Source organism: Gallinula chloropus (assembly GCF_964237585.1).
Source record: "Gallinula chloropus genome assembly, chromosome: 2".
Lineage (NCBI taxonomy): Eukaryota > Metazoa > Chordata > Aves > Gruiformes > Rallidae > Gallinula > Gallinula chloropus.
This window is the reverse complement of record NC_140086.1, coordinates 13,171,309-13,243,397: the sequence shown is the minus strand read 5'-3', so window position 1 is coordinate 13,243,397 and position 72,089 is coordinate 13,171,309. Positions and strand designations below refer to the sequence as shown.

The 72,089-nt window shown below is 43.3% G+C and overlaps 1 protein-coding gene across 1 annotated transcript; it reads right to left on the bottom strand.

Annotated features, from left to right (window-relative positions):
• Positions 1-13,461: 13,461 nt before the first annotated feature.
• Positions 13,462-46,714, bottom strand: TMEM65 (transmembrane protein 65; the record flags this gene model as incomplete). Its single annotated transcript, XM_084280397.1, has 8 exons — positions 13,462-17,328; positions 18,828-18,933; positions 19,463-19,505; positions 20,688-20,742; positions 22,133-22,200; positions 24,195-24,239; positions 38,485-38,565; positions 46,366-46,714. 8 exons carry the CDS (start codon positions 46,712-46,714, stop codon positions 17,233-17,235), a joined length of 843 nt encoding a protein of 280 aa, XP_084136523.1. The 3' UTR covers positions 13,462-17,232.
• Between the last annotated feature and the right edge of the window lie 25,375 nt (positions 46,715-72,089).

The following is a 72,089-nucleotide window of genomic DNA, read 5'->3' as shown; positions in this document are numbered from 1 at the left end:
ATAGCAATGGCTGACTGTCTCACTATGCTGTTCTTCTGTATTTTGGTCCCCGATTCTTCCCTTTGCTGTCTCGAGCCCCAGCACATGGGGCTGCTGAGCCTGGAGAAGATGAGGTTTATCACTGCCTACAACTACCTGAAAGGAGGCTGTAGCCAGCTGGGGGTTGGTCTCTTCTCCCAAGTCACGAGTGATAGGACAAGGGAAAACAGCCTCAAGTTGCACCAGAGGAGCTTTAGATTGGATATTAGGAAAAATTTCTTCACTGAAACAGTCATCAGGCATTGGAACAGGCTGCCCAGAGAAGTGGTGGAGTCACCATCCCTTGGAGGCCTTCAAGAAACGTGCAGACAGGACACTCCAGGACATGGTTTAGTTGACATGATGGTAATCCAGCCCTGCACCCCCACGGGGAGGCATCAGCATAAAGCTTCTGCCACTCACCCAGAAAGCCCTGCAGCACAAACACCATTTTAGTTTCTCTCAAAGAACAAGTTTCCTGCGGGATCTCCGCAGGGACTCGGGAAATTCACACCACTCCCAGGCGAGCCCAAAAGTCTTGTCAGCAAAAGAAACCTGAGATCTTGGAGCTTAATGCAGGCATCTTTAAAAAACAAAACCAACCAACCAGTTGTTTTCCTTGTGTCATCCTCCCTCGTTGCCCAAGGTCACTCTGTGGCTCTGGGCATGACAGCATCACCAGAAGGTGTCATGGCAGTGGGCTGAGGGCCTCCCCCACATCGCACAGGCACCATAAAGCAGCAAAGCAACAAAAGGCAGAATCTGTCAGGAAAATCAGGGTTGATTTGCAATTAAATAACTAGTTTGACTCCAGCAGTTTTTAAATCTCCTTGCACCAGAGATGTGTTTCTCAGTGCCTATCTGCATAAAGCTGATGATGAGCAAGAGTTTTTATTTAAAAAACCCAACAAACCCCACAACCCTCCTCTCTAGTTTTTTTGATTTACAATGATAAATATATTTAGAAGGAAATTCTCTGCTCCAGCTGCAGTCCCACAGCCCACTCACACACTAATTACACACTGGTGGAGTGCCTGGAACCCAGTATTACTACTTAGCAGATGGTGTTTGAGAAACTCCATCTTTTTCACCTACGTTACAACCAGTCTTTTCCTTGTGCCCACTGCCAGGCAAGTACAGATCATATCCCCACCCCAACTACTCTTTAAACTATAAATTAATGACAAAGGCGGTTTAGAATAAAATTCTCCATTTTCTCCTCTCTTCCTTCCCTCCAGACAAGGAGAAATGCCCTCTCCCACTGCTGCCACCTCCACATCAGACCGAGCCCTCAAAATCTGCCAACTTACTCTCTTCCAGTGATCAATACTCACCAGCACTGATTAGACAATAACCACTTGGAGAAGGAGACCGACCATTTCAAGGGGAAATGGCACAAAGCTGTGCCAGGGCAGGGTCAGATTAGATGTCAGAAAAAATTTTTCACTGAAAAGAGTTGTCAGGGCCTGGAAGAGGCTGCCCAGGGAGGGGGTTGAGTCACCACCCCTGGATGTGTTTTAAAAAAGGGTAGATGAGGTACTTAGGGATATGGTTTAGCATAGGACGGGAATGGTTGGACTTGATTATCTTAAAGGTCTTTTCCAACCTTGTGATTCTGTGACCCAGAGGGTAAGGATAATGTTAAGTGGTCGCAATGAGTTAAATTTGGCCAGTAGGAAAAGAGGTGTTTCATGCCAAGCCCTGCAAGCTACAGGAGGATTGGCCTGAGCTTCTCACGTGGGCTCCAAGTGACTCGTGCCAGAGATGAGACCCAGCAGCTGTTGCACCCCCAGCCTGCTCAGAGCCAACTGACCAGGAGAGCCAACACCTTTGGGGACACACACCCTGTGGGGAAGAGAGACAGAAATTCTGCAAGAGGCAAGACATCCACTTGGCCATACTGATGATTGACTACTAATAAGCTACGCAGTGCTTATTTCTTCACCCAATCCTTCTGAATAATTGCAGGTTCACATCCACAGGATAACAAAAATACATCCTACCCACAGGATCACATCACGTCTGAGATGGGAAGGGTCCTCAAGAGGTGACCTAGTCCAAACCCCTGTTTGAGCAGCCTCAGAATAAAATGTTGGGTTTTTTAATGTTTAAGTGGAATTTTCTGGCCCAACACTGGGAACCACTGAGAATCATCTGGCTCAGTGTTCCTTACTCCTCCCTCTCCCCCCGCCCCAGTCAAGTATTTACACATGGGTAAGGTCCTCCTGAGCTTCCCCTTCTCCAGACTGAACAATTCCAGCTCTCTCAGGTCCTTCATCATATCACAGATGTTCCTTACCCATCTCTGTGGCCTTTTGCTGGACTTGTTCCACTGCCTCCATGCCTCTCCTGTGCTGAAGAGCCAAGGTCTAAACACAAGACCCAGATGCATCTCATCAGAGCAGAGAGGAAGGATCACCTGCCTGGCGCTGCTGGCAATGCCCTGCCTCGTACAGCCCAGGAAGCTGGTGGTCATGTGTGTCACATGGGCACATTGCTGGCTCATGGTCAACCTGGTGTCCTACCAGGATCCCACGTGACTCTTCTGGGGTTGGCTCCAGCCTATAGCAGTGCATGGGGCCACCCCTGCCCAGGTACAACACTTCCCCTTGTTTGACTCCATGAAGCTCCAGTCCACACATTTCTCCATCCTGTCCAGGTCCCTCTGGATGGCACCACAACCCTGAGGGGCATCAACCACTCCTCCCAGTTTGTATCATCTGTAAATGTGCTGACAGAGCACTCTGCCCTATCATCCAGGTTAATTAATGATGAAGGTAAACAGCACTGGCACCAATATCGATCCCTGGGTCACCACCAGTGACTGGTCTCCAGCTGGACACGGCTCTGGGTGCAGCCATTCAGGCAGTTTTCAGTCCACCTCACTGTCCACTTGCTTTTCCACTGAGCCCATCACCTCTGTAGAAGGCTATCCAAATCCACACAGAGCTAGTGAGAAGTGACACACGTGTACCCCAGGATCAACCACATCAAAGTTCCAATAAGGCTGATCCCTGAATTGTGGTTCCATTTTCACACTCATCTAAACCAACACATGTTTATGCTTTGCATAACATCAGAGTGATGTTTGTATAACGAACAGGCAGGGTGAGGAACTATTCCTCCCATTCTCCTCTGGAGAAGTAAATCTGCTGGAGCTCCAGCAGCGATGCCATCAAGATAAACATACTTTTTCATGAAAGGAACATACCACAGCCATTCATATGCTGACTTAACCTTGTTGCCTCTTGATTTAAATCCATCACCTATATTAAGATTAATGATGAAGTATGTGTTCTGAAACATGCATGTTAATGAAGATGACTTGCTTTGAAGCCAGTTGAAAGGGAAATTTCTTGACTTCTGTCTGCTATTGAGCTACACAGATTATTTTTTTCCCCCAGCTTATTCAATTTCCATTTTGAAACACAGAAAGCTGGTCCTCTCTGCCAAGTCAGTCATACAGCATTTGCAGAAAAACCCAACCCTGAGATCATAAGGAAAACCACGCAGAATCCAAACCTCTGAAGTAGGTTATTCAAAGCAATAGAATACAGTCTCTCATACTCGCCAACCAAAGCATCTCTGATTTCACAGCAACACCCACCATCGGAGCTCAGAGTACTGGCAAGGAGCATCCCTGCACTTCTGCTGCCTGCCTTCATGTCCATAAAGGACTCCATGCCCCCAACGAGGTTTTAATATAGTTGGTTCGTTAGAGAAGATTTTGAAGCATCTTTTCTTCTTTCTTTCTCTGAATTTCTTGGAAGTTAATTCTCAGTCTTGCTTCATTTCCCTACCTTCTGTCCTGCTGACTCATCGCTTCCCCCCATCAGCCCAATTTTGAACACTCAAATACTGTTTTCTCCCGTACTTCCCTGTTTGACCCAACCACCCTGTGCACTCCAAGCAAAGCTCCATGGCATCAGGCATCCCTCACACGTACACAACAGAATCACAAGGTTAGAAAAGATCTTTAAAATCATCACATCCAACCGTTCCTGTCCTATGCTAAACTGTATCCCTAAGTACCTGATCTACCCTTTTTTTAAACACATAACCTCCCTGTTCAAAGCAGCTTCCATCCCATTTCAACCCTTGTGACTTTCAGTGCTACTCCTCACCCTGCCTCCCCTTCCCCCCAGCTGCACTTCCCTTTCTTCTTTTGCCAGATGTGAGCTTCTGGCAATGTTTTTAGGCATTCCCTCTCTGGGAATCGCACCCCAGAGGTTAAAAACACTGGTGTTTGCTTATCACTTATGCAAATACTGTGGATAGAGATCTGCAATGTTGATGTGAGAATCAGCTGGAGGAGGGAGTCCTACCGTGGCAGGATGGCCCTGTTTCAGCCAGACTGTGTAATAAACAGGTAGATGGTTTCTACACAAGATCTTGAAGGCCACTGTGCCCCAACTGAGACTTGTTGCTTCATTAACTGCAAAATTTAATATTAAAGTTGACTCCCCTAAACATGCTAATGGGCAAAGAGCAGTACATGACTGTAGTACTTGACTCTCCACCCAAATCACATTACATGTCACCCCAGGGAGGGGACAGCTAAGGCTGGGGTATGAAGGGTACTGAGGAAGTTACCCCCTGCAGGAAGAAAAGAAAGTAAAGATGCCAAAGAAGCAGGCGAGGGGCTGTGCTCCTCCTCCTCCACCTCAGACAGGGACACCTTCTTGCTAAGAAACTGTGACTTTACCTTTTGGATGAGAACACCCAGGATAGTACTTCCTGGCATTCTACTGCTAGGCTACCGTGGTGAACGTGTCTATCAACGGCAATCGCCAACTTTTACATCTGTCACTCGATAAACGTTCCGTTGGTTTCAACCTCACAAACCTGTTCCAGTGCCAGACAGTCCTTCAGGGCTCTGACAGGCAAGCACTGGCTCTGGTATGTGGTTTTATATCTAACCTTTTGGACATAAACCGCTGCCCAAGACCAGATCCAGCCGTACCTAGGCTCCTCTCGGAGGAGTTTAGAAAGCAAAGGGGTCCCTTCTGAACCTCATGACTCAGCAGGAGAGCCCCCTCAGCCCCGTGTCAGACTCCCAGAGCACTGAGCAGTTGGTGTGAGTAGTGGGACTTAGCAGTGTGCTGCTGTGACAGCTATTTTTGTGTCCAGTGCCAAATTGATTTTTAAAAGCATCACAGCTCCTTGGTGCTGGTGTCAACCCAAATCTCTCCTGATGCCAGACTTGGCTAGTATCAACCCTTTGCTGTCACTGATGCTGTGTGCCAGCAACTCCCTCAACGAAGTGGTCTGCTGGACCAACTCACGCACCCCCATGACTAGAGGCCAAACATCAGGTCAGCAGAGGGGTCTGCAGCTGGGAGTGTATGGAAGAGGCAGAGGACACACGGAGACAACGGGGGCAGGAACTTTCCATATTCTCAATGTGATGACAGAAGCTGTCACACTTGTGGCAGAGAAGCCAGCTTTTCCACATCACAAGGAGAAACTTTATCATCATTCAGTAAAAATGATCCTGTGCCCAAAAATAGGCCTCATCTTCTAGGTTAAATAAACATCCACACTTTACTTGGTGTTGCTGCTGCACCTCACATACCATGAGCCCTCCATCCAGCACATTTCTGGATGGATATGTTGAACAGCATCTTCCCACACGAGTGATTCCAGCTTGAACAGACTGGATCCTCAGTACTTTAATATGTACTTTGACATTAAAAGCCCAAGTGAACTGACAAAGCCTACAGCATTGCGGAGGGCAGGAATACTCCGTATCTATGGCTAGATGCTCTTCATCTATATATAGATGTTACAGGCCCTCTCAACCTCCAGCTGAAGAACTGGTCTCAAGCAATAAATCCCTGTGGCCTCAGTACAGGTCCCAGCACAGCACTAGTCTACCCCAGGTAGACATGTCCTGTGCTCGCAGTGGGTGCTCATCCTGTGGCAGCTGCACCTTAGTCTCAGCTCTAACCGGGGCTTGCTCCAGGAAAAGGGGCCTCCCCAGGTCCCATCACGCATCCCATATGGATGCTTCCCATCGCTAACAGAACCTATGCATCTCGTATGGTGGAGCCAGACCAGCAGCCACTGGACTGAGGCCCCAGTATCTGTTCAATGAATTTCACAGAAGTCTTCACACATGTTCCTTTTACTTGTGCATTCTGGAGACAGCCCTGCCAAATCTGCTCCAATCTGCTCAGAAAACCTGATAAACCATTACCAGTATCCATTCTGGCCCAGTTCTCCAAGCTGTACAGAGAACAAGAGACTGTAAAAGCAACGTAGCAAAGAACCTGAGCTGCTTTTCCAAACATCACTTGATTTAGGACACTGAGGCAAGTCTCCAGCACAGATGAGGCACTATATTTCTTGCAGGCCAAGAATGTAACAGCCTCCCTCTTTTTCCAGTGAAGGACAGCAGCTTTTTTGTTGCCTGCCAGCAGAAAGGTCAGTCTGCCAATCCCGCACTGCAACCAGAAATAATGCCTTTATTTTCAATTTAGCAGCGTCTAGTCCTGAAGGTGAACGACTTTATTATACCTTTGAGTTTGCTCCAAGTGTTGAGCACAGTCATGTTAAAATAAATTGTCTCATCCCCTACTATTATTCTCCTTTTCACTTACATCAACTGCAAAAATCACTCATCTTCCAGACCCTACAAGCCCTGTATAAAAAAATCAAACAGCCAAGAGTCGCAGGAGTCAGAGAAGAAATGTGGGACAGCACTAGGAGTTAGTTACTCAACAGACCTGCAAGTGCCCATTTCCATGGGCTGGGTCACCATGGTGACTCAGATGCACAACAGTCTTTGCTGGGTCATGTCCTCCCAGGATTCAGATGACTGAGCAGCAAACCTTCAAGCCCAGCCCCACGACCCACCACATGATGTACCATGAGCCCAGGACTCTGTCCTGAGGAGCCAGAAAGCTGTTTGCAGTTCAAATGCCATAAGATGCCAACATTGGACTGACCTCACCTCCATCCACAAGTCTAAAATTTGAGGTGTAATTTACAGCTAGACAGCTAAGCTTCCGCTTTGGAAGCTTATCACCCTCTGGAGATGCCTGTCTGACTCTTGGAGCAGCTCAGAGGTATGTATAATTTCTGGAGAGCCTCAGGTAAGTGAGATAAATCCTACCCTCCAAACAGAATGACAAACTGATGTGCCACAGGCTCCTCCAGCAACGTTATTAAATGATAAAACTGCCAGTTTCTATAAATCCATTCGCTGTTTCTAAGTTCAGCACAACCAGCAAGTTTCTTCTCCTGGGTTGTGCATTTGATAGTTCTCAACTATAGAACCGTAGAATCATAGGGTTGGAAGAGACCCTTTAGAACATCGAGTCCAACCACAGCCTAACCCTGTCTAGTCCACCTCTATATCATGACCTTAAGCACTTCATCTACGTGCCTTTTAAATACCTCCAGGGATGGTGACCCCGCCACCTCCCTGGGCAGCCTGTTCCAGCTGCCTGACGACCCTTTCAGTAAAGAAATTCTTCCCGATATCTAACCACAATCTCCCCTGGTGCAATGTTAAGCCATTCCCTTTCATCCTATTGCTTGTCACATGAGAGAAGAGGCCAACCCTGACATCTCTGCAACCGCCTTGCTGGTGGTTGTAGAGAGTGGCAAGGTCTCCCCTCAGCCTCCTTTTCTCAAGACTAAAAAGCCCCAGCTCCCCCAGCCTCTCCTCATGGGACTTGTGTTCCAGACCCTTCGCCACCTTCATTGTCCTTCTCTGGACATGCTCCAGCATCTCAAAATCCTTCCTGTACTGAGGGGCCAACAATGGACACAGTACTCAAGGTGTGGCCTCACCAGAGCTGAGTACAACAGAACTGTCACTTCCCTACTCCTGCTGGTTACACTGTTCCTGATACAGGCAAAAATTATGAAAAAAACCCCACAAACCAAAAAACCTATAAAAGAAAAAAAACACAAAGATTGTGGAGAAAACCAGTAAAAAATACTGACGTTGTTCCTTGGATGAGTGGCCAAGAACACCAGGGATAAGGGGAGCTTGCCACAACTGGCATTTAGAAGACAGAAAGCAAAATATTAATGTTAATAAATAAATACTCTTTTCCCTCATCTCCGGCTCTGCTTGTAGCAGGATACTGGAAGAAGGATTCAGAGAGCTTGCAAGGAAGTTCAAAGATTTTTAAATACAAATTGAAGTCTGACTCCACATTTAGAAAACAGTAAGAACAACTTATTAACGTTAGGAGTCAACAGGGCTGGAAATTTGGAGGCGAGAGAAAACAAAGAATGGTTGCTTACTGCAGGAATGAGGGCTGGGACAGTTTTGACTACACAGACAGTAGTACGAGGAGGGAGGAAAAAGCAATGGCAGTAAAATTTTCCTGTTTGCTATAGCTATCTCATGGCAATCCCCAAAATACTCCATCCTGTCTTTCTAAGCACAGCAAATTGGAGCTTCTCTACTTGCAGAGAGGACAGCACTACATGGGAGTAGTGGGGTGTACAGAATTCAGCAGTGACTGAGAACGGTTACAAGGGTTATCTTTCAACATATGAGTATTTCTCAGTGTGTGTGTACACCAGCCATGGGGAGGAATTAGTACAACACAATGTGGAGTACCTACTCAAAGCAGCAACCTGGAGAACAGTTAAAAATGAAGGTTAAGGGGGAAAAAAAGCAAACCACCCCCACAAAAACACAAACCACTACTGGGTTAGGGTGGCTAAGAGAGCCAATGGGATCCTGGGGTGCATCAGGAGGAGTGCAGCCAGCAGGTCAAAGGAGGTGATCCTCCCCCTCTACTCTGTCCTGGTCAGGCCCCACCTGGAGTATTGTGTCCAGTTCTGGGCTCCTTGGTATAAAAAGGACAGGGATCTCCTGGAGAGAGTCCAGAGAAGGGCTACAAAGATGATTAAGGGCCTGGAGCATCTCCCCTATGAGGAAAGGCTGAGTAAGTTGGGACTGTTCAGCCTTGAGAAGACTAAGGGGGGACCTAATTAAAGTTTATAATTATCTGAAGCAGGGGATGCAGGGGGAATCAGCCAGCCCCTTTTCAGTGGTCTGTGGGGATAGGACAAGGGGCAATGGCTGCAAGTTGGAGCACAGGAAGTTCCGCACCAACATGCAGAAGAACTTTTACACAGTGAGGGTGACAGAGCCCTGGGACAGGCTGCCCAGGGAGGTGGTGGAGTCTCCTTCTCTGGAGATATTCAAGACCTGCCTGGACGCCTATCTGAGATATGTCCTAGGGAGCTGCTTTGGCAGAGGGGTTGGACCCGATGATCTCTTGAGGTCCCTTCCAACCCCTACAATTCTATGATTCTGTGAAAGCAAAACCCATCACAGCTGCAGACCAAAGTTTGCAAAAGACCCATGGCATCTCCATGCCTGCCATATCCCTGACACAATACTGCCATGTGTAGCCAGAACAGTCATTCACAGACAGCATCAACAGCAAAGGGTGGGTTTTCATGTTTTCTAACATTTACACATCTCCATGGCAACCATGCAAAACAAAAACCACGTTGACCAAATACAGAAACTCTCCCACCTTCCATTCTAACCCTCTGGGCCACCATTGGTCCCTCTGCATTTTCTTACAACCTGGAGGAAGTGAGAGCTACCAATGCACCAAAAGAAAGTTACCAGCAAACTTCACCCCAATTAAGATGTGAGATAAAACATGCAAACCCCACAACATGTACCGAGACAACTGCAAGATCAGAGGACACAACCCTGGTACATCAGCAGACATCAACCTGTCACTCATCCTGCAGCAGGTCCTTCTTAAGCAGGAGCTTCCTGACAGCAGCAGCAGCTTTCCAGGCTTCTCTGCACTTGCCCCCTGGTCTCTTGTTTTCGTGGGTGCAAAATGTGGGCACTGCCCCACAAGGGACTCTGCTCACCACAGAAATTGCTGTCAGCTCCACCTGAGCTCACTGGAGCTGTCCATGTGGCAAAACTCATGGCATGTGGTGGCACCAGAGACATGTGGGCACCACATCTCATGCATCGCCATGCCCAGACTCACAGAGCATCAGTCCCAATCGCTCCACTCACAGAGCTGGGACAGATGATTTCCTAAATCCTTCCTAAAACAGCTACAGGAACCAAGACAGAGATTTGTGACTCAATCAGACTAGGTCACAAGCGTGTGAGAGTCATGGCGCATCTAGGAGACTTATTTAAAGGGCTTTCCTCAGAGAGTTTTTAACCTGATTTACATGAATTGATGAGACAAGCCAGATTATTTCAGTGGTGGGTTATAAAAAAGTCTCTTTCACAACATCCAGGGCCACCCTGCCACAAGCTCAATGCTGTAACAGCAACAGAAGACTCCCTGCTCAGTTCAGGGAGCAAGGAGCGAACAAAACCTATGAAACCAGTATGGGAACCACAGAGCGAGTAGCTAGCACTGCACCTCCTGCTGTGGCTGGAAAGGTCTTTTAAAGGAAACGATCATAAAGTGCACCATTAATTGCCATCACCTAATCCAAGTGGAACACACACTACCATTAAGGGGCAAAGAAAGAGCCCTATCAACTTCTCGCATTTTAGACTGAGAGAAAAAAAGAGACTGTTTGTTCACGTGTGACACTGCCCTAACAGCATTTATCCAGCTAGGAACTGTATGATAACAGTTTTAAAATCTGCCAAGTATTACATTATCATGTGGGAAACCCCCACATTCCGTTCTTCTCAGCAATCATTGTCAGTGACAAGCACAAAACAAACATCATCACTTGCTCTTTCACATGCTGACTGCGTATTTGGGGAACATCCTCAATTACTAACCTGGAAAATAAAAGGATTAAGAAATAATGCACACAAAAATCTATCATTTCTATGTACTATGACTCAGTTTAAGTTAGAGTTAAGTCAATACAGGACTTGATTTCAGAAATCCCCCAAACATAAATGAAAACTGAGCCTTGAAGCCTGCAGGATATCTGTACATGACTGAGTTCATGAGTACCCTAAAACATTCACCTGTCTCCTGAAGGACCCATACAAACTCCACAGGCAACTGTGTTTTGTCTTTCACAGGACTTTGTAATTATAGAACGGCCTGGGCTGGAAGAGACCTTAAAGATCGTCCAGTTCCAACCCCCTGCCAGGGGCAGGGACACCTCCACTAGCCCAGGTTGCCCAAAGCCCCGTCCAACCTGGCCTTGAACACTGCCAGGGAGGGGGCAGCCACAGCTTCTCTGGGCAGCCTGTGCCAGGGCCTCACCTTTCTCACAGGAAATAGTTTCTTCATAGTATTTAATCTAAATCCACCCTCCTTCAGCTTACAACCATTATCCCTTGTCCCGTCACTGCCCTCACTGACAAACAGTCCCTCCCCATCTTTCCTGTAGCCCCTTCAGGTACTGGAAGGCTGCTATAAGGTCTCCCTGGAGCCTTCTATTCTCCAGGCTGAACAAGCCCAACTCTCTCATCCTGTCTTTATAGGAGAGGTGCTCCAGTCCTCTAATCATCCCTGTGACCTCCTCAGGACTGCCTTCAACAGCTCCCTGTCTTTCCTGTCCTGGTTACCCCAGAGCTGGATGCAGTGCTGCAGGTGGAGGCTCAGCAGAGCAGAGGGGCAGAATCACCTCCCTCAATCTGCTGGTTACACTGGTTTTGATGCAGCCCAGGACACAGTTGACTTTCTGGGCTGTAAGTGCACATTGCCAGCTTATGTTGAGCTTTTCATGCTCGATAATCTGCTAAAACATACAGCCAAGGCCATTAACCTCTGCAGAGGTAGGGAAATAACCTTAACATCTCTTAAGATACTTTCTAATACTTATTGTCTCCCTGGTACTGGCTCCGGTCACAGCCTCTCTGCCTTAGGTGGTTTGATGTTCTCAGAAGAAAAGCCTGTAGAAGGAAAACAAAACCCTTCAGTGCTCCTAAACAAAACAGGGTAACTAATCAATCAGAGGAAAGCATGCAGAGAGAAAGTCACTTCCAAATCTGCATCAAAGCCTGTCTGAAACTTCACTGAAAGGGAATGATTTCCTTTTAAGATCTAACCAGCTTTTGATGTGCTCTTTGGTAACTAGGCAGTTGAACTGCAAAGGTAAAATCACCTGTAATCATTCTCCCCTTCCTATTCAAGGGCTCCTGTGCTCGACGGGGGTATTCTACCATCACTGTTCCTTTGAGAGGTACTTCCGTGCAGGTATTGGCAGCTCTGTTGCTGAGATGTGCGGAAAAGCCAGGCTGGAGGAGGGAAGCTGCATCAGCTCTTTCTTCCAATTTCCCAGCATGTTTTCTGATGCACAGAGAACAGCAGAAAAGTAGCATGAATACAAATCTTATTTTATTCCCTTTTAATAGGCACTCTGTGCATCCCCAAGTAGGGAAAGAGACCCATCAGAATCCCATTCTCCTCCCTTTCCTCCTTGTTCATACCTGGAGGTAACAGATAAGCCATTTTTAGCACAAACAGCATCACCATGGTGCATGCACCACCCTGCCAAACCCAGGCAGCAGTTCTGTGCAAGGCCAAGGCAGCACTGTTACTGCATTACCACCCTGCTCACCAGCAGCTTCTTCCTAATGGGAACAGCAGCTGTAGGTCCAATGCAGCTAATTCCACGCTTTGGGACCATTCACTGGTTGGATTCAGCACACTTCATAACCCATTGCAAAAGTACCTACTTAGTGATTAATATCATAAACACCTAAAGGTTTGGAAGAGCTTAAAACCCTCTAAGCAAAAGCATGAGACTCTCTTCATATTCAAAGATACTCCAATAAACCCAGTATCAGGAACAGAACAGAGACACAAAACGCATCAGGCTTAAAAGTCTCAGGTGATTTTGGTATTTCACAGCAACTGAAGGCTCTGCATGCCTACACAGGAGGAGCAAGCTGTGAGGACATGGAGCAGCATTCACAGCTCCATCAGTATTTAAGGCACTTGCTCAGATACATACAGACAACTAAGATGAAGACTGTTAAACCATCACTGTTTCCTGACAGCTCCTTCATGCTCTAAGAGGTCTTATCTACTAATAAGCCTCTTCTACTTACAGGAGAGATACTACATCAGCACTCCACACCACTTCTTGCTACTCAGGGTGACTATTTGGAATTACATACCTGAGGCTCCAAGACTGCCCTGCTCAACTCCTAGTGACTGCAGTCTCTTGGTGGAGCCAGGGGGAAGCTCAGGCTTTTCTCTAAAAGGTGGGGGTTGTTTTCATTGAGGGAGGTAATCTTCCAAAACAAACCAAATCCTTCCACATCTATCCTGTAGATAACTCAAAGCTTGGACTAACTCCTCCACCCTCCCTGCCCATACTATTTTGAGGCAACACTGGATGCCAAAGGTCCTGAACGCTAAGAGTAAAAGCCTTAACAAATATTAATTACTTTTAAAACAGCAACCTGAATTTCTCTTATGAGAGCATTAACTGCAGCTCAGAGTAGCTCTAACTGTTTACTTAATATTTTAGAATTCCAGAGGCATAGGACTCTCAGAGCAGGATGATAATTCCACAACACTTTATTGAGGTCTTCAGTTTATATACTGCCACTGTCAGCTTGGCTCTAGATGACGTAAAACATCAGACAGAAAAGGGAAACATGTTGGCTACAGGTGTGACAGGCTGTGAACAGTAACAAAGAGTTTTACTGCACAATGCAATCAGAACAGAGTAAAATAACAGCCAACCACTACAGGTTGCCAAACTGAGGTGAGACCATCCTTCCAGCACAGGCGTGTGTTACTCACAGCACTTCTTCATGCACAGACATCCATGAAGGGGACTGAGCAAGGAGTGAAAAACCAGTGAAGAACTTTCCAAGTCCAGGAAAGTTCAGAAAGGCTGGGTTTGCACACAAGAAACTCAGTTAACTCCAGAAGCTCAAGCACAAGTGGACTTATGACTAGTAGTAATCACAAGTGCCACCATTTACCATGCAAACATGTTAATTGTTTAAATTGCTCTCTTCTGAGCATGAAGACACAGGAGCACCACTCCATGGTGGTATCTCCTGTAACAGTGACAAAGGACCACCTGCTTGTAGCTGAAATAATAAATTCCTGGTTCATATAACTGAGGCTGAATACCCACAGGATATTATTAACATTTCCCCTCCAGCATCTGGTCTAATAAAGAAACACAGAACAGCTTTGCTGTAGTACAAAAGTTTACAGAAAGGTCAACAATTTAATTAAAGACAATACAAAATGTTGTCTGAATTAAAATAATTTATGCAAAAGTACACGAATGAGAAAATATTGGAGAGAAAATCTGGGTAACCATATTATCAGATGCATGTTCTTTGTCCCTAGAGACAACATACAGTCAAACATACATTTATATTTTCAGTTACAGTAGAAGACAGCATTTTAAAATAAACACAATTTCAGTTCTACCAGCCCTTTAACACAAAAAATTCCTATTAACACAGGACCAACTGATAAAATGAAATGGAGCAATACTGAAGCCTTTGAATAAGCCTGTAGTGTTTGGGTTTCATTTTATTGAGGAGAAAGAAGACAACAGAAAACAGAAGGGAGTGTTTTGTTACCACTCTGCATTCTCAGCAAAGTACAAAAAGTGCAATCAGAGCATCAGGGATTGTTTTCACCCACATAGGCCAGAAAAAACACACCCTCCTTGTGAGGAGACAGGGTACAGATCAGGCACAGGTACCTTCCACTGCACATCCCACAGTACCACATCCATCCCATAGGCAACGCAAGCTACCCCCACTCTACTCAGGGCAGGCAGTTTGGCTGCAACAAGGACTTTCCCTCAGCCTCCAAAGCCACTATGCCTCTCAAATTGTGATTTCTTTCTTCACATTCAAATACTGAAACCCCAACAAGTCACCTTTTTGATTACAGTATCAGACAACACTCTGAAACACCCAGGATTTCTTACCATGGGTCACATGCCCTCCACATTTTAGTGGTCAGCTAAACAGTTCAACCAGACAACACGATTCATCTCTTTGAAGCTATTTTAGTTCATTAATTCTTGATAAAAGCATTGGTTGTAGCACAGTAGCACATACAGCAACAAAGTGTTACATGCACAAGCTATTTAACAATAGTACACTGTCTTTCCTATTGCCATTGTAAAAAGAGCACTACCACGACAGCAACACAGCCTTCTGACTGTTCTCACGAGCTCTATGACATGATGAAGACAGTGTTCCAGCTGGTAGGATGGCAAGCACCACAGCTGGAATAGTGCAATGAAGATGCCCATATCGTAACAGGGAACAGTGGTGGAATTACTGTAAAAACAGCTACAAAAAGCTACACAAAATTGTTTTCATGTGTACTTCAGTTCAAAAAAAACAACCAAGTGGGAAATACAGCTTTTTATAGACACATACTAGAAACAAATGCACATGGAGAAGAAGAAAAATCAGAGTTTAAGGCAAGACAAATGTGAGGATGACTTAAAAAAAAAACAACAACCCTGATCACTGAAGTACTGTAAGGCAGCAGCAATCTGTTGGGAGAAGGGGACATAACTTTCTACCAGGATTGTTTTTTGTTGGGATTTGGGTTTTGGTTTTTTGAGTTTTCTTTGTTTGTTTGACAAAACTTCCAACTTGGAAAACACAAACCAAAACTCCTGTGCATTTGTGTTCCATGCCTGGCTGAGATTTCTTCCAGTTTTACAGTTTGGTCCAGAATCCCATGGTTTATTGTAGAAAACACAGGCCATGCCATTAGGACTGCTCACTGCAAGTCTGCTTTTCAAAAAACAGACAAACACTGTCACCTTCATTAAAGGTTGCTGTCAAAGCCTCAGTACTGCTGCTAAAGGGCTTCTAGACATGAGAACAGGCAAGTCAGATTTATGACCAAGAGATAAGCCACGAGCTCTGTAAGAAGGTACACACATTGCAGCAAAACTTTTCCTATAGCAAATAAGAGTCAGAGGACTTTATTTTTTAAAAAAACATTTCTTTCTAGGTTTCAGAAATTCTAACAATTCCATCAATAAAACTTCCAGAGTACCCTGGCCACGCCTCCCTTTTTAGTGTCTTTTCCAAATGGGACCAACAGGTATGAAACCCCCTCCTCCAGTCAACAGCTATCAGTTTAGCATTATGCTTTTGGCAAGTCAGATCCTGAAGTACTATGAATATTCAATAGTTGTAATCAATTTATTCATGACCATATAAACCAGCAGGTACATGTGACTGCACTGTCAGGTCTCTAACACACAAAGACTGCAAAAATAAAAGGCAAAAAAAGAAAAAAGGCCTCAAGTCTCCTGTTTTGGTTTGTTTTTACTAGTTGTCTCACAGCAAAAAAAATAAAATGTAGCAAAGAATTAAATACAAAGTTATAATCTGCAAATCAGGTCCTCTAATCCAGACTGATGGTACATTGTATTGTTCTAAGTGAACCACCCATTACAAACATGCAATGCCAGCTCTCATTCATACCCTGAAGCATTCCCTGGCCCTGTTCACATCTTATTTTAAGCAGAACAATTCAAAAAGAAGTTTGTGATACTGGAACAGTTTGGTCTTAATTCTTTAATATCAGACTCAAAAATGAGGAAGACAAATTTAAGGATCTCTCAAAGTCTCCAAATGCTGTTTACAAATGAAATAGAGGCATGAATATGAAAGTACAGGTGGTGTTAAAACACCACGAGAAAATGGACTTGCTGAAGAGCCCACACTGGAAACACTTACCTTGTCAAAGCATGAAAATTAGCAAGTTAGAAGACAATTTGAAGACACTTAGAATTGTGAAAAAAATGCAAACTAGAGTGTCACAGGTCACTGAGCTATCAGATCCATGGGCAACCAGTCCTCTTGCAAAGCGAGGGACTTCAAATCACTCACCACTGACCCCTATGTCTTAATCTGTATTGAAGGACCTGATGAACAGCAGTGGAATTTCTGTCATGCAATTACAACTGTTAAGCAACCAATATGCAACTCAAGAGTGATACTGTCATCCATGGCGGATTATTGAAGCAATAATCCATTCAAGAACAAGGTCAAAGGGGAAAGTGGTAAACATCAGTTGCCATAAGTGAAAACACTTCAAAAATTTACAATTAAATAAAAAGTTAGATGGTATCTTATAAAAAGAAGTACTGAACACAACAAAGCCACAATAAATTAGTGTTTCCATAAAACGACATGCTGAAGGTTTTGTTCCCAAGTCTATACATTTTTTACTGTCTGTTAATTCCTAAATATCGACAGCATAATTGAATAATTGAGGTACAGTAGTTTACATTTGTATATGTCTTGTAAAAAGGTTATTTTTTTTCTTCCAGTTTTTCTTCCTCATCGCCAAAGAACAACAAAGGAAACATTCCTAAAATGCAGCCAATGGTCACTCCAATAGCTTTACCCTGGAGAAAGGGAGGAAAAAATGAAGTTTCTCACTGAGCAGTGGTTACTCATTTCCTATGTAGTGTCAACACAACCAGGAAAACAGACCCTTTGTTCTAGTTTTCGGTTGGGAGCCACATTTTTCTTAGCATGCAGACTAGAAACACAATCTATGAGAGAGAGATAGATATGACAAGGTTAGAGACAGTGTGTGCTGTGATAAGAGACAATTATGAACAAGAGGAGGGGAATGACATACAAAGAGCTACACAGGTGGTAACTGTGGAGACAGATATTCAAAGGGTTAGTAAAATGGTCAAGAAGATAAGGAAGTTAAAAACCCATACACATTTTAGATGCTTTATAAATGTATCTGCTTGTGGTAATGTAAGTTTTTAAAGTCAGGAATGAGAAATTCCTTAAAAACATAATGGCTTGCAAAAGCACAAGGCAAAGACACACACTCCCCCCAAAAAAAGAAGAAAAAAGAAGCTTGGAAAACATTTCACAGCTGACCTAGATGTAAAAGTCAAGGGGAGAGGAAACAAGAGGCAATATCCCAACCACATCACCAGCAGCACATGGATAGTGTTGAGAAACTTGAGACAGCAGGTAATGAAAAAAAACGCTGGCATACAGGAAAAAATGCTCAGAGGTCTTCCCAGGAAAAAGCTGTGAATGACTGCAGTGCAATGACAGGCTTCTGCCACAGACTGCTTCTGCTGAGAAGACTTCATGTTGCAAGGACCAGAGGGCAGCCCACATGCCAGTTCCTCCCTGCTCAACACACTGATCTATCACTGTTAAAGGCAGATTTTCAACCCCTATTTTTTTCATGATCAAGTGTTACTTTCTCTTAAATCTGCAAAATTATTTTTCCCTGTGAAGGTTCTTTCTGGCAAAGTGAAATACCTGTTTCTTTACTCAGCTTCTTATAATCTTTGATTAAAGAGAATTAACATGCTCATTGCTGAAGTGGCACTGCTTCAAATGTTTAAGTGTTAATTAAGCAATCATCCTAAAAATGAATTTGCAAGACATTTTCAGTGTCCTGAAACTGTAAATCCAAGCAGTGACTAGTGCTCAAACACTGGAAGTTTCCACAGGAGAAAGCCAGTTTCATAACCAAGTTTATTACCAGAACATTAGAAATGAATACATACTAGCACAGGTATAGGAATAGCAAGCACTTGACAAAATGTATAGGAGGAAACTACTAAGGGGTCACAGTAGCCAGAGCTCAACCCAGGTATCTACATAGCATACATGAAGTCATTGCAGAGACTATGCATGTTATTAGTCCCTCATGACTTGCTGCATACAAAAAAACCACCCAAGCCCAAAACAATCCTTGTCTCACAGTCTCCCTGACATAGGCTCATAATTAAACCTCCAAGAAATGTGTAAAATGTTGGTGGTCGTTAAGTGTTTAATGGCAAAAGGACCAAGAAAGGATTTGCTGCATTCTGGCTTCACCAAAAAGCTCCACACAAACAGTGCCTACCTACAGGCTACTCACCAAGTGTGCACTGAGACGTGTTTGCCACATGTCAGCTTGTTTGGGTGTCAGATCAGGGATTGACAGACCCAGTCGTGAAGCTAAAGCTTCTACATAACCTGCAAGACTAGAAGAACAAGAAAACAAGAACAATTTTGGATCTGACAGCATCTTCTAGTGAGGCTTTTGAAATCTTTGAAGCACTGCACTTAATGAATAGCTTTTCCTTCAGCATACTGATAATGCCATCAGGAAGGACTTTTTCCCCCCCCATTTTGTCTTTTAATGAACTCACTTTTTATAGAAAAAGTTCTAATATTTCCGTAAAATCAAGCATTAGTTACAGAATACACTGTAAGCCTCAATCCTAACTTTATCACTTCAAATATGTAATACTACCATAGCAGGAGTTATTCTGTTTAAGAACTATGGCAGTGCAGTTTCAACTTTAACAAGAGCCACCTAATACTTAAACTTCCTCTTATCAAGGACAGAATACACTTCTACAGTCAAATAGTTGACCAAAGCAAAATTCAAAAACTAGGGAAAAAAAAATAAAGCCTCATCAGCAGTGCACATGTCTTAGTTCAGTAGTACCAACAGTATCTAGAAAGGACTGAAAAATAAAGATAGCATTAAAAGAAGTTCAGACATACCCCAGTCCAGCTAAATCTGAAACAAGGTTTCCCAAAGCAGCAGCTGGAGGGATGGAGAGAGAAGAAGAAGGGGGAAAAATGTAAAGTATTATTTTATTACCAACAGAACCAACCCGCTTCCAGCCCCTCCAAGTGCCCCTCACTCTTCTCAGCATATATTGCATACAAGACAAAGAAAGTTTATTTTAGAACATTTCTTCTGACTTTACTCCAGTTTGTACTAACAGCAGCTGACTAACACTAATAGGAAGTGCAACTGGTTCTCAACTTACACGAGGAAAGCTTGACAAATACAAAAAGACAACACTGACACCTGGAAATCAATATAACTCCATGTTTCCAACCCAAACAGCCATGCAGGGTTACCAGTCTCATGCAGCTAACGAGGGCCACCGAGCAAAGGCCTTCCAGTGCCCAAAGAGGCACCAAGTACTGGAAATAAAAGCATATGTAGCTTTGATAAACATTTCAACATAGCCATGTACTAAGTGAAGTTTAGGAATAAATACTGTATATACAATTGAATAAAGTTAAACAATTAAAATACTCTACTTCAGAGCAGATCTTACTGAGATCAGCTTGCTTGTGACTGTCTTGTACTGCAGAGGGCTGCATGTCTCCAAATGATTAATTTGTACTGGTAGATACGTTTTCCTGAAGCTATCTAGGTGCTTTCGAGCAATGCTAGACCTGCAGTTGGTGAATCCACGAGCAGTTTTCCCCCTCTGGCACTGCAGAGGCAGCAAACTGTTGAGCAGAGCTTATCAGTTGTGGCCCAGTGCAGGAGCAGGGTGGCTGTTTGGCCTTCCTACAGTATCACACGGTGACAGAGAAGCCACCAAGAGCACCGTCCAACATCGTAAATGGACACCAACATTGATCTTCACTTAGCACTGCAAGCAAACTTACAGATACATAGATTTACATAAATACCAGGCCCCAGGGAATTCAGACCAGTCCCATCACAGAAACACAAATACCCTTTAAGTGACACAGAATTTGAATGTTTAGATTAAAACCAACAAGCAGCACTGCAAAAGCTATTTGAACTGTAATTCCATTTCTGCAAATGGAATGTCCTTGCTTCAACCACAGGGTTTTTCTTTATTAGGAGAGGCAGCTGCAAGACTGAGGAACAGCTGTTTCCAGCCCTGTGGCCCACTTTCAGCCTAAAATACAGGCCCGTGCCATGTCACTCTACACATCCTGCATTTTTATTACTTGCCTGCCATAGTTGAAATTCCTAGGACAACTCCAATTGACAACTCTATTTGGGTTCCCTGAAAAATAAGAGTTCTCATTATTTGAGGGATATGGAGGTAAAATAAATGATGCTGATTCAACCAGGAAAAGCATTGCATGTTTATGTTAAAATTGGCAAGATAAATGGACACTTATCTTCTAGATCTGCACAGCTCCTACACCCACCCACCCCCCAATATTTACCCTTAGGACAAAAGCCTAATTCTGAAATACTTTTAATATTTTATACTGTTTCATAATGGCCACCTAATTGACAAAACCATAGCCCCTGTCTGTATATCACTTTCCTCACTGTAATTTTTAACCAAATGTACAGCTCTGAACACAAATTTCTACAAATACTGAGCAAACAAAACACAATGTTGTAGCTCCTGACTTTTTCAGCTGAAGGACAAAATCACATTGAACTCCAAAATGAAACAGCAGAATGTGGTCCAAAGATGAGACACAATGTGCAGGAATTGAAGCATATGTTCTAGGTGGATATATCTTTTTTCCTATGTTTTTTGGGACAGATTGCCTAAGTAGGCTGTGTAGTCTCTCGCCCCTGGATCTTCTCAAGTCCCACTGGATAAAACCACAAACTTGGTCTGACCATACCTGAGCCTGCACTGAACAGGAGGTTGGACTACAAACCCTGAGAAAGTCCCAAGCAGCAGCAACACTAGCCTGACCATAAAGGTCAGGCTTGGTGCTACTCTGAGCAACCTGATTTAGTTAAGATGCCCCTGCTTACTGCAGGGGGTTGGACTAGATGACCTTTAAAGGTCCCTTCCAACCTAACACACTAACATACTAAAACTAGAGACTCCCCCAGTCCCTTCCCACATGAATTATCCCATGATTAGTATCACACTGACAACGGTAATACTACACAAGGAACAGCATCTTTGGCCTTTATCCATCTTCCTGTTCCACCAGCCTATTTCATCTTCCAAACGAACAGGAAGATCTCTCAGGAGTGATACTCAGAAATGCCAGGCTACATTAGTACACATAAACATCAGCATTAACGTGCCTGCAACCCTCGGAACAATGGAATACATCAGGAAAAACCCTGAGACCTATTCATCAACACATCATAATCACATTCTCATCAGTCAGTACAAAAAACGTATTAACTACATGATCATAAATGTGTCTTGCAATACAAATTAGAAGCAAGGGAAAAAAGCAAGCTGCTAATTCAGTGAAATTAGTTACAATACTGGCCTTTAGATGGAACAATACTCCTCTGCATTCTGCAAAGGCTCAACAGAACGCAGATGTTTTCTTTAAGAAAAGAAAGTTTAAAATAGAAATTAGTGAGTTGATACAGGGGGAAGAGAGTGTCCCTGAAGTTCTCATTTACTGGTTGAATGATAAGGATCCTGTAGACTTGATTAAGTAATTAAATAATGAACTTACCGCGGCAATCATAATTGCGTTATCCAAGAATCCAAACCCTACAAAAGGTAATGCATTGTGGAAGAACACTAAAAGAAATAAGTAACAAAGAGAAAATAAGTATTTACAAGACAGTTCACTAGTTCACAGGAACAACTGAAATGTCAGTCTACCACTGCCTTAAAGAGATACAAAGATAACATACACGAAGATTCTTTCCTACTACTCCTATCAGTGGTCTGAGGGAGGCTTAGTAAAACCCTTAGCTACACATCAGTGTCACAAATGGCTTGCAAAGAACCTGTTAAACCAACTTACTCTTTGCAAGTACATGTATAATTCTGGATGGAAGCTCCTTTGCCTATCAGGGCACAAGAGAACTATTCAAAACTGCAAATTTTGATCCTTTTTACAGTCCTGATGCTGCAGTATCACTAAAGACTGAGAACAGTTCTCGCCACGTGCCCTGCATCCTTCTCTTGCTCTAAAGAAACCCCTTTTCTCTGCAAGTACCCCTCTATTCTTGTGCAAGAGCTCAATCTTCTTCACACATTCATAAAAATCCGTATTTTAGAGGAGTATTGCCTGGAGTCAGGCAATTTTTATCAAAACTCCTTCAACTACATCTGAAAACAGTAAGGTGGCTCTCACTAGGGTGTCATACAGCATTAAATATCTCACTGCTGAACCTAAAGTTCTGTACATGGAGTTTGCTTGGGCACTACGGTGAGGACAAGTTAGATTCCAAGCTGCTCCTCAATGCATTAAGTAGTCAAGTTCCATCTATTTTAATGCATTATTTTCCTTTTCATTCCTGAAACTTCCAGTAAGTCATATTCGAAAATATATTCTATTGCCTGATCCACTTCCTCTCAAGTTTCAGCTTGTAAACTTCTGATGGAGATGAGACCGAATTTGCACAGCGCTGCTTCCAACTGAGTCTCAAAGTGCAAGGATCCTAAGACTAAATACAGCATTGAGGAGAGGCTACTTAGCTAAAACAGAGCTTGAAATGTTAAAAAGATGTGACTTTCTAAATGCATCATCTATTTAGTTCTCCACACCCCCTTTAAATGGGAACAATAATTCCTACATTTTAAAAAACTTAGAGGTGCAAACGTAAGAGGAAAGAAAGAGGAATGCATGAAGCTCACAGTCATGTGAAGAGAAGCCAGTGTGACTACCTTTTAGATTTACTTCTGGCAGACAACATGAACCCACAATCATATAAAAAACAAAGCAACACAAGTGATTTTCCATGCTCAGGTACTACAACACGTATGGGCATCTGTAACTATTTGGAAGAACACACATAGCTTCCTAAATGCATGGGTGAAAGACTAAAGCACTAAACATATGCAATTTTCCAATTTTTAAGCCACCACAGGACAAAAATCCCAAAAAAGAAAAATAACAAAAAAGCAGAGAGATCTGCACAGTATTTTCAAAATGTGCATACCAAACTCTGGAGCAAGAAAAGGAGCTCAAATTATTACCAAAATTGACAGGATTTTGGAATCCGGGGAGTAAACAGAACTCCAGGGACCAAGAAAAAAAAAGTGTAGATACTTAGAATAGGAAAATGCTCAGCTAAATACATCTGCTCACTGAGAGACCATAAAACCACAAAAATACAATGAATACAACAGAATTTGAATTAATTGGTATTTTAAATAATACCAGATCTATTTCAAATTTCTCTGCAACTTTATCCCACTTCTCAGTCCACTTAAAAATACACATGACAAGCAGAAAGCTGGTAGTTTAAGCTTAAATATGAGAACCCCCACAAGGTACTGCAGCATCAACACTGCTTGGCTTAGAAAAGCAGTGTTTGCTGATGGCTTTGCACAGCACGCTCTCATTTGGGCTTTCTGTCCTACTTTCCCTACGTGGTGCACATTCTCCAGCTGAGGTGTTATGAAATAAAGATGACACGGTGACTGCTGGTGCTCGTTTTGGGTTTGTTACTCCATACGACAGGGATGAGGACAGACCAGCACTTGCAGGAGAAAGATGAGGCGGTTCCAAAAAAGAGACTGCACAAATACTGAACCACATTCAACAATCATTCTTCTTTTACCATGTTTCAGTTGTCCTGGAGATGGTGGTGCAACCTCCAACTTCTCTAGAGAAGTCAAAATGAAATGAGAAAGTTAGCTAGCTCATCACAAATCCAGTTCATTATAATATAATGTTTTTACCAAATTACTAGTAGGCAAAAAATTTACATGAACAGCTTTAAAATGTGAAGGAAAAGGCTTCACATCCACATTTTTATTACTTAAAAAAATATTAAAAGCCAAAGTCTTAGAATGCTTTTACCAGATTAGACTAGTATAAGTGATTATGCAAAAGTAACAGCACACATTAGAAGCACTCTGATAGCCATCTTTATTACAGCAAATTAGAAAAACACACTGAAATGAGAAAAAAAACCCAAACCATTAGAGAACTGTATTTCATTATTTGTTTTTAGAGGTATTCTAAGCATGCAGCAGACAACCTTCTTTCCTCCAGAGACAGTCTGCAAACCCATCCCCCTACAATTTCTGTTCCAGCAGAAGACTTTTTTTTTAACTAGCCAGCATGAAAAGAAAAATAACTATGATGGAATTAGAGACCATTGACTTCAGTAGCAGCAGATGACATTTGGTGCATGTTTCAGGTATCCTGGCATCAAACTATTAAGGGCTTGGAAGGACAAGGATGCCACTCCTGACCCTGACTCTACAGGAAGCTAAGGCAGTCAATAGGCACGATGTACACAGCAGCAAGAGCTAACCACTTCATGGGGGCAAGGGAAAGAATACAAACTAGTACTTTAGGTTTGGTTGGGGTTGTGTGTGGAGGTGGTTTTTGTTTGGGTTTTGGAGTTTTTTTTATGTGGATTTGGAGCCCAAAACCCCTTTCTAAAGCAGAAAAAAGAAGTTGCTCGAATATCTTCTAGTATTATCAGCCCTGAACTTTTGAAAAATTGCTTCCCTACTTTTGATGAGTTAACTTCTACAGGCAAAGCTAAAACTGGTAAAACATGATAAGAGCCTACAACACTACCTCAAGTATTTCAGTTTTACTTGGGGTAGACAAGTACACGAAAAGACAACACTGCAAACATCAGCTGGGAATCCTCTGAGTATATGTCAGAACTGTGCAACTGAGCAAGAATCCCTGCATCCAAATCATTCCTATATCCAAAGCTGTTGTTGGAGGAACTTAAAAATACAGTCAGATCATAGCACCAGTGTTCAGCCAAACACAATGCTGACTTCCAAAATAATTTCATTTATTAAAGATCTTAAACTGCTTCTTACCTCTGGCCAACAGATAAACTACCCAAGTTCTAGAAACACCCATCATGCAAATCAGAGAAGTAAAACCCAAATACTACAGAAATACTTAGAGGTATTTTCAGCCCCCCACCCCACAAAACCATGAAGCCTTGGGCTGGAGGAGTAGAACAACATCCTGCAGTAAACAGAAAAGCCCCCTGCAAAACCCAGTTGTCCACAGCCATCTCTAGTACTAGACTGCCAAAAAAAGTCAAGACCAAAATTTTCAGCTTGTTCTCAGGAATGACAGGACTGAGGGTGGGACCCATTTTCCTAACACAAGCTTCACCTGCACTTGTCTGCATGTGGTCTCCCTCCTCTTGAGCTGCTCAGTACTTGGTGCCATTCCCCCCCTTCCTGGGCCATACGCCAGGGCAGCAGCGCAGAGCGCTAAGGCAACCCCTTCACGTGCCTGGCTCTTGCTGTGTTTGGGAACAGTAATGGCCGGGTACATCTGTACCTGGATCGTGAGGCTCTTGCTCCCCTATTGCTTGGGAACAACAATGACAACTGATCACCTCCTGACACCTCGGCACACCTGCGGCTGGGCCGTAGCCCAAAAGGTGGAGATGCCAGAGCAGCTCTGAGTTTGTCTAACTGATGGAAAGTACCAGAACATTTCGCCATCTGAGCTGAGCCAAAATGGGAGAGCGCTTGACACAAGTCAATTATCTCAGACCCTATCAATAGCAATTGTAAGCGAGACCTTTGAGCTCTCCTGGATCGCAGTGGGCTGTGACCAGCATCTCCTCTGAGATGGGACACCATTTATTAAATCATAAACTGCGTCAAACATTTTCATCCACAACAACTGCCACTGAAGCCATCCCCACTGAAGGGCTATCTATTCTGTAAGTCTGATTCTCTATATCCAAGGACTTCGTAATGAAGAGCTGTAAAAGCACACAAACTTCCAGGAAACACTCCCTTTACCTCTGAGGAAGGCATCTTTTAATAGTTCTCCCTGATTATGATATCCAGTTAGTTTCCAGAATTCCCAGGTGAAGTGTTTTGGGTACCAGTACAGAAGACTATTCGGTTTGTCACACGGAACATCAGTTCTGTGGATTTAATTACAACTGATGTCTGAGTTTGATAGCACATGGCAGTCTACATAATTACACTCCAGTCAGTGTAGCCACAAAGCAGCACGTAATTGATTTTAGAGACTTATTACTAAAAGAAAGAATTGAGGGCAAGCATTTAGTAGGAGACAAAAGAAAAAAGCTTTTATACCTATGAATAATGTGAATTTCAACAGTTATGTTAACTAAAAAGGAAATAAACCTTCAGACCATGCGTCAGGGACTATCTTGGCATGGGTTTAAAAAAAGGGAGGCTGGGGAACACTGCTTTGGGGCAAAATTGGAGAGTAAGATAACGGGAAGCAGTAAGGGATCAAATACACAAAATTCACTTCATCACTGACATCACTTCTCTTGGTAGTATGGGATTTCTGCTAAATAGCCATGTAATCAAGCAGGGAATCCAAGCTGCTTCAACAACACTAGCGCAGTCAAATGTTAAAAGAAGTCACTAAGGGCAGCATGGAGGCACTGTACCCTGGAGACCAAACCACTCTTGTCCAGCAGTAGAGAACTCTTCTGTAGGTAACAACATCCTCCTGCTGCATCCACAAGAACATCCCTCTACAGAAATGTGTCTTGCTAAACTCACCTGGAAGGACACCTGACTTACAGCCTCCTGCAACATCTAGATAAAAATTCGTTTGGGAAATAAAGATTTGGGATCACATGTACTAATGAGTGAGGGGTAGGTACAGTGTGCCAGACAGATAACTAATGCAGGTCAGCCCTGCTCATGCTCCAGAGCGGGAAGCTCCAACCCTGACACCTCCCTGCCTGAGCCAGGACCATCTCCAGCCTAGAGAGGGCATCCAGTCTCACCCTGCTCAAAGGGGGGACAAATCAGACCAGGTTGCTCAGGCCCTTGTCAGACCGCCCACAGGACCAGGCTCAAGGAATAAGGGCTGTGGAGCACCAAAACAAGCCTCAAGCACACAGATGACTTCACCAATGGCTGAAGTATGCTCAGTCACTGCAATGCACAGGGTACTGCCTGCTACGGGCAAGGGGCTGCACCAGCTCAGCTCCAGAGACCAAGACTCAGCTTAAAACTGGGATATTGAGAGGATTAAATTAAAAAAAAAGCAGAAAGAATTAAATAACCTCTGATGTATGAAAGCAGTAACATTTTTTACAGAATCACCTCCAAATCTGCCTCTTTAAAGCATAACACACTTTCGTATCTTGCAGTTTTAAGGCACCAAGGGAACACTTCTTTTGGAGAGCCAAAAAAAAATATCTTTTAAAGCAATTTTTAAAAACTCTGGATAGCAAAATGCATTTCAGAATAGGGCACCTATTCACAGGAAGCTGTCCTGACTATTTGAATTTTCCAGGCTCAGCAAAAACAAAAACAAAAAACCCAAGAAAAAGTCTTCAGAGCATATATAGCAAAGGAAACACACCCTTTGCTTGTTTCACTGGGGGGAAAACAAAAACCCAAATTGCAAAATCCTCTTTCAAGAATTGAGGTCAGTCAGAATCCAACAGTTCAGAGTTCAAATGCTTGGGAAAGAAACCTAAAGAACTCCAGTATTGTCCATCATGACAGCCAATCACCAGCTTATCCTATGCCATAGTGCTGAATAAGAGGCCAGAATTTATCTTACCACAGAAGGAATAAAACAAAGTGGCAGAGCAAGTAATATTGTCATTTGATAGCTGACATTCATTACCATAAACGAAGTTATAAACCAAGGTTCAAGTGCAATACAGTTCATGAGCCCTGAATTGGCAAAGTCTAGGGAACAAGAAAAAAAACCACACAAAATTGCCTCTTAAATTTGTTCTTGATCTTTTTTGATCAAGGATCACTTCTTTTGCTAACTAAACGTTTACTTTTTTTAATAAATAAGACAGAACCCAGGGGAAATATAAAATTGTCACCATAAATAATATCATTATCCACAACTTGGCCCCAATCCAGCAAGTTAAATTAACTCTGACCATTGTAGCCAATTTAAACCAAGACAGTACTTGCAATTTGGTTTTAAGATTATTTTTTAGCTGACAAAAACTCCCAACTGACTTACAGGTAATAGAGGCACATTTATTCAGACAATTAAAATAAACCAACAAAAACACACCCCAGAACAAACCAGAAAGCTGTCATCACCAGTTTTTGAATTATCAATTATTTAAGAACTGGCACAGAGAGGAACTTGCAAGCCTAAAGGCATGCATTATCATGTTTTATTCAAATTGCAGCTAAAACTGCCGTAAAATTTTATAGCAAAATCTGTTACTGTCACCCAGGGGCAGGAAACATGTAACAGTGATGGCCAGGGTTACTCTAGGAATATGCATGCTACAGCTGAGTACTGTTAGACAAGAACATGAGCAGTGATTTATAAATTTGTTTGTTTTTTTTTAACTAGTGATGAAGTTAAGATTAATGAATAGAAGGTAAGGAGGAGGAATATAGAGGATATTAATAATCTATATCCATTATAACCTCATTGTAGGCTCTGAAGGTTAGCACCTAATCTGGACATCAGGCAGAGCTTTGTCTCAAATACATCAATGCATTCCCTCTAAAAAACCTGCCCAGGCCACTTGAGCAACTCGTTCAGGTTCGCACGGAGACAGCAATGGCTTCACTCACACAGCACTGGGAATTGAACCAACTGATGTGGCTCAACATGAGGTGGTACAAGTGAGTAGTGAAGAGGATCTTTGTAAGATGATCTTTATCCCCCAAATTTGGGACTGGACCTTAGAAGTGAGATGTCTGTTACTGTGTTCAGTATCTAGGTAGGGATGGAAGCTCAGAAGTAAATTCTGACTGACTGTGATGCATGAGTTCATTCATGGAATAAGCTCGTAAGGCCAGACCCCATCCCCCTCTATTCCTCCTCTGGTTTTCTGAATATTCTAACAAAGCCTGCAAAAAAATCTCAGTACACAAAGCAAAACACAGAGTTGAAAAGCCATGCTCATTGATCTTTGATTTGGTTCCCTTACCGTTTCAGACTGGGGAAAAAAACAAAACAACCTATGGGTTGACAGCAAAGGAAAAATATCTGCATCATTTGTTATAACTCACAAATGGTTTCCTGTTACTACAGCAATTAAGGCCTGAAAGGATGCTGACTCGTAGAGTGCTAAATATAGACCTGGCTCTTGGCCCGTTCAGTCACATGCAGAGGAGAGCGCTGAGCAAAGCACTAGTAGGCGATGAATAGACAGAGGACATGATACAATAATTTCTCTACTACCTCTGAAAAGATAACTATGTCCAAACAAATATTATGCATTAATACAGTTAGGACACTATGAGCATTAAAGATGTATTTTTTTAAACATATATATAGTGTAACACTAGGAAGTTACAGTGTTCACGTTCCATCTCCCTCCCTGAAAAACTCAGAGGTGGCAGAGATTACCACCTTTATTTGAAACCATTGCTGTACCCAGCAGACCAGGCATTGAACAAGCTCTGCAGGAGTGCCATTTGCTCCTGGCATCAGCCACCCGATTCCCTTCGGAACAAAACCCCAGAGTAATCTCAGGGATCTTTCAGTCCTGGGATTCCCTACAAGCAGGTGGGCAGCCTGGACATGTGGGCCCCAGGACAAACACAGGACTAAACACCACATACAACAGATGCCACAAGCCTGCTCCAAAGGAAAAAACCCAAACCTATGACTGGGAGCACAACTACTCTGCACCACCTCACCTGGCAGTCAGTAGCTACTCCCTAGCACAGATGCATTTAGCAACAGAAACATACACTATCTCTCAGAGTCAGAATAGTCTACATTTAAATATCAAAAAATTAATTTTGAATTTATATGCAGTGCTCACTAGATGTTCATCATCAAATATTGTGAGTATACAATACACTTACCCTAGTATCCTTTCCAAAAACAATACACTGTTCATATCCTCATAAATATGTTTAACAAAACACAGGCACCTAAGGTGGAAATCCTGATCTGAAAGCCAGAAGAATGCATAAAATGCAAACTGGCTCAAATCAATCTTCACCACTAAAAGGTTTCTTCCCTGATCTAATCCAATTCTCTATCAGTAAAAACTTAATAACCTCTATAAACTTAAAGGTCAGCCTTTCAATTCTACTCAAACAGGTTCACACCAAAACAGGATTCACAGTATTTTGCTCAACAAGGTCTCAAACTGCAGCTGAAGATTAGAAAGAGGATGCTTGCCTCGAGATTCAAAGGAGTTCATCACCTAAAATGATGACAATGCTGAAAGGACTTTAAATTCGTAACAGAGATGCAGGGTAAGGACACAAATAGGGAGTCTGAGCTGTCTATTTCAAAGAGAAATGGAAAACGTCAGAAAAACAGCTGCAGCCTTGATGTAGAAGTGCCCAGAACATGGTTAACATTGATAGGAGATGGAATGGGAACAATAACTCCATAGTCTGATCTGTGCATTCCAGAAGTGAACAGTTATATATTATTTAACAAACTAAGAACAAAAAACCCCAGTGATACTTGAGTGCTGCTGAGAAATAATCTGTCTGCAGCAATTCCCTGTCTGGAATGAGCCATCCAGAGTCACAATTACCTGCCCCAAAACCCCAAATTAATGCCATCATCACAAATGCAGCTTGGTTCTTCTTTCCCTCCTCACCCTCTCCACATCAGTGCTCAGGGACTGGAATGAGTTCCGAGGAGCTCAAGGGGGAACACCTCCTAGAAGCATAGCAAACTCTTTATCTTTGGATGAATAAGTCTTCCTCTGGGATTAGTAACACCCTTCCCACTAGCTACAAAAAAACCAAACCTAAACAGATAAATACTTCAGCCTAATGTTAGCATGGAATCCAGCTCATTCAAATGCACTTGTCCCCGTGTTTCATTAAAACGAGGTGTCAGCACTTCTGTCAGCACTGATTTTTCCTGGGCCTCCCTTGTTCCAGGTAAATACCTATCAATCATTTCATTGTTTTGCAGCTGAGCAGAGCAGCAGCTGGGCAACAGTGTTGAACTGGAAAACAGTAAGACCACAGTATCTACATATTATCTGGGTATGAGATTAGGTTCTGGCTGTCCTCAATAGCAGGTTCATGTAAGAGGGATAAGCAAAGCAGTTCTGTGGGAGACCACAAAAGATTTGTTAACAAGAATTATCAGAGCTCTGCACACAACCAGAGAGATCTGATTTAGTGGAGGGCTTTCATCACTTTTAAATAAAGAGGATGGAGTCAGGCATCACTGATGCCTACATATTCGTGCTCATGAAATATCTAGGTAGTTATATAAACAATTGTAATATCCTTTATTTAGTGAAGTTTTCCCCCAGGCACTGTTCTCAAAAAGAAATCTTAGAAGGTGATGAAAGATGAGTTTATTTCAACCCCTCCCTTATGCTTTCTCTCCCCTGCCCAAAACCATTCTTTCCCCAGGAAATAGAGGGGAAGATTAAAAAAAAAAAAAAAAGGGTAATTTATGAAGAACAGGGAGCAGTGCTGGCTTTCAAGCCCAGGCACATGATGTGGTGCTCACAGCCAGCAGCACATCCCCTTGGAGGATGAAGCTGACTGACGACAGCCTGTGCAGTACCCAGGGGAACCGGGATGCGCTCTCCTCTGCTGTCCTAGCACAAAACAGTGTATTAGTAACACAGGGGGCTTATGCCTCTGAGCAGATGTAGTGTACCAGGTCCACACTATACTTACTGGCTTGGTTCAACACACTTTCTGTTTATACTGTCACTCCCAGGCACAGAATGAATTTTGCAGTACTCAATCGTCTTGAAATGAGGAAAAAGTAGATCAGCAAGAGGAGATGCTTTCTGTAAGACCAAACCCAAGTCTGGCAACAGCAATACACCTGTACTTAGTCACAGAGCAGGCACCAACACCATAAGCAGGCAGTTACAGCACTGCACTAACATCAGGAGGACAACTAGTAAACTTGATGGGTTTGGTGGGACTTCTTATCCTTTAAGGGAATTCCACTATAACCTGTAACAGAAAGCCAAACTGCTATTAAATCACATGCCAATAAATATCAGCCTTTTCTGAAGCAGAAAAATTCACTCCTTGCCTGAGGAGGACCTTGGAAACAAGTAGTAAGACTGCAGAAATAAGCTGTTCAGAAATAATGCATATAGTTTATTGCTTTTCATGTCTCTGAATTAAAGTCAGTCACCTAGAGTGAGAGCACCAGAGAGGACAGAAACCAAACAATGTTCAAACACTTCGTTACAGACTCACATTAAGTGTAATTAAAGTCCTGCTAATTTTTTGCTGCATTGAGGCAATAAAGACAAAAAGCATGAGCTCCCCTGAGGTCCTTAAGAAACTATTCATACCTGTAAGCCAAAAAGAACACCGTAAGAAACCACTGATCATTTAAGTTCCAGCCATAAATTACACTTACATGAATTGTACCTGTCTTTATAAATGCCTAATGAATACAGAGGCAGTAAGAATGAAGATATTCTTAACTTGCTGCTAGAGGTAGCACAGTAGATTGCTCACTTGAGTAACTTCTACCCAGCAAAGCCTCTCACTGCATTTGACAAACTAGCTAGACTTCAACATCTGAGTCTCTGCACAGCGAAAGCCAAGCCGCAGTGTCAGCTGTCTTTGGCAAACAGCTGAAGGTATGAAAGTTAAATGATATAACATAAAAAAACAGTGTACTATATATGGAACTTTACCTCAAAATGTTTTATTTTGAGTTTTATAAGAAGATACAATATCTGATTGGTTGTTATGTGGCTGCATTATTCACTAGTTTATTCTGCATGTGAATTTTAAGTTCTACTAAAAAAATTGCTCCATTCATTAAAAGGATCTGATATTACCAAGAATGTTGATTTTGAACATAAAGGCATATAAATATGGAGAAACAGAGGACAAAGACTACCATGCTCTACTCTAAGTGAATGGTTGTGATTAAGTTCACTTTTAACTCTCTCAACCAATTTATTCTGCAAACAAAAACAAAAAAAAATGCTTTTCCTGGACGGAGTTTCTGCAGCCTTCAGCAGGAGGATTAACTAGCTGAGCTGCAAGTGCATCTCTGCAGAGCTACCACAAGCTTCAGCCCATGTCGCACCACTGCAAGACACAGCTGGGCACACGGTCCCAGCAGAGCCACTTCGGGACTCCTGCTCTGTGAAGTACTACACAGCTCGTCCATTTATTAAATCCCAGTGTCGCTTGGGAAACTACCCAAGGCCAGTTTATGAAAGACAGGGTTCCACTTAACACAGTCGTTGTTTCTCAACTTTGCACGTTTTCCCTTTTCCATTGCTAGGTTGTGTCTTTTAACCTGCTCTTTTGTCACAATTTCACTGTGAGGAGACAGCAGGCTCCCGGCAGTGCTGACACCACACCCTCCATCTCCAGCTCTGCTACTCAGCTTGACAATTAGTAAATTACGAACACAAACCCCACATCTGAAACCCAGGTTTTCTGCACACATTAAGCCTATTCTGTTTTCTTCATGGGAGCAAATAGAGCATCTGATCTCTTTAACACTGTTCCCCTTGGCAGTGAAAAATATGCTGCGGTACCGGTGTACTGCCTGCACCAGTGACATACCTGTAACGCCACTATTTACTGGGGGCCGTGAAGTCTGCGCTCCTACAATGTCTCATGCTCTGCAATGGGGGCTGATCTCAGCATGCCTCCAGCATCCTTCCCTCCCTCATTCTCATCTGCTTCTCCAAAGTCTGGGCAATGTTTCCATAGCCTCTTCTCCAGCAGCAAGGAAGATGATGGATTCAGGCTGAGGATGCCTACTGCAGTAGGAGTGATGTGTGATACGGCGCTGGGGGAGGGATGGGGGGAAGCAGGTAATACTGATCCCAGGAGTAATCCAGGACAGAGCTGGAGGAAAGGGGAAAAGAGGAATAGACACAATTCCCTACCTAGTCACAAGACGAATTTTGAGGTCAAAACTGCTCAAACATAACTGCAAGGATTTGGCAATACTAAAGAAGTAACCTAGGAGATCGAAACGGTATTGCTCACTAGTGCAAGTCACTGTACATACTGTTAGGGACACAGAGGGATCCCAGAACAGCCTCACACGTCAAGCACAAAAACCCTCGTAGGACTTCCCATGAGAAAGCAGGACAGAACCTGAAGTCAAATACAAAACTGCACCTCCAAGCTGCTCCACAGGGTGATTCAATACTTCTGCTCCCTAATTCCCTCCTGACCAGGTAATTGGGACTTGTCCTTTACTCTAGCACTCATGTTTAGCCAGGCACACAGCGAGGCCCAGAGAACGGCTGGGCCAGCATGGAAAGCAGAAAAGGGACTTTCACACCCAGAGGTTTTTGGGGCAGAAGAGCAGGACACTCCCTTTGCAACAATGTGGGTGAAGCCAGCAGTAAACCCACACCCATACAAGTCATATCCCTACACAACAGCTTGTCCACAGCATTTATCCCACAGCAGATGAGCCATGTGAGCGTTTTTCCTCCATGGCTGGGAAAAAAAGGAAAAGGTTTTTGGGGGGGTTTGTTTCCCCCCCACACCCCACCTCTAACTGAGGGTTTAACAGAAGGTCAGACATAAATCACAGCAACACTGAGACATATTAGCATCCAACTGCAAAAACTGAAATAAGCATGGAAACAAGGCAGATACAGTAAGTTCCAGATACAGTAAGTTCCTAACACCAAATCCAGAGAAGTAAAAACAGAGAAAACAGTGCAAATCCAAATATTCTTTTCTTTCTTATAAACCAGATCCAATAATCAACGAGTCACATATATTTCCCACTGTAAGCAGTCATCTTTGACATGGGCCATTTGTGTTGTATCAGAACCACAAACATGCCTTCATTACGTTCCTTCTGCTCAGGGAGAGGGACAGAGAATCCCAAGTCTGCCTGACATTTTCAAGAGGAAAAGGTCACCAGGCTGATTATTTATAACAGCACCGCCACTTCTGCAGCTACGTATTTACTTTGCTTTATTTACTCCACTTCATGAAATAACATAAATAGGTAACAGAAAATCTGTGGGGCTGGGGAAGGATTTCAAGCTGCTCTCCCATCTCTCCTCTCTGGCAAAAATCTGTATTAGGCAAGATGGCTGTGGATCCAGCTGGCAACTTCTACATCTCTTCATCCTGAACAAAACAGTTAATTTTACATTTGTAACATCACATCTTTATTTGTGCTTTAAAAAAAAAAAACAACCCAGCCTGTTGCCAGGACTTAATGAAGCACAGAAACAGCTGGATTGGACGGCTATTTGCAATCTGAAAACACAAGCTGATGGTATTCAAAAAAGCAGCTAGAGAAACCAGTCTGTTCCATGCACATTTCTCTCCAGTCTTCCCCCAAACCCAGTAGAGCAAATAAACCACAACTTCTACCCATCCAGACTGCTGTGAAATAAGGGATAATATCCTAATGGAGACTGATGATTCACAATCTTTGTGGAAGATGAGTTACAGTGAACTGGTCAGCAGCAAGGGACGGATCACTGCGTAGAATCAAAAGCTATCAAGAGCAAATAATCAAAAGCCTTGAACAGAAAGGTTATTTTAACAGTACCACAACCAGAAACCCATAATGTCTGAAAGAAAAATGCAGCAGGTCAAAATGCAGCAGGTTACCTGTTGGTTCACAGGAACCATTTAGACTTGAAGAAAATACCAAAGCTTCATAGCAACGCAGCTTTACACACAGCAACACACCTCAAAGCAGGCAGACTGGGGCAGCGACAAGAACCACATACCCTATGTCTCCTCCTAGCCCTGCCTGAAGGCTTCTCAGAAAGTTTTGAAAGAGCTGCTGGTGTCCAGCTGACAGGTCCCAGACTGCATCTGATAAATGAGCTTTAGGAAGCAAAGCTTGGGCTATCGCCAAGCCCCACGTCTCCAGCTCTGCTGAGTTTAAGTTGGCCTCACTGTAGAAGCCTTTTTCCTCTCAAATTTTTCCATTCTTTTTGAAATGAAAAAGATTTTTCGAGGCTTCGTCCTTCCCCCAGGTCACACAGGAGCTTTTCACCAGGATCATTGCCAAAGAGTAAGGCAAGTTCTAATTCCAAAAATGCCTATGTTCCTATCTGACAACCTAAAAGCCATTAAGTATTTAGCAAGCACGCTGAGGAAAGGGTTTTTTTTTTTTTCCCAGGGTTCAAACAGTAGAGAGAATAAAACAAGCCACCTGCTCCTTATGTCTGCTTTAAGGTGACAGGAGAGTTGATACAGAATATACCCCAACTCCAAACACATTAATATTCCAGACTTAAATATGCTCCTATTTCCTTTTTTTATTATTGAGAGAAACAATGTTAAGCTTAAAAAAAACACCCCACTGTTGGAATTTGCCAAAAGCTAACACATCTCAGTTCATGAAAATTAAATCTAAAAACCTCAAAGAATACCCCAAAAGCAACGAACATAACGAGCCCATCACATACAAATGGAAACTGGCAAGTGATGCAGCAAAAAGAAGATAACAAGTATCACTGTGTATTACGGCTGCTAGGGTGCATATTTTATTAACAAATAACATACAAACATCTAAGAAGCCAAAGTAAATGAACACTGGAAAAAAAGGAGCTATGATTTATACCCCATTGTTCTGAATGAAGTGTGCACTGTGCTGGGTTACAACTGGTATTTTGTGGACTTTGTCTAAAAATACTCCCTGTGTTTCAGATGAAGCAAGGGGGTTTTTTCAGTGACATCCCAAAAAGTCCAAGGGGCTTCTTCGATGTTAAAAGGAAGTTCTCACAGACAGCAACACATCAAGAATGCATATGCTGTCAGGGTTCTGAGATAAGACCATGCTGATTTAAGGAGAAAGAAAAGAGGGGGCCACAAAATGGCTCACACACACAAGCCCAGCTTTTCCCTAAATTAGCAACTTCTTGTAAAGAAAAATAACCACAAGGGCAATCCAAGACTGTTTAAGTACTCTGCTTGCATGACAGGCTCACATCAGTTTTGTATTTACTTTTTCTTTTTAGAAAAGATTTTCTCCCAGCAACACCAACTGTGTCCACAGTTCCGTATTTGGATTAAATAATAAGTAAGGCTGACCGAAGCAAAGTGTTTTCAGCTGAATGAGTAAGCTCTTTCTTAGAGAAACTGGTAGACTTCCACATCAATTAAATTCAGCTATACACGGAAGCAGTACCTCTGTGCCCACAGAATAAACATGATCTGTTTCATTCATGCCTATTACAGGGAGGTCTAAGTGTTTGTAATCCATCACGCTGAAAGGTTTACGTTGCATTGTAAGTCAAAGTTGCATTTCAAGGAAAATACATCAGAAGCTCCCCTCAATACTAGACAAGAGAGCTAAAAGGAAAATCTTTCTCCTGGTAACTATAAAATGCATTATTTTACACAAGACACATACAGTTGGAGAACAGCTCAAGGCTGTTAGGTATTTGTTCTTCATTTCCGATTCAAAACATGTTCATGCACAATGACTATTTTGCACACATTACATGCTAACACACATGCAAACAGTGGAAAATGCTTTAATTACAGCAATCCTACTTTATCTTTTCTAAGATGTTAGCTGCAGGGAAGGACAAAGGCAGTTAACTAAACACACTTTTTAAGGGTAATATTTCTGCATTTTGTTTGGACTACATAATTTCCTACTTTCATAGGAAAAGGCTTCATGTAGATGACACTGAGCGTTTTCAAGTAAATGAAGCTGTTTCACAGTCTGAAATCTCTGGTCAGGTATTATCTAGAAACTGAGGTACAGCTCAGAGGCTCCCATAAGACCCACTTGAAACACTTCTCTGGTGACATTAGGAGTAAACCTCCAAAGCACTACAGGGATCACTGAAATTCTTGAGACTAAGGCACTGTACTAACACAAACAAACAGTAGGTGTGTGCTTTCATTTCTTGTAGCAATACATGCCAACTGCACCAAAACAAGCAAGCGGAAAGCCTGTCAAACCGGCAGCCCGCTGCCCTTACACGATGCCATGTCTTAGCAAACACACTCTTTCTTTGGTTGGGTGTTTTACTGTACCAAAATCACTGGTTGCCTCTGGTGACACTACCTCCTTCGCTGGCTTCTCAAGTGGTACCAGTGGTTTGGGATACCTGGATGCTACAAGTTTTCAAAAGCAAGACAGCAATAAGTCATTATTTAAAGTCTTCCAAACAACGCTGGAGTATCCGCCAGGAAGGAAAAAGTCATTACAAACATCAAGGAGACTGAATTTCTCTGGGTGTTACACCAAATTCCACCTGAATGTCTGCAGACTCTCCTCTGCAAAAACATATGGCAAAGTTTCTGCAAGTTTAAGCAAAGAAGTTGGACTAGAAGCTGGTTTAAGTTGTGCAAACAAGTAAAATTTCAGAATACAAAAGAAAATCAAACCAAAAGAGCAAAACCAACATGAATTTCAGAAAACAGTACCTTACTGAATGTGGCTTAAAGGTAGAGTTACAGTAACATTTAACATTTCAGCAAACAGTTTCAGGATAGTTTTATCCTAAGTGACCAAGCACCAGCTTTCTTGTTTATGACATTAAACCTCAGCCCCTTCTCACACTTAAGTAAGACAAACAAGGCCCTATCCCAAAGTACTACCTGCATTAGCTCAAATAGTATAATCCCCACAGAGCTGAAAGCAGAAAAAGAGAATTACCAGATTTATTGAAAGTTAAAATTCTTTAAAAATTCTTCAGTGTACTTAAAATTCCCCTAAGATATGCACATATTGAGATGCTGGCACTATTAACAATTAAGCTCCCCTAAGCTACCTAAGTTTCCAATTTTTATTTTTAAAAAGGAAGTCCAAACACCATGCATCCAGCTGAAATAAAGCTTAAACATGAAGGCAATGTCTGACTGACTAGTGCAACACAGCAAGTGCTGGAATGAATAATGGAAACAGAGATTTTACTACTGCCCAAGAAAACATTTTGGAGCCGAGGTTTTGTCAATCCATTTTTTTGCTTTGTATTTTGGTTATTTGTTTGCTTGTTGTGGTTGATTTTTTTATTAACTACATTTTCACTTTTGAAAGGTTTTTTGGGGAATGAGGCATACTACTCACTAAGACTTCAGGAGTTTTACACCTCTTAACTGAGGCACCCCCACATAGTGTCCAGACCTCCCCATGCACTTCATTTTTCCTGGGAACAAGCATCCACAAACGTAAAAAAAAAGTTTAACTAAAATTCCTAAGGAGTGGAAGTGCAATTTAGGGATAAAAAGAGGGTGGAATTCCCACCTCTACCCACTACACAACAGAATAGACGCAGAGTTCATTTGATGAAGTGACCTAATCCCTGGTCACATCCACCCAAGCCCCGGTGAGCTGTCAGCAGCGCAGGACTCCGGCTTCCCCAGCCAGGCTGGGTCCCAGCTCCCTGAAGCGGGCAGAAGGCAGGACACTGCTCTCCAGCAGCCAGGCCTGGGAAAGCTGCAGCGGGTTTATGCGACAAGTGTTCCAAATCCAGAAGCACATGGCAGCTAAGGGGCTGAACACAGCTTATGATTTCTTCCCTTCTTCACTAAGTATTAAGAAAAATAGTGTCAGACCAGCTAGAAAAATATGTAACTCTTCTAGCCTGCTCCTTTCCTCCCTCCTCAGCAAGGCAGTATTAATTTCAGTTAAATGGCCAAGATTCAGTACTGGTATCAACTACCACTCAGGGTCTGAAGCCTTTTCTAATAGCTTACTTTATCACAGGTAATCAAACCCTTTGCATTACACAGATGACAGCCATCTGAATATAGATCAATTCTATCCATATATTTTAAGGAAAATATCGGCAGTATGCGTAACATTCTTCCTTCTGCACCTTCATGAGAAAGCTCATTGATTTTAGAAAGAAAATGTTTCAGAAGCAAAGAGAAAAGGAGTACATGCTTTCATCTGACATATAATATTCCTTTCATCACTGAGTATTTTGGACTCAGCAGTGAGGTCAGCGACAGTCCTGGGGTCTGCTCTAGCAGCCTAAGAACACAAAGGGAGTGCAGGCAGGCAAGTAATGGTTTGTCATTTTACCAGCTTGATGAGGCACTTCAAACTTGCAAGGTAGGTACTTGCCCACAACCTTTTCCTAGACTAGCAATCGAAACTTCATTTAAACAACAGTTTCCTGATGTAAATCATAGTAAGGGAGAGGTAGATGATCTTTCTCCACGCACACCTCAGAGTTCACCTGCACACGTTGGGCCCATAGAGGAGAGGGGGAGAGAGAACCACCTCATTCATACCTGCCAAAGCACACCAGTTCCTTCTCCCCACTCAGCAGGATGGGCATCCTCCCAAGAGACTTCACACTCCAACTGTGAAACCGTTCTCTAAACAAGACCGGTAATTCCAGAAGGATTGTGCTTTGTTGAGTTAATACAGATTAGGTTCTAACAAAAAAAGGTACTAAAATCTGAGTGGTTTGAAACCACCACAGCAAATGAACTGGTGTGTTTGTACTAGCAAGAAGCTTCTGACTCATGCAACAAAAGGAATCTTTTTCACATGAGGATCATGTTTGGAGTGCCGAAAACCCTCAGTGAAATCTGTTTATCTTTGATGGCATTTGCAGTCTTCTGAACTAACTTTAAAAGAAAAGTTGTGAAAGCAAAGGCACCTAAGCTCAAACATTCCCTAAACTACGCCAGTGGGCTAGAGTTCATGAGTTTAACACCAGGTCACAAACCAGAGATGTTTCTTCTAACATCAAAGTAAGATTTCAACCAACAATGGCTAAAAAGCTTGCAAATTCCCACAAAAAGATCTTGCCCTGGGTGTTAGCTCTGATGATGGCAGAGAGGTGGTGCCATTTACCCACAACACTTTTTTTTTTTTTAAAAGAAAAATAAACACAAGATGCAGTAAGTTAAAATTATTAACGTTTTTCTATCAAACAAACCAATTTGCTCAGGTTATTTATTAAATCACCTATGCAACGACACCAGTTTCTTCAAAGAGAATCTAGCTACAGACTGAATTCTCCACAGCGTGCAAATTAAACCAACAAAGCTAGCTGGCAAGACTGCAGTGCTACCATGGTTTTTTCACGTTTTCCAGTTAATACACAACCTCAACAGGCAGAGAAACAAGCAATTACACATCAGAAGGCCTTTTATTTAGTGATCACATCACAAGAGCCTTCTACTTAAAACATAAAATGCAACTTGGTGCTTTCAAGGAGTTGTGTTCAATGCACATACATTATATATTAAAATATATATTTTAATATTATATATACACAAAGATATAGATTGTGTGATATATATATATAATTTTGTGTATGCATGCAAAGATGGTCAACTGATTCCTGTTTTCCCATCTTTGCAACAAAATATGGGGAAAAAATAGATTCTCTCACTACCAAGACCTGAGACTGTTAGTATCGTGTTAGTATGATTAATGGAAAATGGTTACATCGTCACTCGAGAATATTTTAACCCAGCACAGGTAAGAATAACAGTACCCCTAGAAAAAATAAAGATGCAACAGACATCCCAAGTTTAATATTGTTACTGGGCTTGCTGCACTGCTTAGCAATGCAGTCATTTCATATCAAACATTGGAAACTAGAGGTAGAAAACCTGCATATAAGCTCCCTTAAGAGGCAACTTACATCAACCTTCTAACACCAGTCTTATAATGGAAAATTGCAATAGAGGGTCAGAGGCATTAAATCTCTCTCCAAATTACCAGTAAGGTTTTTACACTTTCATTTCCCCCCCACGAAAGAGATGTGCAGAGTGAAAGAGGATTTGACTGTCTCTTGCCAACAAAACTAAGCTTTGATTGCGGGACACCACTTCCACAAACACCAAAGCAGAACTATTACATTTAAAGTGAATTGGTCTACTTGCTACTTCAGCACTTCTCTATCTATGAGAAACAAACATTGTCTTTTTTCTATTCCAAGTGCACAGGCACCTTCTCCACCTGGTGCAGCTCACATCCTCACAAGAAACACAAAATGAAATTTAGAAAGATTCAAACCTCTTCTTGGGAAAATGTGAGACCTTATTTACCTTTCCAGTACTGGAAAGGGAGGGGGGAAAAAAAAAAAAAAGAGGGAAGAAAAAGACTTAATGAAGAAGGAAGACTACATCAGGCACAAAGGTGTTGCAGCTTTCTGCAAAAAGAATAACTTAGTGATATTGTGACTAAATTTTATGGTAGCAAAATGCAGATTATAGTCTAAAACAGGACAGTGCTCAAAATAATTTCTGAGAATTCCATTTTGTGGCCTTCCCCCCCAGCTTCTATTATGCAAGTCCCATCTATTATTTCAGCTCAGACTCCCATGTAAGCCAGCACATCTTCACAGCCATCCTTAATCACAAATTCACAGGAAAGAGCTCTGTCCTCTGACTGAAGCACTAAAACAAACAGAAGAATCATAGTGTTTACTAACAACATGAAGTTTAAAGAGCTTTATGGAAGCTAAGCCATTTAAACTGACTGCTACTGCTTGGAACCTGGAAGCTCTAAGTGTCCAGACTTAAACATCCAGGTAACACAGGTGTGAAGGCAGGAACATGTTCCAAGCTACCCCATCACAAACCTCTCCCCACCTGCAGATTTGTGACTACAGTGCAAACAGATGGGTTAAGTTAAATGCTTCAGAGACCCACCTAACTTACAGGTTACAATGGCTACAACTCACCTACCTGAGGACCGTCCTTCAGCGTAGCAGCCGCAGCAAGGGGTGGGTTTCCCTGCAGCCTCTGCCATTAGCGGAGGCCACAGATAGTGTGTCCTGTCATATTTCGCGCTAGGGCAATTAGTTGATGGAACTGCATCCTTCTGGTGGTAGGCCTGGGAATGGGCTGAGGGACTGGCCCCATTTGGTTCTTGATGTGCCCAGGTCTCCCCATATTGCTGACAGCTTCCCCTAGCTGATATGGGGTCTGTTAGGGCACAGAAGAGGCAGTGAAGGAAGAAGGTCAAAACTTAACCCAAAAAGGACCGTGTTAAGAAGGATACGGACTCAGACCTCCCTTTCCATATAGAAGTATGAAAAGATCACAGGCACAAAACAAGCTTAAGCACAGCAGCAAAACTGCGTAGGCATTTCATGACTGAGGAAAGACTGATTATTTCCCCCGGACTCAAACAGGACACAGGAATTTACTCAGCAGGTAGACAAGTGGATTTGAAGGCCACATTTCAATCACTTCCATTGGAAATCAACACAAGATTAAAACTAGCTGATTCTTTAGATGAGGTCACTACTGGGAGCTGCAGCACGCTGCCACCAAATGAGAAGACTGAGAAGAAAACAAACCTCCAAAACCATGTGAAATTCTGAAGTGATGCCAGTAGGTTGGAGAAAGTCCTTGGAAAGCAGGGCACAAATACCTCTCACTCATCTGCTCCTCGCACTCACAACCTGTGTACCTAGTTAGATCTTTCCTACACAGTCACCAGTTCAGCAGCAGGAAAGAGCAAGCACACAAAATACTATCTAACCATACAGAACAAAGCTTGTAAAACGCAGAATAGCAGCATCTAGCCCAGAAATCATAAAATTTTCTTTCCAGTGCAGCCCTTCTGTTCACTCTGCCATCTTCTGGCACTCCTTGACGTCGAGTGACGATACAGATGCGACACGCTCCAAGAGCCTGGTTCTACATTTCCTGACTTGCTTCTCTCAAAATCTGAATTCTGTGTCAACCCCCTCCAGAAAGGAGCTACAGGCAATTGACCCCGCCAGGGCCTTTGGGCATTACCCTTCCCTTCCCCAGCCCAAAGCAGCTTTCACATCTACACAGCAAAGAGGATCCAGCACTACAGTGGGTGCATCTAATGAAACCAGAGCACCTATTTTATAGATGTAGAAATATTTTGGTGCCACCTTCTCTCTCATTCACATGATTTTAATTATCTAGACTATCAGGGAATGTACACAAGGTACATACTGCAGTTTTAACAGGTCTTTTTCTTTAATTTTTACTCAACAGACTTACTAGAAGCCCTTCTTGGCTATGGTGTTTCTTTTTCTGCAACACATGAAGAAATACAAATTCTCAGTTAAAAGCTGACAGCTGTTGTACTGCTGCCTGGTTAAAAAAAAAAAACACATGAATGGAGCTGGCTAATGGAAAAGGTTGTTTCTGAAAAAGTCTTATCAAGCTACTAGATGGGCAGATCAAGAAGCTGACTCAAGGACCAAGGTCTGATGGCATTATGCCACTTTGTGCAGCCCTTATCTGCAAGACTACAGAGCCCACAACAGAGCTTTTGTTGAAACAATCTCTCTGCTGATATTAACGCTCAGAGTTTCAGGCACAAGTGAATTGCCATTTCCACTAATAGAATAAATTTACAGCTTACTAAATACGGCCCCATACAGTAAAGTCTCTAAACTCAAACTAATGTTTTTGTTACTCTGTCTTCAAGATCCTGAATCATCAGAAAGTCACAGGATTTTATAGAAGGAGAATTTCATGCTATAGCTGACAACATCTGAGCAACAAAATATTAAATAGAACCATCTGTTGAATTATCTCTGTATAAGCTTTGAGACTTTATAGCAAAATACATTTTCAAGTCTCATTCTGATATCCATGACACATCCTCCAGGTATGCAGAAGCACCGCGAGCAACTCAGTTTCACCTGGACAGTAACTGCTGAGATAGAAACTCACACAAAACCCCCTATGGTGAGAACCCTGCAGAAGCTGAGACAGGTTTATTTAGGAAGAGTTTTAGTTGTTAGTATTCAAAAGTTAGCGTTAACTTACAGCTCAAGACGTACTTCCCACTGTGTTGGAAAAGAAACACAACCGCTCTGCAAAACAGCGGCGGTGAAAATGAACTGTTTCATTCAACTACTCTGGCTCTGGCTAGAAACACTCCTGTTTATTTGCAAGTGTGCTATAAACAAAACTGAAGAGGAACCTGAGAAGGGTCTGTCACTTGGTGAAGGTGGCAGAGCTGACCCCAGCCCTGTTCTCTGCCCACAAGATTTCTTCCAGACATGTACAGAAGAGCCACAAGGCACAGAAATGCCCTTTCCAAGGGCACGCTACTATCAAAGTCACAAAGAGGCCTAGATCAAATGCACACTGATCTCCTTAAGTACCTGCTATCATCTTCGTTGCAGTAGGGACCATAAATTACAGCTGAACATCAGAACCAGAAGTGGCAAGGCTGTAATTAAGAGGATTTGGTTTTGACAGGTTTTTATTTGCTTATGAAAAATCGTCATGTTGTCAAGAACGGTCGGATCATAAAGAAAAGAAAATCACCGGGAATTATTTTAATCGGTTGTGCACAGCAGGGTATTCAGAGACACATCTACAAACCTCCCCAGCACACACACCCCTCCCTGCACTGGAGCCAGCCCTTCCCAGCAGCAGTGCCAGCAAGCAGGCAGCTCTCCGCGCAGGGAGGGTAACTCATGAATGAGCCCCCGGAGCAGCGGCAGCCCAGCGTCTCTGGAGAGGTCTGAAATCACTTTGGAGAGCCCTCCCGACGATGGTGCAGCCCCGAGACGCGGGCTGCGCTGCTCCCCTCCCCACGAGCGGCCACCCGCGCCTCTCGAACTCCTCCACACGCGGGGCAACAGGGGTCGTTTTAACTTCGGAAGGTGCCGCAGATGCTTCTGGAAACTAAATTTCAGGTTGTGCGCCCTGAAATTTATACCCGAGTACGCTACAGCACACTCGGCACACGGCTCCCGCTGGCTCGTCCTGCTGGAGCTCTCTCCTCGTACGGCCGCCCGAAGGAGTCACTCGGGCCAAGGCGGGAGGACCTGCCACAGCCAACGCCAAACTTCGGGGGCTCGGTGCCCGCACCGGCCCGGCCCGGCCCTCTCCCCCGTCCCACCCCCCACCCCAGCGCGGCCCCGGCCGCGGAGCGAGGCAGCGGATACCGGCCCTTGGGCCGCCGGGCCGGGGTCCGAAAGAGTCGGCGCTCACCTTGGGCGATGGCGATGGACTCGAAGCGGTGAAGCTCCCGCAGGAGGCAGCTCCGCTCGGTGGAGTGCAGGCTGTAGATGAAGTCGCGAGCCCCCTGCGCCGTGTTCAACGCCTCCATCGGCTCCTTCTTGGGGTGGGTGCCCAGCGCCCGCCCGAGCGACGGCGGCGACCCCGGCGGAAGGAGCAGCCCCTCGGCGCCGCCTCGCAGGCTGCTCAGGCGGCGGCGGCAGCAGCAGCGCTGCGGGCCGCGCAGCGAGCCCAGGCAGGAGGGTGCGGCGGCAGCGGCAACAACGGCGGGGCCCCCCGGCCGCCCCAGCAGCAGCGCCGCCCGGCCGAGCCACGCCGACATGGGGCAGGGGAAGGGCGCGGCGCTCGGGCCGCCAGATACACCCGCCTCGGAGTGCCCAGACCGCGCTCCCCCCAGGCTGATTTCACCGGGCCCGGGAATACCGCGCCCAGTCACCGCCCCGCGGCCGCTCCCGCCAGCGGCGGCAGCGCCGCGCCCCACCCCGCGCTCCGCTCCGCGCCGCTCGGGCCGCCTCAACCGCTGCCGCCCATGGCCCCTCGCCGGCGGCGGGGCGGGGCGGAGCGGAGGGCGGCCGGCAAGGGGGCGGCTCCGCGCAGGCGCGGTGTAGGGCAGTGGCGGGGATCGGCGCGGCCTCTGAGTGTCTGCTCACCCTGAGGGGCGTTGGGGTGGGAGCCCTGGGGGAGCGGCGAGCTTTGCGGGAGCGGTGGAGTCCGTGCCGGTTTCGTCCTGCGCCGGTTTCATCCCCCGCCGGCGCTATCGGCCCTCTCCTTTGCGGGGGAACTCATTGGCTGTGGGGGAAGGAGGGAGGGGCTGGGGTGCGGCCGGTTTGAGACGGATAGATCATGGAGGGTAGCGACGGTTAAGCGCTGCTCTCCTCCGAGCCTTAGCGCTTGGCGAGGCTCCCCCACGCTCGGGGTGTTACAGTCCTTGTTAAGGAACCTCTGCGCCCGCAGGGCTTATAGACAGCAACTAAAGTTGTCCCCAGCATCGTACCAGAGCAACGGAGACAAGGATGTGGTTGTCTTTCCCGCCTCCCAAGCCCTTACCTTGGAGTTCGGTACCCTTACTGCATCCAGTGTTCAGTTAGTACACTTCAGCCATAAGGTGCATGGGCATATCTTCTTGATTAATTGGCAGGGTTTGTGTTTGAACCCCACTGTATGGTTATTTTTTTTTTTTTAGATATATATTTAGGACAAGTACAGTTGATACTTGGTGGAATTAAGTCTTTTTTAAAACTAGGTTTTAAGTGTGGAGGTGTGTGGTCTGAACCGCTCCCTGGGAACTTGTGCCACGTGTGCCAGGGATTGATCCAGGTTCGGGGTTTTTTTAAACACCGTGTTTAAAAATAATTAGCTTGTAATTAGACTACAAAGAACCACGATGACAATGGGGCTCATTGTCACAGTTTAACCCCAGCCAGCAACTGAGCCCCACGCAGCAGCTCAATCCCTTCCCCGGTGGGTTAGGGAAGAGAATCAGAAGAGTGAAAAGTGAGGAAACTCGAGGGTTGAGATAAAGACAGTTTCACAGGTAAAGCAAAAGCTGCATATGCAAGCAAAGCAAGACAAGGGATTCATTCCCCACTTTACATGAGCAGGCAGGTGTTCAGTCGTCAGAAGGGCTTCATCACACCTAACAGTGACTTGGGAAGACAAACACCATCACTCCAAATGTCCCCCCCCTTCCTCCTTCTTCACCCAGATTTATCTGCTGGGCATGACATCATACAGTACAGAATATCCCTCTGGTCAGTTGGGGTCAGCTGTCTCGGTTGTGTCCCCTCCCAACTCCTTGTGCACCCCCAGCATCCTTGCTGGTGGGGTGAGGAGCTGAAAAGGCCTTGGCTCTGTGTCAGCCCCGAGCAGCAGAAACAGAAACATCCCTGTGTTATCAGCCCTGTTTCCAGCACAAATCCAAACCACAGCCCCAAACTAGCTACTCTGGGGAACATTAATTCTATCCCAGCCAAAACCAACTCACTTCTTTATTATATGCCTAACTCAATACTAAGGTAGGTGACTTCGGGAGCTACTCAGAATGCATTGTCACATACTAAAGGTAGCAGACTTCCAGAATGGGGATGCAGGGTGGTCTGCTGCCCCCTTGGAGAGAGGCAAAGCTTTAATTTCTCCCAGCTGCCTTCCCTTCAGGGAGAAGTCAAAACTTTATGTGAAAAAGCAGCATTTTCTCTGCAGTTCCACTGTTGCAGAGTTACCACAGAGTATAAATACAAAGATCTTGTGATAAACAGAGGTGTTTAACCTAGAGTTTGCGTTAGGTGTTACGGTTATTTGCGTATCGTATGCGTACTGTAATGAGAGAGAAGAAAGTGAGTGCAGAAATAAAGTCAATCATAAAAGCCTGGATATATGATATTGTAATTTTCACAGCTTGAGAAATAGTGGTGATAGATGAATGTTGGCTACTGTTTCCAGTTAAATGCATTTTTGTCATGCAGATAATAGATCACGCCTGTAAAACAAGATTATTTTACAGTTCTGTGATTCTTTCTTCCAGTGCTTACTCCAGTTCCAGAACCACTAAGCATTTGATGATGTTTATAACTGTACTTACCTTCCCAGGTATTTTCATATAATCACAGAGTGGTTTGGGAGGGACCTTAAAGATCATCCAGTTCCAACTCCCTGCCATGGGCAGGGACATCTTTCACTAGACCAGGTGGCCCAAAGCCCCATCCAACCTGGCCTTGAACACTGCCAGGGAGGGGGCAGCCACAGCTCCTCTAGGCAGCCTGTGCCAGGGACTCACCTCCGTCATAGGGAAGAATTTCTTCCTAATGTCTAATCTAAATCCACCCTCTTCAAGCTTACAGCCATTACCCCTTGTCCTGTCACTGCCCTCACTGACAAACAGTCCCTCTCCAGCTTTCCTGTAGCCTCTTCAGGTACTGGAAGGCTGCTATAAGGTCTCCCTGTACCCTTCTCTTCTCCAGGCGGAACAAGCCCAACTCTCTCAGCCTGTCTTCATAGGAGATGTGCTCCAGCCCTCTCATCATCCTCATGGCCTCCTCTGGACTGCCTCCAACAACCCCATGTCTTTCTTGTACTGAGGACCCCAGAGCTGGACACAGTACTGGCAGGTGGGGTCTCCCCAGAGCAGAGGGGTAGAATCACCTCCCTTGACCAGTTGGTCACACTGGTTTTGGTACAGCCCAGGATATGGTTGGCTTTCTGGGCTGCAAGTGCACATTGCCACATCATGTTGAGATTCTCATCAATCAACACCCTCAAGTCTTTCTCCTCAGAGCTGCTCTCAGTCCATTCCCTGCCCAGCCTGTAGTTGTGCTTGGGATTGTGCCAATGGCTCTTGCACTTGGCCTTGAACTTCATGTGGTTCACACGTGCCCATCTCAACCTGTCAAGGTCCTTCTGGATGGCATTTTATTTTAAAAATGGTATCTTCCACTACTCTTTAGGGGCAATGTAGCAGTTGGTAAGAGTTTGTACTTCCAGATAACTGTAACAACAGAGTTGATAGCAGTGTTCAAAGATGCTGGTAAAATTTTCGTAATCAAATAGCTTTTCCAATAAAAAAGGATGCTTCCACACAGAAAAGCAGGGGGGGTTCAGAGGGATTGTCAGACACCCAAAAAAAAAAAAGCCGCCTTAAAAAAAAAGGAAATGAAAAGCTTTCCAGATTCCAAACCTTTAACACTTCAATCTGTTTTTTCTAATACTTCAAAGCAATTTCTGATTGTTTAGGTCAAATTTTATATTATTGTAATATATAGAACTATATTATATATTATTATTTTCTATTTACATATCTCAATTGCACCGAAGACAGTGCATGGAAGGAACTTTTGACTACAAAGAGAGCACAGAAGCATCACTAGGACCAGGCAAGAAAAGAGGCTTCCTATTTTTCCCACCAATGCAACCTACACCAACCGTGCTGGACACCTATTGCAAAAGGTGACTGCATTTTATTTATTCTAGGGGTGTTTTGACACTACTCAAAACATTGCAGGTGTTTTCAGGCACCACAGGAGAGAGTTACTTTGTCCAGGGGGGCTTGCAGTCTACCGTGCCAGGCTCCAAAGGATTTCCTTACAGACAGGACCTTGTGCTGGTGTGAATCTCTCATGCAATGATTCTGAAGTCAATGTCAATGAACTGGGAGTTTCTGACAGAGCCTTCAGATATTTGCCTTATAGAAATACCAACCACACAGAGAGGTGCAAGGGCATTATTTAAGTAGACATGATACAATGCTATTACAAAAAGAAGGTCATTACTGGTATAACAAGGTGGAGATCAGGCTTTAGCAGCCTGTAAATTCTGCAGGCAGCAACTGTGGCTTGTGCCCTTCCATGCCTTTAAACTGCATTGAACAAACTGGAATAAAAATGTCTTCGGAGGGGCTATTTTGTAATGACAGGGAACAAACCAGATAGCCTAACAGGCTTTTTCCGTAATTCTTTGTTGGAACTCTTATTCCATGAAAAACTGAAATTGAAGCCACTGGCTAAACTGACACGTTAATTAATCAGACTGTCTGTTTAATTTGATTCAGCAGGTGGTGTAGAGTAGCTTTCATTAGTCCCTGATGCTCCAGCAGAGCTTGTGAAGCTGCTGAAATGTGTATTTCTCACAATGTTCTGAAAAATGCAGAAGTTTCACTTTGTTTTCTTCTTTTCTTGCTGATAGGTTAATTTTCTCCTAACGTGATTTATTTTATGAGTGACCAAATCAATAAAGCTGGTTTACACACCAACTGACAGAAGTAGGAGGAAATTGTTTACAATACTACATGGAAAATTTGGTGATGTGTAGCCCTAAAAGCTAAAAAGATACTTATGAAGGAGCAGCAAAAAAGTGCCAGCCAACTTTAACAGAATTTCTGCAAGGCCTTCCAAGGACTGCAGAGCTCAGTTCATTTTGTGGAGACTGGCAGCCTTCCTCCTATATGAGGTGCACATTTAATAATTGCATTTTAATGTGGTGAAATAAGAACATATTTATTATTCATGAAGGAGCTTTTTATTAAGGGAGTAACGTTGATTTTTCTGCACAGTGTAACAGTAAGTATTGTAACTCAGGCAAGGACAAGATTTAAAGATTGGTAAATTTTTGACACTATAAGTTGTGGCTATGTACAGTTTGTGTTGTACCTGCCAAGAGCTATGTTTAAGCAGGTCCAAATTTATAGGAAACTTGCAAATAAATAAGTGAAGAGGGGCATGGGCAAGCTACATTTCTGAGAAAGCTGTCCTGCTAGCCCAGCTAGGGTCTGATCCTACAATTGTTAGGGAGGGATCCACAGAGAACACAACATGATGCTCACTTACAAAAGGAGCCTTGAAATATATGGACCGCTCAGTAAAGTTGGAAATCCTATCTACAGTCTAAACTACAAATGTCAGACAAGATTGGAAGCTTAAAATATCACCACTGGCTGAAATAGTGCACAGATATGTCATTTAGTAATAAAATAAGCTGAGGGAACTGTGGGGAACTGAGTGCTGCCCTTGTACAGCTTTGTGCAATCATTTGCATTATTATATTGATAAGCAGATAAAAACAATTTCAAGACAATTTTTGGCTTAGGACTGTGATGGTTTTGGCTGAGATAGAGTTAAAAGTTCTTCATAGGAGCTTGCATGGGGCTGGGGTTTGGATTTGTGCTAAGAACAGTTTTGATTGATAACACAGGGCTGGTTTAGTTCTTGCTGAGCAGTGCTTACATAGTGCCAGGGCCTTCTCTGGTCCTCATCTTGCTCACATAAATGAGTCCACATTTTAACATTCAGGAAGCAGAATGGCACATTCTGTGGTCTAAACAATGCTGAGGATCACTGCAGACAGCATCTAAATGGATATATAAACATGGGGTTATCAAGATAAGAAGTCACACTTTTTCCTTCTTTCAGGGTAAATGCTTTTAGAACACTGTATTCAGCTATGGTGTCCTCAGTCTGAGAGAAATTGCAGATAGCTCAAAAAACTGTTGGGAAAAGTATTGAAAGTTTAGAAAAATGCTTCTTGGTAAGAGACTCCAAAGATCAATTTATCAACTGCAATTTTGGGGGTTTAACATAATCTCTAAATAACTTACTTTATAAACCAACATCTTCAGCACACAATAAAATTACACATAACAGTCAATGTATATTGATATATGGCAAGTCCTGAAGCTGAAGCTAGGCAGAATCAGAATACTGTACATTTTAGGATTGAAAATAAATAACAACTAAACAGCTTTCTAAAGGTTTATTTTCTAGAAGATAGGATCTGTTTCAAAGAAAAAGTGAAGTCTTAGCTTAGACAATCTATTAGCTCTTCTTTTAACTTAGAAGAACTGAAAGTAGGCATTTACCATAATTCCTCCTACATTTAAGATAGATGCACAGCACTTCTTCAAATCAGTCCTGGAGTTTTTCACACTAAACACGATGGAAAACTTTGCCCTTTATCTTCCAGTCTTTGTGTTCCACTTCAAAAAAAAACCCAAAACCAATACCAAAAATCAGTACATCCTTTCAGTTAAAAAAAAAAAAGAGTGATTTTGTTAATATATTGGGTGACAGGACTGAATTGTTCCAAGTAGTGAACTGCAATAAAATGCATCAGGGGAAAGATATGAAAGAAGAGAAACATTCCAAAAGAAAGTAGGAAATGTCAGAGAAAAGCTGAATATAGAGCTTACATTTGTTGGGCCCACATTGCTGTTTTCTATTATATGTTTCTCAGAAAACAGATGAGGTGGCCTGAAATAGTCTTTGGAAATTTCCACAGTACAGGAGGTCTCTGACATCAGTGTAAAGCTGAGGTTATCATCAGGGGGGTACTTGAACATACTTTCAAGTTTGTAACATTCACTTTTGGGTATATAAAGATGCCAGGTGTGAACTGAAGTGACTGACCTGCTGCAAGGACCAAGTGGCTCCTGCACAGCATTGAAGTCAGGTAAAGACACAGGTGCTGTAAAGTGCCTTTGCCCAGCACCTTCATCTGGCCCCTAAGCGCTGGGGTAGTGTGTCATGCAAAGGTTATTGTACCATTACCTTTCCTTTGAAGTGCAGGAAAGAGATAAAGCTCTCAAAGCATGACGAAGCAGCTGGATGAGGACCTTGGAGACATGCACCACTGTGAGGTGTAAATGGATGAAAGGACCTGTAGTGACCCCGTGTCGATAATTTTTTGCTGTGACTTGAAGCAGCCGTTCCCTTGCGCGACACCGAACATTTCCATCAGCATTAACCATGTTGCCCCTTGATCCTGTGACAGAAGATAAGAATTAAATACACCAAAAGCGTGGCCCAAAAAGTTGTTCAGCCCATTTACACACTCAGTGGAATGTAATGTAGAAGAACTTTGTTAGTGCTCACCAGAGGTTTTCAGGCAAATTTACATCACAGATCCCTTTGTTTCCCTTGCTTTTCCTCTTCATCGGTATCTTTATTTCTCTTATGTTTTCATTTTCTTCCCTATGAGGCCCCCACCCCTGGTAACTGGGTAATAGTCATTCTCCCTGTTCCCAAACTATTACTTCAAATAGGCCTACAGCTGCTTTTGGAGGCTCTCACCTGTCCACTATTGCTTCTTGCTGGTCCCCTCTTTCCAGTTTAAGTCATTCCTGCTAGCCCTGCTGAAGTCCTCCAGCTCCAAAATTCAACCCTTTCTCCTCTCTTCAACAAGAACTAAATTCATCCTTAAGCAGTCCATCTTCCACTCTAACATGACAGTTATTTGCACAGTCATATGTCTTAGATTTAGGCCTCTGGAGAGTCTACACTCTCTTGAGTTTGTACCTTACGTGCAGGTCCCGAGCCATGCAGCATCCAAATGCCTTCCCCAGGATCTCAGGGGTGGTCAGTCCCTCTTTTGACTCCTCTCCAGTAGAAACTCTTCTCCTTGACAGGAATGAAAATAGACAGATGTTCCTTTAGACCTTGCCACAAGCTCCCATACCATGGTGTGTTTTCCTTAGAGCAGTGGTGGCTTTTCCTTGCTTTGCTTGGTGACACTGCTGTTTGAGAGTCATGGCAGCAATTGCAGAAAATACAGAGCAAAAGACTAAAAAGAAATAATGTTCAGGTCTAAAATAAAAGTTATTCTACCCCATGCCTAACGTTCTTGTAGAAACTGGTACACCTCCTTAGATTCAGGAAGAAGTGCAACAGTCTAACTGTAATACATCTTTTCCTCCTGTAAATCTTTACAAAAAGCCTGCTGTTGCATTTTCCTTTCTACTTTCCTTTAATTCCTTGCCTTTCCTGTAATTCCTCTTTACTGCTCTCCACCAGTGAAATCTTAGTGGATATGGCTGGGGATAAATACCTATTTGAAAATCCTTCTCCCCCATTCCTTGTTGTTTGTTGGGAAAGCATGTCGTGACTTCATCTTTCCCAGTTTCCTTCAGTAACTGTGGCAGGCCAAACGCCTTGTACTGAAGTCTTTGGTACCAGATATTCAACCTCCATTTACTCATTTATCCATAAATAACTTGCTATTTGAAGCTGCCTTGTTACACAATAACAAACACGATTATATGCCGTGGTAGTGTGATGGGCTGTCCCTATAATTGTAGAATTTCATAGCTTCAACTCATTTTAAAAATCCCGCTTTAAAAGTCACATGATCTATTAAGTTCTGTGAACACCAATTAGAATGCCAATTAATTAGCTGATTCTGTCACATAGTAGGTTTCCCAAGAAATATTAGAGGAGGTTGCACAGGATCACATCCAGATGGGGATAAAAAAAAATGAAAAAAGAAAAGCGGGTGTAAACTGCCAGAAAATTTCCAATGTTTTACTGCAAAATTATTTGTATCCTTCTTGTCTGGAAGCTCCAGAGTCTTCTAAACCAGTGAACATACTCTTTCCTCAGCAGGGCCACATGCTTTTGACTTTTCAAATTAAAAAAACCCAAACAAATCAATCATAAGAATAGATTAGTATCTACATTTAGAAGTTTCACAATTAAGAGTTGTTGTGCAGATTCAGCTGCAGAGGGAGCTGGGCTTGTTCAGCCTAGAGAAGAGAAGGCTGTGGGGGGACCTCACTGCAGCCTTCCAGTTCCTGAAGGGAGTGGAATGCTAGACAATGTCAGGACAAGGGGGAATGGGTTAAAGCTAAAGAAGGGAAGGTTTAGATTAGATATTAGGGGGAAGTTCTTTACAGAGAGAGCGGTGAGGTGCTGGAACGGGCTGCCCAGAGAGGTGGTGGATGCCCCATCCCTGGAGGTGTTCAAGGCCAGGTTGGATGGGCCCTGGGCAACTTTGTCTAGATCATGCCTGGAGGTCAGTGGTCCTGCCTGTGGCAGGGGGTTGGAATTCTATGATCCTTGGGGTTCCTTCCAACCCAGACCATTCTATGATTCTATGATTAACTCATTTGGAGAGTGGCAGTGAATTTTTATTTACTATCTACTTACATTTCAGAATACTTGCACTGTTCCAGTGAGATCTTCAAAAGTTCTATTGCATGTAAGATGCACCATTATTTGCTATGTAGGATAGATAAATCTATTAAAAATAAAGAGACATGCCATAACAAAAAGGTGAAATGGAAAGAGGAGCAGAAAGAGATGGTGTGTAAAATCCTGATGATACTTTACACCTGTATTTCATTCATCAGTGGAAAGCAAAGGCTACTGGCAGTTCATGGTAACTACAGAGCTATCGTTGTCTCCCAAATCGGAAGTGGACTGTCAAATGCTACATCACACCAAATGGTGGGTTTAACACATTTTTAGGTTATAGTGGTTTTGGTTTTAATGAACCGTTTAATTTCTATACAGAAGAATAAGTCTTTAAAAAAAAACCCTACAAAAAAACAACAAAAAATGAAAGTCTTGATTCCTCTTTCCCTTCACCATAACAAAATAAATTCTTAAGAATAGGAGTTACAAGGTAGAGAACTTTTTAGTAACAATCTCTAGTTGCCTCCTCTCAGAACCCAATCTGACAGTGGGCTGACTACAACAGTAGAGACAGTCAGCTGGAGTTACTCACCGTTACTTTATCTGCACAGGAGACGGTCAGGAAGGCGTAACACGCGCATTCACATTCCTTCTGTGAGCAGCCACTTGTGGTTCAACCCCAGCCAGCAGCTGAGCCCCACGCAGCTGCTCACTCACTCCCCACAAGTGGGATGGGGGGAGAGAATCACTAGAGTGAAAGTGAGAGAACTCGTGGGTTGAAATCAAGACTGTGGCTGTGGGTAAGGCCATGCTGGCGCTGGGCTCTCTCAAGGTGCTGTGGCCCATGGAGAAGGCCATGCTGGAACAGGCACATCTCAAAGTGACTGTGGCTGTGGCTAGGTCTGTGCCCAGCAGGTAAAACCCTGGAGAGATTGTGGCTTATAAGGCTCCACTTGGAGCAGGTACACTTCTACGGGACTGCGGTCCGTGGAAGGTCCAAGCTGGAGCAGGGGCCGGGAGAGGAGTTCACTCAAATGGTAAACCCGATGGTCTGGTCCAGAGCGACCAGGGGCTGAGGCAGAAATGGAAATACATGACATAAATGGTATGGATAAGGGGTGGAGGATGTGCTGGTTTTGCCTGGGATAGGGATAGTTTTCTGTACAGTAGCTAGTGCGGGGCTGCATGTCGGGTTTGTGCTGGAAACAGGGCTGATAACACAAAGGTATTTTTATTCCATCTGAGCAGGGCTTACACAGATCCAAGGCCTTTCCTGCTTCTTATCCCACAACACTGGCTGCTCACAGAAAGAATTTAATATACATGTTGTGCCTGTATGACTGTCTCCTGTGCAGATAAAGTAACAATGGGTAACTCCAGCTGACTGTCTCTAGTGTTGTGGTCAGCCCACTATCAGATTGGGCTCTGAGAGGAGGCAACTAGAGAGAACTAAAGAGAAACTCCCTCACTTCCAGAAAACCAGATGTAAATGCAAAATGTATAGGTGATGACCCCATGTCAGTGCTTTGCAAAGGCTGAGCCAGTGTCAGAACCTGAGATTGTTCCTGAACATCATTTTGTATGGAAATAGAAACAATCTTAATGGTCAGATGTAGCTGAATGGATACAGAGGCAGAGACTGATGCAGTCCTTCGCTCTTGGCAATCCCTGAGTGCTCTGGCTGTACCAGTTGTGTAAATAAAGCAGTATTACCAGAAGCAAGGTTGGAAGTGTTTCCTTGGCACTAAATTCAAAATGACCCAATGAAGCTGATAGACAGCTGCTACAGGAAAGGTGTGACTATTGCACTATTTTAGCATCTATTCTACAAAAGTCAGTATCTGTTACATGATAATAATTATTAATATATCTTATAATAATTATTAATATATCTTCTAAATAAACAGAAGGACGAACCTCATTTCCTTTCCAAAATTTGGATACACCAGCCTTACACAGGAGTCTCGGACAAGCAGCCAGCAGGTGGGATTCTCCTCCTAATCCTACAAGCAGGAGCAGAAAAGCAGGGGTACTTGCAGCTAAGTATGAGGGCTTGGGCAGTGTATCTTGGCTCCATTCCCCGTGTTCTCTCAAGGCCCAACCGCTGTTGCTGAGAACAAGATGCAGCGCGGAACCTGTCCTCTGCAAGCTCTTTAAGAAAATGCTCTGAGCTAAAGAAGAGTCAGAAAAAGGTAAGACACTTAGTGGAATAGTTATCAAAATTAAATGGGAAAAATTTGGGAGAATGAGCATTATGAGTTGGGACTGAAGCCAAACTTCAGCCACAAGCCACTTTACATGGAGGGCAGGTTATTCCCTTACCTGTCTGTTGTGGGGCTTCTTACATCCATGCAGAGGGCAAGTGTTAATCATGGTCAAAAATGAGATTTGTGAACTATGAGGGACAACAGGCTGCGCGAGCAACATCAAAGCCAATGTTTCTGGTCTCTCTGGCATCTTAAGCTCTTTGTCTGGGAGTTGTTAGAGTGGATACACAAGAAATAGACCTGTGTAACAAAGGAGAATGCTCGCTGCCAGTTTTCTGTATCTCTTGTGAGACCCAATTAGTAACTTTGCTGTTAAACCATTTACATTTCTTCTGCATTTTTCAGCACCTCAATAACCTGTGGAAGAATGTAGTGTTGAATAGTGACCTGTGTCCGCTCGGACAGAGAAGTGGCACTGTTGAGGGTGTTCAAATTGTTCCTTCCTTTGATTTTTTTAAAGACAGGCAGATCAGTCCATTTACCACCAATGCAAAAGGCCATTACTGTACTCTCGGTTTTCCCTTTTGCTTTTAGTCCACAGCAACAACTCTTTGTATTAATTTCTTTTCAAATGTGGATTAAATAAATGTATGGAGTATGCATGTGGGCATAAAAGGTGCTGCAACATCTGAAAACATGTTTATTGATTTATTGACCTGTTTCCCTGAAGTACTTTAATGCCATACAGGCCTTTTTTTTTTTTTCCCAGAAGGTTTGCTGTTAAAAGAAGTAACAGATGGGGAGGGAATAAATTGCCTTTATGGGGATTTATGTGTTGCATGGATATTTGTATTTGACAAACTGAGGGTCTGAGCCATTTAGGTGCCTGAAGGTAAACAGGCTCAATGGAACTCTGACACTTCTTCACCCAGCGTAATGCCCCATAACCATTCAGCTGATAGTATTGCTTTAACAGGAAAATGAACTGCAAGTTTATATTTCTATTTTGTTTGTTTTATTCCACTGTCGTTTTATATTCTTGCACAATTACAAGTGATAAAGATCTTATGTTAAAAACTTTTCCCCCACAGTGCTCCTCAGCATTTAAGACCACTTGCCTGTAGCAAGGACAGAGAGAGTCTGTCCTGCCCGATTTCTTCACAATTATGCATCCCTAGAAGCTATTGATTTTGTTTTATTACTGTGCTTCAGTACTGCCTGAACCTCAGTGATCTCTGCCAGGCATGCTAGGTCATCTGTTTCTTGCATTTCAGCTTTGTGCTGCCTCTTGGAAGTTCAGCTCTTACTCCCTGAAGCCTACGTGATCTGGATCAGCAACACAAACGTTTACAGTTTTGGCTCCATGTCACCCTTGTGTATTTTCTATCCTTGTCCATAGCCTGGCTGATCTGTAGTTTCCCTCCTGGGCTTTACTGCCCAAACTTCAGATTTCCATGGACTATAAAAAGAGACTAAAGCAACCGATTCAGATTTAGACATCTAACTTTTTAGATATCTATGGTGGCATCTACTGTGTGTAGATGTAGGCTGTGTGTAGGTGCCGGGCTCCCAGTACAGGCAGAAGGGATGCAGACACCTCTGGAGGGCAGTTCACTTGATGGGCCTTAGAGGCCTGGCTGCTGCTGAGCTTAACGATCCACCCTCTGCTCCTGCCTGGTTATCAGCGTGGGCTGTAATGGGAACTGAAATGCTTGGCTTCCAGATGCACAGTTCAAGAAAGACAGGGAACGACTGGACAGAGTCCAGAGGAGGGCTACTGGGATGATGAGGGGGCTGTGGCATCTCTCATGTGAGGACAGGCTGAGAGAGCTGGGGCTGTTTAGCCTGGAGAAGAGAAGGCTGAGAGAGGATCTGACCTACACTTTTAAATATCTGAAGGGTGGGAGTCAAGAGGATGAGGCCAGAATCTTCTCAGTGGTGCCCAGCAACAGAACAAGGAGCAATGGACACAAACTGTAACAAGGGAAGTTCTGTCTCGTTATGAAGAAAAACTCCTGTACTGTGAGGGTGACAGAGAGCTGGGACAGGCTGCACAGAGAGGCTGGGGAGTCTCCTTCTCTGGAGTGATTCGTCCTGTGTGGGCTGCTCTAAGTGATCCTGCTTTAGCGAGATCTCCAGAGGTCCTTTCTAACCCCGACCACTCTGGGACTCTGTGATAAACTTCAGCAGATGAGTCTTGCTGAGAACCACCCTCTAAGCACAGATACGCTACTTAGTCCTCAGATGCTACTTTACTTCTACTTACTCTGCTTTGTCTACTGCAGTCTGGGTAGGACTGTAACCCTGCTCAGCAGAGTGCTTACTTTCCAGCAGGAAATAAACCCACAGGACAACAGGGTGTGGGCTCAGTGGCCGGGATTTCAGCTGCTCTACTGATTCGGGCACAATAGGGGATCCTAAGTCTTGCACTGTGCACGCAGCAGAAGGTAAACCTCACAATCTGGACTCACTCCATCCGTATTTATCTCATTCTTTTGCACTCTTCACTCTCAATCCAGAATATAAACTTGTCAGTACAAATTATTATGTGAAGAACAACTGATATTTTTCTCAAAACTATGTATTTTGGCTAGAAAAAAATAAATAATGAAATTTTAAAAATAGGCCTTTGTGCATGAACTGCAACTGAGGGAGAAACAACTGCTTTTCTAGAAGCTGCTAGTCACAATGCACCATAGGAGCTATTTGTTGCCACCAAGCAGTTACTGTGTGCTGTATTGCCACTTAACAAATGTGAGTTTTAAGTGGCCTATGGAGTGTTTGAAAGCACAATGTGCATTGACAAAAACAGGTGGTAAATGCAAACATGCTGTTAGGGACCCAAAGGAAATGTTCATCTACAAACATCCTAGGGATGTGGCCTTCTCCAGAGAAGCAGCTTCCAAGCCAGAGCTTGCACTGCCCTGTAGAAGTACAAGTGGAGTCACGAGCAGAAGTTTTTCTCTTGGCATTGCTACCAGCAGAGTCACCAATGGGTAACACAGCGGTGGCAATCCCAGTCACTACAGCACAAGCTTTCCAGCTTTCAGTCTCTCCCATGTACAAGTTAGTTGTGTGATTATATAAGGAGAAAGAACCAACACTTCGATATATATGGCCAAAAAATGCACTGTGTGTTTACATGCATTCATAGTGTGTATCACCTCTTCCTTTTTGCAGTTCTATAATCTTACACTATGGTCTATATTAGACTATACTATGGTCTCTACTAAAAAAAAATTCTTCACAAGGCACAGATAGAAAAATGAACTTGAGATTTGAGACAGTGTTTTTGAACACAGCACATAACCCAGAAAACCAGGATATGAGATGATTTTTTTTGAAGAATATGCAATCTGAAGTCTAATAATGAACAAGGACTGGGGTTTTTTTTGTAAGTAAGTTGACAGCATATATCACAGAATCATGGAATCATCATAGAATGGTTTGGGTTGGAAGGGACCTTAAAGCTCAGGTAGTTCCACGCCTTGCCATGTGCAGGGACACCCTCCACTAGCCCAGGTGTCTCAGACAACACAAAATGTATGTGAATACCTTCAGAACAGGAGAATATTGGATTCCCAACAACAGAAATTACCTTTCTGCAGCACAGGCAGTTGCAGTGGTTACTTCCATGGCTGGGTAATTTCATTACCAAAGTGTGGCTGGTCATAGATATCAACGAACACACCTACAGAATTTTGGGGGTAGAATGCAAGAAGAACAATGTGTTATCACATCTAGAAACCGTTAATAGCTTGAGAGAATTAGCATCAATATATAGTTATTCTATTCTGATCCAGCCTCTGACAGCCATTTCCCCTTTACCTGCAGCTCTTCCTTAATACTAGGAAGACAGTGGACACTTTAAAATGAGCCTACAGCCTGCACCCAAATCAGAGATTTACTTAGAAAGTTGTGCTGCTGCTTCTTTACAAAGCACCTTTTCGGTTGTTATCAAGGCATTATTGTTATCTTTTTTTCTAATATATATGATTCCTTGGGAGTTTGGGGCTTGCAGAGTACATGTTAATGTCCTGTTAAAGTTTTCAAGGTTCTTATCCTAATGGCACAACTAGAGACTTACATAAAAAGACCAAAACAGAGACCATCATGCAAACTTTACACTTCAGCTCTCAACACTCCCCACCCCCCACTGTATCATTAAAACCATTAGTGACTGCCCAGGCTGGAGTTTTATGTATGGCAGGGAGACCCTAAAACTGCTTGCATGCAACTTTTAGCTTAGTCTTATGGCCCTCATCAACTTCAACTGACATAAGGGGGATCTTCAGCACATCTGGAGATCAGATAACAACCAAGACACCAAAAATTTAGTGTATGTGTACTCTAGTTTGAAGCTCAGAGGTACTTGCAGAGTAACCTGGTAGCACATGTGCCAATTTTGACATTAAAGCTATTGCTCATAATCAAATGAGTAAACTAACCTAGAGGTGTTTTGAGCAAACTATGCCAAATATGTGAAGCAGTCTAGGTAACGAAACTTTCCATCTTAATGGATTTCTGAGTGCATTTGATCTTAAACACAGATCTAAGGCTCCAAGACTTAAATTAACCTTCTGCCATGCATATTGCCAGTGTTTGGCAAAAACAAGATTCAAAGGCTTATTTTTAGAATTAAGAAAAGTTCCCTTTAAACCACCTCAACAATGTAGAAGATGTTTGGGGATATGAAGCCTACACCCTTTAAAAGACCTATTATCACAGAAGAATCATAGAGTCATAGGGGTTGGAAGGGACCTTGAGAGATCATCGGGTCCAACCCCCCTGCCAAAGCAGCTCCCTAGGACATATCACTCAGATAGGCGTCCAGACGGGTCTTGAATATCTCCAGTGAAGGAGACTCCACCACCTCCCTGGGCAGCCTGTCCCAGGGCTCTGTCACCCTCACTGTGAAAAAGTTCTTCTGCATGTTGGTGTGGAACTTCCTGTGCTCCAACTTGCAGCCATTGCCCCTTGTCCTGTCTCCACAGACCACTGAAAAGGGGCTGGCCATTTCCCCCTGCATCCCATGCTTAAGATATTTATAAACATTAATAAGGTCCCCCCTTAGTCTTCTTTTCTCTAGGCTGAACAGTCCCAGCTCACTCAGCCTTTCCTCATAGGGGAGATGTGTAAGGTTAGAAGAGACCTTTAGAAGTCACCTAGTCCAACAAGTCATCTAGTCCAACCACCCTGCAGTAAGCAGGGACATCACTAGATTAGGTTGCTCAGAGCCCCATCGAGCCTGACCTTGAATATCTCCAGGTATGGGGCCTCCATCACCTTTTGGGCAACCTGTTCCTGTGATCCACCACTCTCATACTGAAGAAATTTTTCCTAATATCCAACTTAAATCTCCACTTTTCTAGTTTAAAACCATCATCCCCTGTCCTATTGTTCCATGCCCTTGTGAACAGTTCTTTGCCTGCTATTGTGCAACAGAAGCATCCTATTGGAAAACAAAATTTAAAGATCAAGAATCTAATTGAGGGAAAAATGTCAAACCTTCATGAGCTGTTACGAGATCTCTATGCAACTGTAACACAATGAGCTGGGATCACCCAGAAATTTGCATTTCTCATATAGAATATGAAATTATGTATAAAATATGTTACAGAACTCGTTTTGAATTCTACTTGTGTATGCTCTTTACCTCTAGGCATGTTCTCTCTTGTTTTGGAAGATCTGACTGAAACTTCTTTTTTTTTTTGTTTCCATCACATTCTCAGCAAATCATCAGGAAGGGAATTGCTCAATGGCTGATTTAACAATCAAAGAAAGATCACAGCCTTTGTAATCATAAAAGGAAAGAAAAAAATCTTGGCTCAGGATATATGGAAAGATATTCTATAATTGCAGAAGTAGAGAATTAATACCAAATAGGTAAAATTCAGTGGGTAGAAGTATGGGAGAACATACACATTCATGAGAATCATCTGTATGGGTTAAATTACAAGCACTGATTTTTTATTTTTCTTACTGGTTCAAGTATCAAGCTGTAGCTGCTGCAAGTGTGAGGGAAGGAGGTGCTGACTTGGAGCGCACTGTGCCGCAGAAGTCTGTCATTGACTGTCCTGTCGATAACCTTGGTGCCAAAACCGTTACGAAACGCTAGTGATGAGAACACACAGCAACTAAGGATTCACAGGTAAATTTTCCTCCTGCCATTCTGACAGCACATTCATGTGGCACTTCATACTTCCAAAGAGGTAAGTAAACATCAGTAAATTAAGTCTCACTAGAAGGAGGTGCTTCCACTTTGCCTCATGAGCAGTGAAAACACTTAATAATGAATCACTGATTTAGGACCTGACCAATCTCATGCACTGCATGTGAGACTTACTCATCTGATTCCCTTTCCGTCATCCTCTGCTGTGTCACTTCTAAGCCAGGTGCTTGCTGTACAGCCACATCGACCCTCTCCTGCCTTCCGACCCCACGCAGTAGGTGCTGTGACCTGGTTGCCAGCTGCATCTTATGTCTCTTTACCAGCTGCAGCAGCTTCTGTGCAGGGGCAGGTGAGCCACTCTGCTCTGCAGCTGTGCCACATGGATGAAACATCCCACACGTCCCATGACATGATCAAACATAGGGAACTCTCCCACAGGATCAGAAGAAATGTGAGACTTTACTTGGAAAACCTACCATAATATGAAAAATCCAAGACAGGTTTGACAGTATTCCATCTAGTCCCATTGCAGATCATGCTCCAAGCAGCCTGAATTGGCTTTACAGCCTTCTAAATGCAGCTTTTAAAAAATTCAGTAACAAGAGTCCAGCGCACCCAAAGCTTTGTCTACAAAATAGCTACAAACACATTTGAAATTGAGAGAGGTTCTCTCCAGCATGCAGGAGGCTTCTAAAAGCTGATAGTAACAATCACATCTACCCCGGAGTCTCAGCTTTGTCACAGTCCTGTGCAGAGTTGGTTAGAGGCCACCACCTCTTCGTAGTAACAAACAGGAACAAATGTTAGCAACAAACATACATAATCCTGTTTTGTGTAGATTTCAACACATCCCCATTTATTTAAGTGTGCTTGAAACTGTATACCAAGATTAACTATTTAGATTAATAATGAATATTGGTACAGTATTGCACATCTTCTTTTATCTCTCTCTCTATATATGTATAGACCAATTAAAATACTTCCCAAGAAGATGATCAAGTAACAGAAAATCTTCTCTACCGTCCTTAGAGAGGGGCAGATTTGTTCTGCTCATACAGAAGTTCTCTGTGCACGCTAAATACGGTCTCATTAGCAATGTGAACTCCATCTCTGCACTGAAATAGCCCCTCCCAGCTGCTTACTCAGAGTCCTGGAGCAAATTTAGATCTAAATCCCATCTCCAGGCAGCCGTCCAACTGAACTCAGAAGGGCTTTCCTCAAAACGGTGGCCAGGTTAAAGCACGGCTCCTTCCAGAGGCAGTGAGGGCAGCTCTCGCAAGCAGGACCCAGCAAGGAAAGGCAGAGCTTTGGGAGAAAGCGTGGCAGAGGGGGATGTTTTAATCATTCCATCCATTTTCAAGCTTGTTACAGTTTCAATTATGGAGTATACAAAATCAATCCCATATGAGCTTGAGGCAGATACAAGCAAAGGAGGAGCGGCTGCTCTAAGTGTTCTTCAGTACAGGAAACTCACAATGTGAAAAACTGACGTCCCTCTCTGAAGAAAATACTTATTTGCAGACAACACAAACAAACGGGTACTGAATGCCACACAGCAACACTCACAGCCAGGCCTTTTGCTGAAAGAAAGTCTGGAAATTCCCCTCTTCTTCTTTTCTCCATTTACTTTTTTTTAAAATCTCTTCTTTATCTTAAATTTGTTATCTGAGGAGATTCTGGAGAGAAAACACATGTGCTCTTAACTCTTAATAGAGATTTTCCACTGGGTTATTTTTGTATAGTCATGTGACGGTGGTTTGTACACCACAAAGCTCAGAAGATCATTTCCTCCACAGATGCTGGAGAAATCAGGGAGCAGATACTTCTCCATACTGCTATTGGCATTTCATGACAACTAAAGAATTACAAGCTCAGATATAACAAACTGCCTGTAATATTTCATTTCCAAACTGGCTGGTCTCTGTTGCTCTTTAATTTCAAATTAAAGCTACATTTGACCACTGAAGCACCCAGTTCTTCATGCAATCACTCAAAATAGAAAACTTATAAGTTTGCATTACCTGATAAACTTGCAAAAATAAAAGTAATTTAAATGAAAAATCAAATTACATGAGTTTCAAAATTCATTTATAGATCCCAAGGGAATGATCATACTAAATTAGGCCATAGCAGCTAGAGACTTGATTATCTTGTCCAGCATCATCAGCTAGAAAGATATTAGACAACAACATGAGAAAAACAAGTGTCTTGTGAACCATGTGGCATTAACAGTTTCCTCATCTGCTGGAACATAAAGGTTCATATCCATTTTCCATACTCATATTCATGCCCAAATCCTCATCCACACAAATATTTAGCTCTTTTCAGATGAGCTTTTATTGTTATCCTGCAGCAGAAGCACATTAATATAACATAATTATAATGAGATGAAACGTCTGGATTCTGCCGCTGGAACAGGGCAACACTGGGCACAAGTCCAGACTGGGCGAGGACCGGCTGGGGAGCAGCCCTGTGGGAAGGGCTCTGGGGGAGCTGGCTGGCAGCAGCTCAGTGCGTGCCAGCAGTGTGTCCTGGCAGCCAGGACAGCAAACCAGTCTGGGGTGCATCGACCACGGCATAACCAGTGATTAGAAGAGGCAGCTGTCCTACGGTGTTCAGTGGATATGCTGGAGTCACGTGTACAGTGCCAGGACCCGCAGTTTGGGAAGGCTGTGAAGGTCCTTGAATGTGTCCAGAGGAGGGAAACAAACTGGTGGTAGGGCTGGAAGACATGTCCTCTGAGGAGCAGCTTAAGGACTCTGGGTTGTCTAGTTTGGAGGAAAGGAGGCTGAGGAGCCACCTCACTGCCCTCTGCAGCTTCCTGAGGAGGGGAGGTGGGGAGGGAGGTGCTGAGCTCTTCTCCCAAGATCCAGTGACAGGACATGTGGGAATGGTTCAAAGCTGCACCATGGGAGGTTCAGATTGGACATTAGGAAGCATTTCTTTACCCAGAGGGTGGTCAGACACTGCAACTGGCTTCCTAGAGAGGTGGTCAAGGCGCTGACCCTGTCAGTGTTTAAGAGGTATTTGGGCAATGCCCTTGCCAACATGCTTTAACTTTTGGTCAGCCTGAAGTGGTCAGGCAGTTTAGCTTGGTGATTGTTGTAGGCCTCTTCCAACTGAAAGACTGTATTCCAGAACATAACGAAATATAACATAATGTAATATTTACAGATACTGCTTTTCTTTGACCTTATCCCAATTTCATTTGTTCCTGCTCTGTAACTCTGTTGTGACATGGTAAACAACGGGGAAAATCATTTTTCCAAAGCCACTGAAGTCCACGAATGAAGACAAATTTCCTTTCCTCGATTATAGTAAGATTCTTTCACTGACTGGCTTTACGCAACTGCACAGAGGCAGTGCCGTAGCCATTGAACTCAGAATCTTTCTTAACATACCTGTCCCCTCATTTCTTTTATCTGTGACTAATGATGTCACTGTTCTTCCTGCCACCCACACTTTCTAAGCTGGGTGCCATTTGTTTATCCCTTTTTTGGAGCACTTCCTTTGCACCATCATCTTCATTAATATAACATTTCTCCCTCTCGGCTTCACAGCCCTGTGGGATTAGCTTCCCCCATTAGCTTCCTTTTCCTCCTCTTCCTACATTGACTGACTATCCCAATGCTGTTGTGGCCTTTCATTCTCATGACTGAAGTCTCAGTTTTGAATCTTATGGAAGAAAGGCCACCAACGCAGCAGGGCCTTTCTCTAACAACCCACTCCACTCACGCTTCTGGCCTGCAGCATCAAGAGGAACAGCTGGACTTACATCTTCTGGCATTGTCAGCCAGACACATGTGCAGGCAGTAATCAGAAATCAATGTTTTATGTGGCTATGAATATTTTAGGAACAGCAAATCACACCTGAATTATTCTGATGTTGGGGTTGACATTTCATGTTATTTTTGCTAGTTCTGGAGGAGGGAAGATGGCAAGGGGGAGTGAAACCTACTGTCAATATTTTTCCTGTGAAGGTTTCTGGCCTCTTTACCATTAACCATCTCCAAACACTCTTAATTTTGAGATAATCACTTTACTGTGCACAGTGGGCTGAAAGGGATTTATGCAGATTTGATTCTTTTTTGTACTGTGTGGTGGATTCAGATTTGCTGTTCTGTAAATTTCCATATTCTGGAATAAATTCTAACATTGGACTCTCACTGCCAATTATCTTTTGGGGAGGACTCTCATTAGAATCAGAAAGATCCCATTAAAATGCAGTTGTTCAGACTTAGTTTTTTGATGTTACAAAAGCATTCATTAGCACCTCAGCTGAATTAAAGCCCAAAAGAGGAATTTTGGTTATATGTAAAAATGAAACTGTGAAGTTTTACCTTCATTCTTATTATTTTTTTAGGATACCCTATCAGGGAAAGAAAGCTCTTTTCTCAGCCTTTGCTGTGGACATTCAAGTTTACAGATTTTAAATTGGTGGAATGTGCTCCTGCCTGTTTACTGACAGAAATATCCCACACTAAATTAGCTCACTTCCAATCTCTCCTTCTATTTCCTGTCATGAAGCTCCTGTGCCCAAGTCAGTGATACAGTATTAGCAGCTCAAATGGTTTAAAAGCAAACTGAAAATGTAGGGTTTCATACAAATTCATTCTTTCTGCTTAAAGTGGTTTTCTACTTATTTCTGGGAAAGCAACAAAAGAACCTAAATATGTTACATTACAGAGGATAGCATCCATGGCACAGGTGGAGCTGCCAGGTGATCTCTGGAGAAAGACCAACCTGCTCCATTCAGTCACCTCAGGAGCCTAGGGCTGCTGTGTACCTTTACTTCTAGGCTGATCCTGGGCCGGCAGTGGAGAACCAGGAGCAGGGAGGATTACAGCCTGAGGTCTTTCAGAACCCAAGCCAAGGCTGTGACATCTGAGGCAAAGAAGGAGCTGAGCAAAGGCCAAAAAGATGCAGAAGCTTGTGTGGAGTGCATCTAAGGGTGACCGATGCAGATAGGTTACTCCACTCCTCAGAAGCCATCTAACAGGCCAGCATCAACACAGGTAATGCCACCCTGCTCAGGTGTGATGTGTTCCTGTCCCCAGCCTGCCTAGCCCAAACAGCCCGTGCAGCTGCGGGGCACGGTGTCTCTATCTGCATCCATTAGTGGCTGGAGACAGCCGCTTGCAGACTCAGAGCCCAGACACACAGGAGCCATTGCCCATGTTCCTCTGCCTTCATTTTACTGTAAAAGCAAGCAAAGCCTCAGCAGGAGTTTGGTTTTCTCTCACATCAACAGTCCATAGCCATCACAGTTCTTGCAACACCTGATGAGTTAATGAAGACGATGGGTGAGAGGCATTATTCCCACCTGTGTGTGGCCATTACGCTGACTGGAGAAGGAGAAAGGCTCCCAAGGCTCCCATCTGACAAGTGACTGGGAAACCACACCAGCAAGTATCAAAGGTGCAGCTGCAACCCTCTCCTTCCCCTTGCCAAGAAATACATGCCAGCCTGGAGCTGGCTTCAGCAGACGGAACAAGTGGAAGGAATGGAAGGAGACATTAACACAAAATCCTGCCCCAGTGAATTCAGTTGCAAAATTCTCATTACTTCAAGGGCCTGAGATGTTGTGCCTTGCACTCTGCTATGGGTGTGTGTCTCTTAAAATGATTTGGGGAGGCTGAGCAATCACTTCCAACAGTCCATTACGAGATAAATGAATCCTAAAAACCTGCTGGCTCCCACCTCTTGCTGTAACTGCTTGCTTAAGCTAATCTCCTGGCTTCACATAACTGAAGATTAAAGTGGACGGTAAAAAGCAGCTAATAGCTAAGGAAGGAGGTTTTCTTTCTCCTCCTGGTTACAGTTCAGCTTTTTTCATTACCTTATTAATCATCTCTAATGATGTCTAAGCACACATGGAAGCAGGGGGACATTTAGGAGACAGCAAATCGGTCCTTGCTCCAACCACCTCTGTGCACACAGCAACAGAGGTAATAATGCGTCCCAGATCGGGAACTTAATGGACTTATCTAGTGGAATATTACTTTTCAGGGACAGAGAAGTGAGAACAAGAGGTTTCATATGGCTAATTGCTTAAATAATGTGAAAACTAGATGAGTTTGAAAACAGCCTGAATGAGAAACTGTGCAGAGGCAATGAGAGCAAATGACTCATTTTGTTCCTCTAATGTTAACAGTGAAAAGCTGCCAGGTATTTGGTGTTAGAAAGTAAGAGAGTATCAAACTTTGCAGTAGCAGCTGGTTAGTGGCAAAACCAGCTCTGTGTAACACAACATTTACTCATATAGTCTGAATTCTTGCACACAAAGCGTTTGGCTGAATAAAGAGCAAGCCCATACTCATCACACACAGATACTTACAGCACTTACCATATAAAGCACACATCTTCCTGGGAAACGAAGGGTGAAATCTGGCTCCACATAAATCACTGGCATTTTTTTCTTTCAACTTCAATGAAGCAATCCAAAGACATTAAGAGATGAAGAAAATTAGCATAATCAGCTCACGTTGTTTAATCCCCCCTAGTCCAACCCAGGAACATTCTGTACGTGTCATTGGTTAACACTTTTATCCAGGCCGGTTTATATGATCTGTTCCCCTGTTCCTCTGACTGTTCCAGCTGCCAGATAGCTCACAATAAGCACCACACACAATGTATCTTGTAAAAGTGTAGTTATATTAATTGTAATGGAGAAGGGAGAGTGCAGAGCAATATGGGAGCTACAAAAGAGAATACTTTCGAATCTGATTATTTCATACAAGTATAATACACATATATTTTTGATTCCTTCTTTTAAAAAAGCTGCTAAAATTTGATAGTGACTGAAGTGACCACCAGGATGGATGTCAGCGATGGATGACCAACTGAAGAACAACAACAGGAGGAGAACTTGTAGTAGATTTATCAGAAAACTTGAATGCTGTGATGTTTCCATCAGACAGCATCAGCACTGAAGGCTCAGGAATATTGCAGGTAAGAACATCTCCTTCTTTTAGGCAAATATTGATGTCTTCTTTAAGTAATGCTCAGCACCTGTCACTATAATGTTTAAGTCACTGTGATCAGAGACATAAAGTCCTCTCAGACTCAAATACAGGAGCTGCAAATCCCATCCCTCAGGTCAGCCAACATCTCGATTCTCACTTCTAAGGTCAAATCACCCACAGGTAGCTTCCATCCAAAAAGAACTGAATATGCACGGTTTGCAGACCATGCAGAATGTGCCACAGTAATACCAGAACTGAAATTTGATATAAATTACTGATATTAATTAAATACAGTTGCAATAGAATAAAGCAACTTAGGTGGCAGTTGTCCTTATTTTCTCTTGGAAGTTGAAGAAAAACATTTAGATACCTCTCCTTGATTTTGTGTCATTAAAAAGAAATATTGCCAATGCTGTAAAAACTTTCCCCACTTGTCAGGGACTCAGCTGGTTTCCTTAATTCCCTTGAGCTCAGCCATATAAAAACAGGTGATAATTTGGCCTTATGACCAAACGTTCCGTTATATAAAATCTGGATGCTATTCCAGAGTGCAAAATCTGAAAGAGGCAAAGGTGAAAACAGTGTGTTGCTCTGGCTGCTGTGATAAAAGCCTTGACAGAAATGGAATACTGATTAAATTTGGCAACGTAATTTGGCGGGAACAGAGATGGGGGATTCAAAACTGCTCTAAGAACGCGGACCAAGGATGAAACAATTCCAACACTACAGGTGGTCTCTGTAACAGGCTTTGGGCAATGGCTGCAATTACTTTGTACTTTCTAGAGATTAACATGGGTTTGGAACATGCAATATTCACACACATACCTGTGAATCATTTTGCAATGGCACATGTATAATTCTTACAGATGTTACCTTCCAACACAAGAAGAAAAACATTCCAGTTGTGATAGTTGCTATTTTTAAACTGGCTTCTGAAAGACAACAAAAAAAAAGCAAACAA